Raw genomic sequence first — 72,089 nt, 5'->3', positions numbered from 1 at the left:
GAAAATCAAACATAAAACATTCCTAGGCAAGGTACCCCTAATAGCCAAAACTACCTCAAAGGTAACACATGCTACTCAAGAAGATAAAATAATCCAAAAGTAAGAACACTCACTCCAATATCGACACCACATAATCAAACATCATACATGAACCAAGTATAAACCAAATACCAAGGTCATAAGATAAAGTCAACAAAAGATAATCACCTCAAGTCAAAAGCCACACGTCAAAAGTACAACATAATGAAACACCAATCATCATCAATGAAAGTAAGTAACCACAATAAACACATCCAACAATAGATACACCACCAAAGGTGCACAAATTCTACAGAGGAGACTCAGGCTACATACTAGGGAGTGTCATCACATGGCTGCTTGAGTTACCCTAGACTGATCTCTTAATAGACCCCGGACCCTCAAGCGTTGAGTTACCCTGGACTGGTTACTCTGAACCCCGGACCCTCAACATCACACATATGGAAACTAGAAAGCCCTCTCAAGAAGACGAGGCACTCATCTCATTCCCATCCTTAGTCTATACAAGCACTCAAGGCATGGGTAGATCAAAAATCTCTAACTTATCTTTTTAGTGCGTTTCCCCCCATAAATTTTAATTACTAGATTATCACTTATTACATAACTTGCATTAGGTTACCCTGGTACTGACCACTTTGGGTCCTGGACCCCTATGCAAGCCACTCCCAAGTCATGTACCTAGACAACCTCTCCTAAGCACATAAAAAACACAGTTGTGTCCCATACCACAACACCCATAAAGATCAAACTCGGTTTCTTAACAGGCAACCTGATAATATGATGGTTCTCGCACCCAAGTACACATAAATGCTCCACAAGTAAATCTCACAAATACAATCTCAATTTGAATCACATAACACATCATGACATCTAGTCCCATAAATAGTATACAAGAAATCTCACAAAACCTCTAGTGTACATCCTAGACTGGTCAACACCTAATCAACACCAAAATCTCAACGCATAGACAGTATAAGCAAAACAGTATAGTTTCATAGTTTGCGTTTGATTTACAATAATACACAATAAGGTAAAGAGTAAAGTTTCAGTTTTGTGTTCAATGTATGTTTCAAGTGAATGAATTCTCAGTTTATTCCACAAGTCAACTCTATAAAACTACCCCTATTTATTTATTTGACTTAAATATGTAAAATTACCTTCATAATAATAGTCATTTTCCCAAAAGCATTATCTGAAGATAATCGATTATTTATTTAAGTTATAAAAATAACAATTGCTAAATTTAATAACATCATTAGAATCTTATTAAATTTACACATTTAATAAAATTATACATTGTTATATAATTTTTCGTATTAATCATTCCTAATTAAATCAAAATTTAATTAGCTTAATTAATACTCATTTACTATGTCTGACTCATTAATAATCCTTAATTAGATCCAATTTAATTAAGTCAATTATTAATTATTATTTTTTAAATATCTCTCAGTTATTAATAATTAATTTAGTTATTAATACAAATTAATGATAATATAATTTTAAAATTTAATAATTAAAGTTTTATATAATTAAAAATTTAATAACTTAAAAAAAATCTAACACAATTTAAATTTATTAAATTATAATTAAATTACAATTAAAAAAAAAAAGCATAAATTAAAAGAGACGTTTAAAGCCCGCCGACTTTTGGCCGCAGCCTTTGCTGGGCCGGCGGCAGCTCTGCCGTAGCAGGCTGCTGCCGCAGCAGTCCTTGTTGCGGCAGCAGTTATGCCGCCCAACAAAAAGGTAAGGGGGGGGGGGGGGGTAAGTTTGTAATATATATATATTTTTAATTTTTTAAATTTTTTTTTTATTTTTAATTAAAACATTAAACAATCCTCCCCCATAGTATGTAAAAAGATATATATACTATTTTATTATTTTAAATTTTATTTACTACAAAAACTTTTAAACAAATTCCCCTCTATTAAAAAAAAAGTGTGTTTTATTTTATTTTAAATTTCTATAATAATAATATTTTAAATAAATAAATAATTTTTCTTTACTTTATTTTATTACTTTTTAAAAAGAATATTAACAAATATAATTTGATAGAGAGAATACTATCAACCAATCAAATTTCACATTTTAGAATTTTCTTTTCTTTCGAAACGCTACCCAGATTAAATTTCTCAATTCCATTTTAATTCAAACCCATATCTTGATTTAATACTAATTTCTTTCAATTGTAGAACGAGGTTTTCTAAATAGTTTTTTTTAATGTAGATTCACAAATGAAATCGAATAGCAAAAGATTTAGAACGGAAGGTGGCAAAATTCATACAACGAAATTTGAGAAAACAATTTTCAACAAGCACGAAGAAAACAAAGATCCGAAAATATTTCTACAATGGTTCACAAACCCTACCTTGATTTGATGCTAACAACTTGTTGAAACCTTTGCTAATCCAAACCCTTCAAAGCTTTCAAAGATTTCTTTGTTCCCCTTCCAAAAGTGTGTTCCCTGAAACCTGTGTTTGAAAAACTTCCCCCAAATAATGACCCCAAAACCCTCTAATATAGAATCTAATTACCCTTTAGGGTTTCTATTTCCACAACTCTAAAATAATAATTACTTTATTTAATTAATTCATTCATGCACAATTAATTTTCTTTTAATTAAAATATTCTTTTATTATTCCTTCATGCACTTTAAATGAATTGTTAAATTACTTTATTTAACTTTCCACTTTACTTTGCTTTTAAAATTAATTTATTAACTTTTTAAATCTCATGCACACTTTAAAATATCCTTATTAAGTTCACATATTTATCTTTTAATTAATTTCTTAAATTTTAAACTCATTCATGCGAACTTAGATCTTTTTCATAATTTAATACCTTTTCACTTTTAATTTCATTTTTAGAAACTTAATTGATAAAATATTTATTAACTTAAATAACAATAATATTTAGCATTTATTTAAAAATGAACTCTAAATGTATTATTATTAAATTAAATAAATATTATCATGTTCTAAATTTATTCTTAAAACTTTTATCTTCAATTTAATTCTTTATATTTAATTAATTTCTCAATTAATTAAATATTCATAATATCATAATAATTTTCCATTAAATTAAATTATTAATTTAATCTATTAATTAGACTTAATTAATAGAAATTCATCAAAGACTCACAAAACAACATACGCACAAAATACTCATGGGTTTTAACAAGGGTAGACAGTTTGTTACGAGTCCTCCTTGCAGGACAAGTATTTTAGGCTTATGGCTAGGATTGGACCTGATCATTATCTTCCCATTCTCACCATTTGAGTATTTGTAATAGGGCACGCTCATCCTGGCAATTCAGGGAAGTCGATGCCCGGTACCTACATCTTGCATAAAAGATGAGCATGTACATGTATATAATATATCTAAACTAAATAGACAATGGCGGGGAGTGGTTCATCGTGTAGATCCTGACTAGCAGGTGACTACGACTCCCTCCCTTAACCACATCAAACACGTCAGACAGAAAGATAAAATAAACACGCACACCATACACATGCAAGTATGGGGTAAGTATTGTAAAAATCACAAGTCTAACATCAAATGCGTACATATAATAATGCATCTCTATCAATACAACATAATCATCATTAAAGACATCATGTTAACATTTTTATGAAAGAAACCACATTTACTAACTAGGAATCATCAAAATACCATTAACAACACATGAATGAAATCAACTAAGCAATAATAACCGATACATTTGTAATCAAAATCATGAAATAATATCATAATATTACAAATCTAGTATCTCTAAAACTAATCAATGCATAAAATCAACCTAAAAGAATTTGACAATGATAACAGAAATGCGAACTAGGGGCAGACACTACAAATACATTATAATATCAAATAACATGCCACAATCCAATAGTTTATCCTAATATTCAATCAACACGTTTCCTAACTGAATCATCTAAAAAATAAATTCCCTTTCATTGTCCAATAAGCATAATGACTTCAGAATCATCAATCCTCAAGAAAATATGCAAGTAGACATTAATTTGTCTTTATGAAGTATCTCGAATCATAGATTGAAATTTCGCTCCATTGAAACTCATCAAAGAATATACCAGACCATTGTCTGAAGTAGTTCTCAATAAATAGTGTTAGTAATCGGTATTCAGTAAATCTCTTGTAACTTCTCTAAATCAACTCATAAACACATGCGATGGAAATTGTAGCATGTAGACCCACCAAATATCACCCCATGATGGTCACTAGCTTAGTTTCAACCAATTGTGTCTTCATAAAATCTCATTTTGCACTCTTCATCAATAGGAACATTGTTTGATAGATATATATGTTGACATCAACGACAATATTAATGCCAAACATAAATAACAATAATTCCTAATAGGAGTCTTTAACAATCTCCCAACAATCTCCCCCAGTGGCATTGATGACAACATATGATGTAAAAGACCTTCAATGCACAAAGTAATACCTCTGTTATCTCTTTCATATTTCTTAGTTTTGTTCTCTTTGCATAATTCTCTCTCCCCATTTGAAATTAGTGGCAAAGGTCTATCTCTTCTATTTCTCAACTACTCAAATACTCATGTACTCTCGCTTAGGAGCATCTCTTAAAACATCATGTCTAGATGTAGGATAAGTTAATTAAGACTATTTGACTGGTGTCATCTTGCATCAATTAATTATGAAAAAGAGGGGCCATTACCCCAAGCATACCTTTGAGATATTCAAAGGCATCCTTCTATAAGGGCTTTGTAAATATGTCAACGATCTGATCCTTAGTAGCCATATACTCCAACTTCACTTCTTTGTCATTCACCTTCTCTCTCAAGAAATGTTACTTGATGAAAATATGTTTTGTACTTGAATGTAACATAGGGTTATTTGAATTTTTTTGTCATTTAAATTATCACAATGAAGTAACCAATTCATCTCAGATAACTTTGATATCCTTTAGCATTTGTTTCATCTAAATAACTTGTGTACAATTAATAGCGATAAACACATATTTAGCTTCACCACTAGATTGTGAAATACAATCCTTCTTGTTAGTTAACCAAGGAACTAGCCTTCATCATAAGAAGAATGCTCCTCCACTAGCATTCTTTCTGTTATCAATATTTTTTGCCCTATTAGTATATGCACAAAGTGTAAACTCGTTGTCTTTGTTATACCATAATCCATTGTTCATTTGAGGTATGTGAATATTTTTTTAATAGTAGCAACATGTGAAACCTTTGGTTCAACCTCAAATCTAGCAACACTTCCAACTTTATTAGATATGTCCATTCTTGTATGAGTTAGGTGTTGAATCTACTTCATAGATATGTATCTGATCTAATTACTACCATTAGATTCATCATCCTTTGTCAATTTACATCATGTAATCATCGATGTTCCAATTGGATTTGAATCTTCCATACCAAATTTCTTCAATATGTCTTTTACATGCTTGCTCTATGATATGAAAATCCCTATCTCAATTTTAGTTTTTTGCAAACCAGGAAAGAATTTCAACTCTCCTATCGTAGACATCTCAAAGTCCTTCTGCATTTCTTTAACAAAGTTTAAACTCATCTTATCACCACCACCACAAATGATATCATCCACAAAAACTTCAATAATCAAATTTCTTTCAAATTTAACTTCAAAGTACAAATTATTGTCGACAATACCTTTATTGAAACCATGTTTCACTAAATTTTTGTCTAATCTTGCATACCAGGTTCTATGAGCTTACTTTAATCCATACAAAACTTTCTTTAATAGGTAGATGACATTCCTATAATTATCCATAATAAATCCATCTAGTTGTTTAACACAAACTTCTTCCTCAAGACCCTCATTTAAAAGCATTGATTTAATATCCATATGTTATACCTTGAAATCATTGTAAGAAGCATAAGCAATAAACATTCTAATAACTTCAATTCTAGCAACAGCTGCAAATGTCTCATCAAAATGGATACTTTCCATCTATGAACATTCTTTGCAAACCAATGTAGCTTTGTTTCTAACAAAGTAACGAGAATAGAAATTGGCAAAACCAAAATGAATCACAAATCGGCCATGAATCAGAATCGAATCGACAAATTAAAAAAGACCTTGAAATTTAGAGATTTTAACAATTTAAAACTTATTTCATGCACCCTTTATTAAAAATAACTTAAACAGACTATAATATCATCAAATAGAAGCTAACATACATAAATAAGGAACATAAATGGTAAATCCATCACATACGTTACACGTAAAATGTAAATTCTAGCTGAAGTAAATAGAAATCATAGGATCACAATGAGTCAAATCATAGAATGTATGTAAGATGCAAATCCATGAAACATATGTTTATCAGTATCTGTAAATAAAATGAAAAAAACAAGGCTCTAGTTCAAGCCTCATCGTCATCCTCATGCTTGATCGCAACCTCAACCTCAGCCTTTGAGTATTCTGTCTGCCTTCTACAAAGGCATCTAAGGTAGGTCCCAAAGGACCGCTGAGCCATATCCCCCACATGTAAGATGGGCTCACAAACAACATCACTAGGGCCTGTGTCTGTGTGTGCACGTGTGCGTTTGCTAGTGCCTAAATGTTCTCTAGCCGCCTCCTCTACCATGGCCACAACCTCAACCTCTCTATCTATGTGGTCAACCCACTCATTATGCACCTCAGTGAAGACTGGATCCACAGCTTCAATGAGCCACACTGATTTTGGATCAAACTCCTATATAGAAAGACCCCCAATGTCCTAACGATCCAGGAGTCCATTAATGCATACACAGAGTGGAAGGCCTTACATGACATCTCCTCCAAGCAGTGCCAATCTGTGAACCCTGAACTACCTACTGCTACCTAATTCTTTTGTTTATTTTTATAAAAACAGATCTCTAGAACTTTGGGAATTTTTATCTTTAGTTAAATTTCAATATGAAACTTACTTAGACTCTGCTCCAAGGTTGGTTTAAAACCTCAACGGTCTTATGTTAATTATGGTTTAAGTAGTCCTATATGTACTAAATTATAAATATGTAAAAGGGTTCAAAATTTTAGGTTTGAAAAGATTTTCAATAGATAATGCAGTGAATGGGTGTTTAGAAGTAAAAACTTAGATAAAACTTGCGTTTGTGAATGGTAAGAATCTTGATCTATTAGATGAATTTAAATCCATGTTTGAATTTATGGAATGGCTATTTCTTTCTGAATGGTTGATTATGTCCCATAGATCCATTTAATTTCAAGTTTGTGTGGATAAATATACATTTTCACATTAAGTATTGGGAATCGGTGAATGTTATTGAATGTAGTGATTTACAAAAAACTATGATTTTCTAGATGTCATGGTACACGTATTTCAATTTCTTCTGTTCATTGCATGTTTTTGATAAGGTAAACAGGTTTTAAGGGGTCCTGAAACCCATAAGTTTAACAACAAGAAAGGCTGAAAATAAGCGAAAAAATGCCCAGCCAAAACATAAGCCTTACGGCTGAAAATAAGCCCAAAGGCCCAGCCCGAAACAACTGCCCACTAAAAAGGCCAGAGAACCAACCAGAAAAATAGAGACCAGACAAAAAGCCAAAGCCAGGAGAAACAAAAACCAAAGGACAGAGACCCAACCTAGCAGACTACTTCTCCATCTCGAGCATGGTCTGGGCAGCTTCGGCGCACTCTTGTTGCTCTTCTGCCTTATGATCCTGGGCGTTCATCAAATCCTGCTCCATAGTGCTGTCCTTGGCTTTATCCACATCCAGCCTATCTTTGTCTCTGTTCTGTTTATCATCTTCCTCCATCTGGGTCCTGTCTTTGAGATTTTCCAAGAGAGAGAGGATGTTGTCGTTGATCGAAGCGAGGAGGGAGATCATTTGACTTGCCAGGTTGTGATTGTAGTTCTCAATATTTTTTACTCTCCTCTCCATCAGAGTCTCCCAGCTATTCCGGTCGCCTTGGCTTTCTGCACCTGTCTTGCTCTTGATTTTTTCCATTTGGGAAACCCTATCTCTGACATCCTCAAGCTCATGGAAAAGCCATTTAATTGATCTGAAGTTGTCGATCATGCTATTGCGGGCATTGTTCAACAGATTCATGCCCGTTTCTCTTGCATTATTAGAAATAGCCACCATAGCCGGGTTAATTAGCTCATTGAGTCTAGGCTTCTCGAGGTCATCCACCAGGAGTTGGGGGTTCATCGCCTCTCTGTAGATTCCCATAGTGGCCGTTCTCACATTGAAGTTCTTCCAAGCCTTCCTTCTGTTATTAACTTGCACTTCCCCCTCAATCTGTCCAGAGTTGTCATTTTCCTCCAAAGGAGGCTGAGGATGTATAGGGGAGAGGGGAATGGGCAGAGCATCCTTTCCTTGACTGCTGGAGGTCTCCATGCTCTCTCCCTCCCTCTTCTGTCTTTTTCTCAGTTTCTCCTCATCCAGCTCCTCCTTCGGAACCTTGTCAGAATCATCAGTATCCATTTCCTCCTCCACCTCAGCAGAGCCAGTTTTAGCTGGGGTATGACCTCTAGGGCTCTTTCTGCTGGGTAATTTGATAGAGGGGTAATCCTTCTTATGGCTTTTAGTCTTCTTACCTGAATGCTCAAAAACCTCATCAGAGCTGATGCTCTCGACATCGTCGAAATCTGAGGAAAAACTGGAGCTGCTCTTGTGAACATCCGCCCCCTGGATAGGGTTTTTGCTAATGGTTTGAGCGTGGAAATGCTCATGAATCAGAAGCAGAAGACCCTCATGCAGGGCCGGGTTGACGGTAGCTTTCTTTTTAAAACTAGAAATGGCCTTGTTCATCGAGTTAAAAAGATAATACGGGAAGGAGATCTTACTACCATGGCGAAAATGATTCAGAATCACAAAATGGTGAGTCCTAACCCTATCAAACCTGGGGTCTAGGGTTATATATTCAATGACAGCGTAGAGAACATACCTCCAGAGCTTCTTTATAGTATCCGTTACAAAAAACATCTCTTTCTTGCCCAGCTTGTTCAACTCTTCAGTGTTTTTCACAAAATCCTTGATTGCATTAGAAGACATCTTCTTGTCTCTGAAGAATTTATGCCCCTCCATCGGAATCCCCATGACTTCAGCAACCACATCCTCAGTAATTTGAAAGTAGACCCCGTTCACCTTAACCTTACCATTATTCCACGAATTCACCATGCTGTTAGTGATCTCAGGATCTGAGCCATGAAGTTTCTCGAAGAAATTAGTAACCCCACCCTTTTCCAGCTCTCTCCAAACTTTGGCCTTGTTCTTCCACTTCTGAACTTCCCCCACCGGCTCCTTTCTGCTCCTCTCACCCGTCATGTTTACCTAATCAACTTCCACAATTCTCATGAACTCTGAACTGTGCAAGTTATTTGCATTCAAAAAAATGGTGATGTTTCTTTTATGATACCCGTGAATATACCCCTTTCTGAAAATAATGGTATCGTCCTTTCGAACGTGTCGAAATGTTAGAGGAAACCCCTTTTGCTGGTGAAAATCACGATGCCAATAATGGCACTTACCATTTATTAAGCAATCTTTATTATCCATAATTGCATTGGATTTGAGCCGTCCTTCCCAAGATTTTATCTTGGTTGATAAGCAACTTTGCCTCCACCGAAAAATCTTTTTCGGCATGCCAGTTCAGATTATTGGTGGCGTTAACCCCTTTATTAGCAAACCAATCAGCGACTGGGTTTGCCTCTCTGTAAACATGAGTGACGTGGACCTTATCGAACTTTGTGAGAGTGGCGCAAGTCTCAGCAATTATGTTCGCAATCGTCCACGAGGGAGGGGAAATACCATTAATGGTATTAATAATGTTTTTGGAGTCCCCCTCAAGCCAGAGTTTAGTAATCCCGGCTTCAAAATCCAACTTGACCACCTTACTCGCAGCTCTTGCTTCAGCCAGATGAATAGTCTGGATTCCCAGCGGGGAAGCAAAGGCAGCTATTCCCTCCCCATAGCTATTTCTTATGATTCCACCGCAACCTGAAGGGCCTGGGTTACCCTTAGAAGCCCCATCAAATTTGGCTTTTGACCAACCATCTGGGGGGAGAAGCCAGCTAGCATCCTGCCTTTTGAGGTTCCTGTCTTTTTCTTTAGCTATCTTTCTGTCCCCTTCTTCTTCTTCTTCAGCACATGGAGATTTTCCTTTATATTCTTTGAGACCTTCCTGCCAAGGATTATAGCCGGCTCCTCTCTGTCTCTAAATATTCTATTATTCCTTTCCTTCCAAATTCCCCAGCAAAAATGGGGTAAAATCCAGTCCGAGTGATCCTGCCGACCAGCAATCTTACAAAGACCTTTCCACTGATGGAAAAAATCCATGAGATTATTCAGTTTGCACCAGAGGGTTTCATTATCATGTGTGATGACATTCCACACCTCCCTGGCATAGTCACATAAGATGAAAATGTGATTTTCGGTCTCAGCCTGATTCTTACACAAGGGACATCTACTGGGCATAACATGTCCTCGCTTCATGAGATTGTCATGAGTAAGGATTTTGTTCTGAAGAGCCAACCAGTAAAAAATGTTGATCTTTGGAGTGAGACCCGGAATCCAAGCCTCCGCCAAAGGGGCCTTCTCTTTTAAGCTCCAAAGGGAATTATAGCCTGAGGCAACAGAGTATCTTCCATTGGGATTATCCCTCCAGACCAGCTCATCCCCCAAATTGATAGGAATCATGGAATTGAGCATAAGCATTATAGGAGTCAAGTCCTTAGAGATGAGGGATAGGTCACTCCATTCCTGGCCATTCCAATAATCACAAACTTTGGACCCAATTTGATCAGTACAAGCTTGCATCCATCTCTCAAAAACAAGGTTATTGATAAGTGGATCTTGGGAAAGCCATCTATCCGACCAAAACTGGATGTCCTTCCCATTTCCCAATTTCCATGATATCCTGGCCTTAGCCAGGTCCCTGGCTTTCATGATCCCATTCCAAATGTTCGATCCTTTTGGGATATCTTCATTAAAAAGGGTGAAAAGAAGAGAGGGTCTTCTAAGGTACTTGTTTACCAGGGTGTCCCTCCATTCACCGATGCTACTGAAGATCCGCCATATTTGTTTAGCTAGGAGAGCCTTATTGAGGTGGGTGATCTTTCTAATGCCCAGACCTCCGTACCTCTTAGGGAGGCAAACCTTCTCCCAAGCAACAAGAGGGTATCTTTTCTTCCCTTCATTACCATTCCAAAGGAAGTCTCTCTGGATTTTCTCCATTCTTTTAGCTATTTTCCCCGGAATTCCAAAGAGGCTCAGGGCGTAGATTGGCAGATTTTGAAGAGAAGATTTGACTAAGAGGCATTTCCCCGCTAGACTAAGAGAGACCCCTTTCCAACCAGCCATCTTCCTATTGAATCTGTCCAAAATACCATTCCAAAAAGACTCCGGGGGTGAGGATCCCAAAGGGAGACCAAGATAGGTAGAGGGGAAAGAGCCTACCCCACAACCCAGAATCCTGGCGATTTTTCTTTGTCTAACCTCAGAGGTGTTGATGAAAAAGAGCGAGCTTTTGTTCCAATTAATCAGCTGACCCGTCCCACTGGAGTAAGTATCAAGAATCTTCTTCAGGGCTCTGGCCTCTTTGACAGAAGCTTCCCCCCCCAAGATAGTATCGTCAACAAATTGCTGATGAGTGAAGGGAACGCAATTAGAGGAGGGAAGGATCCCTTTGATACAAGCCTCACGCTTTCTACAGTATATAATCCTTCCTAAGAATTCAGCTAAAATGATGAACAAAATGGGCGAAAGGGGGTCTCCTTGTCTGAGGCCTCTGGAAGGTTTGAAAAAATTAGAAGGGACTCCATTAACCAGAACAGCCAAGGAGGAGGTGGACACCAATTGAGAGATAATTTTGCAAACTTTACTGTCAAAGCCAAAAGTCGAGAGGACCTTCCCAAGGAGAGACCAGTCCACCCTGTCATAAGCTTTAGAAAGATCCAGTTTGAGAAACATACCTCCCCGTTTGGATGCCACAAGAGAGTGGATGACTTCGTGCACCATCTGGACAGAATCCAAAATTTGTCTCCCTGGAACAAAACCCGATTGATGCTGCAAGATTATCATGGGCAAGATCTTGAGCATTCTTAAAGTGAGAACTTTAGAGATGATCTTGTAGAGTGAGTTGCACAGACTAATAGGTCTAAAGTTGTCCAACGAGTCCGCCCCAGGGGATTTAGGAATGAGAACCACAAAAGTTGAGTTTAGCTCCTTGAGAATAGATTTGGCTCCAAAGAATTCCTGGACAGCCTGAACAACCTCTCCCATGATCACCGGCCAGAACCTTTGGAAGAAAAAAGTGGGAAAACCGTTCGGGCCTGGAGCCTTGTCAGCAGGCAGAGAAAAGAGAGCCTCTCTAACTTCCGAAGCATTAGGAATAGCACAGAGCTGTTTATTATGGATAGGTTGAATGAGCTGAGGGATACAGTGTAACAAATCCTCCTGGTCCAAATTGGAAAGCATTGGGTCCTCAGAGAGAAGGCTAGAGAAAAAGGAAACAACTTCTTCCGAGATGGCAGATTCTTCAGTTAACAGCTCCTGCCCCTTTCTGATACCAAAGATCCTGTTACTAGCACGGTGCTTGAGGGTGGTTAGGTGAAAAAACTTAGTGTTCCAATCTCCTTCCTTTAGCCAGGTGATCCTCGATCTTTGCCTCCAAAATTTTTCTTCCTTATTAATAATGTTATGAATTTCAGACAGGGTCTTGAGCTCTGAAACCCTGTTGGTCTCAGTGTAACCTTCCTTCTGAATGCGATCTTGGATAATAGTTAGATTATCAAATAACTCTTTCTTTTCATGGAAGATATGACCAAAATCAGACTTGTTCCAAATTTTAATCATCCTCTTCACATTGCTAAGTTTTCTGGTGACTCTGAACATGGCTGAGCCCTCCACCTCTATCCCCCACCATTTCTTGATATTATCCAGGAGGTCAGGGTGAGAGGTCCACATTTTCTCAAACCTGAAAGGATGGTATCTCCTGTGTACCAGAGGGGAAACTAAAAGAGAAATGGAAGAGTGGTCCGAATGAATTCTGGGAAGCAGAGATAGTCTGCAGCTGAAGGATTGAAGCCAGTCCGAAGATATAAGAGCTCTATCCAGCCTAACCTGAATGCAATCATGGCCTTTTCTCTTGTTTGACCAGGTAAAGGATCCGCCCTTAAGCTCTACGTCCATAAGGGTTCAGATTATTTATGAAGTTAGAAAGATCCTGTTTACTTTCCCAGTCCGGGGGCATACCTCCCTTTTTCTCTTTATCTTCTAGCAGTGTGTTAAAGTCTCCCATGATTATACCTTTCTTAATGTCACAATCTTGCACCATATTACCAACTTTGGTCCAAAAGTTTTTTCTATCTCTCTTATTATTGGGGGCATAAATATTCACTAAAAACCAGGAATCATTGGTGTGCAAATGTTGAACTCTGCAGAAAAGAATGTTATCTTCATCATACTCAGCTACTATATTGAAATACTTATCATTGAAAAGTAACAGCAGTCCTCCAGACGCTCCTTCAGAGTTAGAGGCTATGCCCTTCATGCTATTGTTGAACTTAATATTTTCCATCCTTTCCTTCTTCATTTTAGTTTCCTGGATTAGAAACACATCAGGCCTTTGGTCCCTTATCATATTTCTAATAACTTCTTGCTTGTGGATTCCATTGAGTCCACGAATATTCCAAGATAAGATCTTCATGATTTAACTACTGAACATGCTTCCTGGATGGTGCGCTGCGTACCATCCTTAATGTTTCTTCTGGCTTCCTCTTTCCTGATTTCATTCTTGTTTTTCCTTCCCACTAGGTTAGATTTGTGGCCGAGATCAGCCTTGGCCATGCTTCTAGTAGAAGGGGGAGATACCGGAGAAGGGTCCCTGCTATTCTTCTTCTTTCTACTCCTGACTTCTGTCCAGGGATTCTCTTCTCCCTCTAGTCCTTTGTCCAGCCAAGCATCAATTCTCGCCAAATCTTCCATTTTCGATGCAGACAGCCTCTATGATTCTGTTTACTGTTGAAGGGGGGGGACAACACACCGGGTTAGGGTCCTGGGACATGGGTTCCCCCTCCTTTAGTTCTTCCATGGAGTTCGGGACAAAGGATAGTTTCAAGTCACCCTCCTGAGAATCCAGAGGGGGAAGAGTCATATTTTCACCTGTCTCCTCAGGTTTCTTCTCAGATTCCTTCACATTGGGGAGAGGTGTTGAATCGTCTTTCACTCCTTTCTCTTCTCCCCCTCCTACGTTTCCAGTCGCCCGAGGAGGCCCTGATTCCTCTTGGGGCGCATTAGGAGCAGTATTTGTTTTTCCTTCTGCCTCTCCATTTGCCTTGACTTGCGATGCTTTTTTCCTCCATTCTTTTTTGGGATCTAGAGAATCTTTTATCCCCCCTTGTGGATGAGCCTTTCCCACCGTACTCTTCCCTTTGAAAAGTGGGCATGATCCAGCCTTGTGGCCAGCCTTCTTACAATGTAAACAAGCAAAAGGAACACTTTCATAGTCAATCTTTTGAGATCTGTTTCCCAGACGAGATTGTAGTTCTAAAACTTGAGGCATGTCCTGGCCTTCGATGACTCCTACACAGATTCTTGTGTAGTTCAATCTTTTCTTAGCTGCTGTGACAGGGTCAATGGAGAGGAGCTCTCCAAAGGTCCTGGCTATGCCATCAAAGACATCCTCATGCCAATATTCCAAAGGAAGTTCCGGAAGTCTTAACCAAACTGGAACCTGAGATTGGAAATCATTGTTCAAATCCAAGTTGGATGTCCATTTTTGCAATATTAGGTTGGATCTGCCCAAAGACCAGTTCCCAGCACATAGTATACGGGAAAAATCTTCCGAGCAAGAGAACTCGAAAGACATGAAGCCTTTGGCCATAGCAGTCACTTCTACATGCCCTTTAAGGTCCCATTTTCTCCTGGTAAATGTCCTCACTACATCAATATTAGGTCTTGGCCCTACAAATTTTCCTACTAGAGTGTTCGCCATGCTTAGGATATTGTGGTCAATAATTTTCCTAGGGATTTCCAGAGCAAAAATACCTTTCTCCTTATCAGATTTGTCAATGACTTTTGGGAAAGACGATTTACCTGATGGTTTTATCCCGAATAGATTCGACCAGCGTCCCCATGCCCCAGACGGCCCACTGCCCACATGGGGGGGAGGGGGAATCTTCTCACCTGGATGGGGCATCATAACCCGTGGGTCCCCATCCTTTGAGGCATCCTCATCTTTCCCCTCCGTTTCCTGCCCTGCGCTTGCTGCATGCCTTGCTGCATGCCCTCCTGCAGACGTGCTCTCCTGTCTCCCGCCTTTCTCCAGATTCGAAACAACGTGATTCGAATTGCAGTTCCCGCCCGCTCCATCCCTCTCTCTCACCGTGTCCATCCCTCCATAATATTCCTGTTCATTGCATGTTGATGAATGAAGGTATATTACCTTATTTTCTTTTAATGAAGGCATATTACCTTATTTTCTTTTGGGTTAAAAGAACGTATATTGTTAGTTTAGGGATAATTCATTGAATGTGTAACAAGGGAGATGCATCTTATTTAAAATTCAGAGGGAAACATAGCAACTATTTACCAAATTGTTGTCTAAAGATTTATTTCTTAATGAGGGTTGGAGTCACTAAGTGAATTTTAACAAGAGACAAATATGATAGCCAAGAACTACAAAACTACAAAGATGACAATAAGACGAAGAAAATATCCTAATAAATGCTTTTGTGTGATTGACAAAAATGGATTCCATGCTAGTTTTTAGAAGCTCAAAACTTGAACAAAATAGTTCCTTTCCAACAAAAACACAAGTTTACCTAATGATCCACTGCCCATCAAGAGCAGGAGACAAAGGGTCTAAGCTTGTAGATGGCAGGGGGGAGTCTTTGGGGTGGAGGGTGGGATTGTGGTGTTGTATATACTATACATTATACATATGGTACTTGAAATGCTAGTTCTTCAAAGATATAAGAAGAAAAAGAGAAAAAATGCAGATACTAAATATCTAAACATTGAAATATGAACATTGAATGCCAATAGAATTACAAACTACTATAAAAAGTTTTAAACATCAACTTGATTCAACACAATTTCTCCATCAATTTCTTCTTTAAAAGAAAAACTCTAAGGGTCTGGAGGTGGCAGACCCCAATGGGGTCAAGGGGAACACCTTGTGCAGGGCCGTAGGCAGTGTGACCACTGTGAAGCACATTTTCCCACTTGTGTGGCCTTTGATTCTCCATTTTCAAGTATTTTTCTTCCAAAATTGACAAGTTTGAACTTTATTGGAAATGCAATATTTTTAATGTTTTTGTGTGCCAACATGAGCTTGTCGACCTCTCCCGAAGGATGTTGTGTCGTCTGGCACCATCCCTGGATGGTGCAACGGTGGTGGGATGTGCATTCTCATGCCCACATCCCGGGGGCATCCCTGATCTTGAAACTCGAGGGTCTGGGGGCTGGAACACATCCTCATGTTTAAGTGAGTTTTCCGCAAACTTAATTTTTAAAGAACCAAATTGGCATCAAAGTCTTCGATGTCTATAAAAGATAACATTGATTAGTAGCAAACAATGTTGCATGAAAATCAAATTCAGCTCAAAATTCAGATAATGGCAGGTCCATTTTCATTTCAGAATTAAAAGAAACAAAAAACAAATGTGTCTACAAAAATTTCATTGTAACGAATTGCTCCCTCTCTCAACAACGACAATAACATGGTCAAGAATTAATGAGGGCACTTACTCATTTTTTGACTAGGAGGTGTGTTTAATAAACAATGTAGCTCACAGATAGAATAAGGATAATGGGATGTTGGCTATCAAACAAACCATAATGGACTGCACTAGACACGGTAAATTCTCCAATCTACTTTCAGAACAATTGAGCAAGGGATGCAAAGACAAAATAAAATCTACATTAATTGAATATGAGAAGTTAATATCAAAGTCCTAGAGCTACGTCTGATTCATTCTGTAGACCAAATAATAGGAAAACTACCCTGCATTAAATGAAGCCTTTTGAATTTTAGATAGGCATAGGCATAGGTGTTGTCCTCTCCCAAGGTCACAAAACTGCCCATTTTCCGTCGAAAACATCTTAGTTTGCACATTGCGGTAGCATATAGTTCTGTCCTTTGCACGCTACATCATAACTAGACAACAACAAATCATCATACTTCTCTTTTCTCTTGTCTCAGTTGCAATGGCTACAACTACTATTCCAGCTCTTGTCTACACTAGGTAGCTCATCGATGGTAATGAAGCAAAGATCATTCCTAAAATCTACAGATGCCTGCAATACTTGATTAAACACTTTGTTAAACAAAATCATTGTATCTAACGTGGAACTAAATATTGTTACAGCCTCAGTATTTTGAATCCTATAGAGTGCAGCTTGTACTTCTTTTACTCAATATGTACAAAACAACAATGCAAATTTTTTGAATTTCCTTATTTGTCTCGCAGGTTGTTCTTGTCCATAATGAGGGGTATATAGTCCAGATTCCAGAATATGTTTAGCAGGGCCAAGGCTTAAATTCCTTTAGGCTCCGTTTGGTTACGGGAATACCAGGGGCAGAATAGGGTTTTGACGGCGAAAACCTAGTTATGCAGTAAAATGTGGGCGTTTGGTTCACCAAACGCAAAATCTGATTATCAGTTTTTTCTTCCAAATTTGGAGCAAAAATTGAAGAAGTTTCTTCCAAGAAATAGGTGGAATTCGAAATGAAAATCTGATTATGGATTTTTATGAAGGCATTTTAATTAAACCGTCGGGTTCGCGAAATCCATATTAGGGTTTTGGAAGATGATAGAGGCATTTGGCAAGACAAACCCGTGAGCCATTTTTCCTCCTGCGACTTGGGTTTCTAGTGTTTTTGGGTGAGGTTGGGGTTTTTGTGGACGACGACAAGTTTGGAGTTTTGGGGGTTTCTGTATACACTAGGGACTTTGGAGATTTGGGGGTTTTTGTGGACGCTGGTGAGTTTGGAGTTTTTGGGCCATTGTTCTCCACTTTGGCTGATGGCTGTGGGGTTTTTTCACTTACAACGACAGTTGTGGGGTTTCTTCTCCCACCAATCTTTGTGTGCACGATTCTATTCTCCCACCCAACTTTGCATTTTGGGTTTTTTCTTTACATAGATATTTCATAGTTTTTTGTCAGTTTGCTTAGCAAAATAGTCAATATGTGCTCAGCAATGACTTTTAGTATGTGCTCATGTCATTACCTCTGATTATCTGATTTGGTTCTATTTCTATCTGCTATCTGCTTAGCAAAACAATCAATATATGTTGTAACAGTTTGTTTCAAATCTGTTTAGCAAAATAGACAATATGTGCTCACTAATGAGTTCCAGTATAGTGTTGTGAGAGATCAATGCAATACCATTAATCAAACTGAATCATGCCAATGAAATGAACAACTAAACTATGGTTATATCAAGTATGTATAGATCCATGCAAAACCATTCACATAGGAAATTCATAAACTGGAATTACTTCAGATGTCAATCACACCAATGCCAATGAAATGAACAATTAAACTATGTAACAATTTCTTGCTAGTAATAAGTTCCAGTATAGTGCTATGAGAGATCAATGCAATACCATCAAATAGAGCCAAGTTGTAAAATCTGTATGGATCAACTGTGTATAGATCAATGGCAATCAGGGCTTTTATCTATACATAGTTTATGAGGTCATAAACTATGTATAGATCAATGCCAATCTTGGCTCTGATCTATACATAGTTCATGCACACAGTTTATGAGGTCATAAACTATGTATAGATCATTGCAATTCCATTAAACACAGCCAAGTCATAAACTATGTATAGATCATTGCAATTCCATTAAACACAGTCAAGTCATAAACTATGTATAGATCATTACAATTTCATTAAACACAACCAAGTCATAAACTATGTATGGATGTACCTAACTAAAGCGTTTATGCCCATGACTCTATTCACATGTTTTAGTTTTGCATTGTTAAAGGGTGGATACTAAATTTGGCCTATATTTATGTAGTATACATGGCAGATCAATGAAAATCATAGCTTTTATGTATACATAGTTGACCTATACATAGTTTATAATGGTTCTATTTCTATCTACCATCTACTTAGCAAAACAATCAATATACATTGTAACGGTTTGTTTCAAATCTACTTAGGAAAACAATAAACATGTGCTTAGTAATAAGATCAATGCAATTATGCCAATGAAATGAGCAACTAAACTATGTATACATCAACTATACATAATTTATGAGGTCATAAATTATGTATAGATAAATGTAGAAAGAAACCTTATTCCCACATACCAACAATGCTCCTTTTCATCTTCTAAAAGATGAGCCTTAGTTTTGACAGACCCGATGGTTTGTTAAAACACATTCATAAAAATCCAAATTTAGGTTATAATTTTTACATGTGTATGTGTACATACATACATATGTGTTTGTACATTTATACATGTGTGTACATACGTACATACATACATACATACATGTGTGTGTACGTACATACATACATACATACATACTTGTGTGTGTGGGTGCGTACATACATGCATACATACATGTATGTGAACATACATGCATACATACATACATATATACACATACAGATGTATATACATATAGACAAATGGAATCAATATTATGCTTTCATTGGTACAGATAGATTACATGGAGTAGAATGACACATTATTGTAATTTGTTCATTATGGGCTTATGATCCTCAGTAGTTGGTACTCCTTGCTGTATTTGAATAAATAATTGACTTCTTAATGCAATGAGGCTAGCAAATAATTATGTTGTACCTTGATAGGTGATAGTTGATATCTCATAACTGATAGTGTTTAAATTGTCCATGTTTCAGGCCACTGATAGATCCTATGGACAATATAGAGGTTCAAGGATGCATAGTTAGGAAGACCACATACACCTGCATTCTCACAATTCTTTTTTCTTTTGTTGGCATAGCCAAAGTACTGGTAGCTTGAGAAGGCAGTCAAATGGGTAAACAAATAAGAAAAGAAAATTCTTTTTGTAGAGACATTATTTAGTTGAATGAGGTGGATTGTCGTGATCAGATTTGGATGTGTAGGGCAGCCTTCTTTTCTCTAGCTCATATTCTCAGGTTGAAAGGAAGCTTGAGAGATATGATCCACTTGAAGTTAGAGGAACAATTAGTGATGTTTCTTCACACCTTTGGGCACAATCTAAGGAACCACAAGATTGCCCATAACTTTGGGGACTCAGGAGAGACAGTTAGTGGGTACTTCCACAAGGTGTTGACAATTGTCTTAGCCCTTCATAGGGATTACTTCATACCACCTGGTCTAGGCACTCCTCCCGAAATTAGTGGGAAGGATCGTTTTGAACCATTCTTCAAGGTAAATCACACATTGTTACAAGTTTATTGTCTAGATTGTTGTCCTTATCTTGTTATTACTTGAGCACACATTTGATCAGTGTATCATATCCCATATGATTGCATTGGAGCTATTGACAGAACCCATATTCCAGTGCGAGTCGATGTTGACATACAGGGTAAATATCGTGATAGAAAAGGGAACTTGTCGCAAAATGTTATGGGTGTCTTCTCCTTTGATTGTAAGTTTCAGTACTACCGTGCTGGTTGGGAAGGCTTTGTTGCAGATAGTTGTGTTCTAACCTTGGCTCTGTCCAGATCAGATCCAGTTGTAGTTACCCCTAGTAATCCAAATCACATTTTAATATACTCAAGGGTATGCTAAATGTTTCAAGTATTGACAATATACTTTCTTTACGTAGGAAAATATTATCTAGTGGATGCTATAGATCCAAATGCACTTGGATTTCTTGCTCCTTATGGGTGTACATGCTCCCACTTGAAAGAGTGGTCAAGAGATAACCTACTAAAATCTGCACATGAGTTGTTCAACCATTGACACTCCTCTCTTAGAAATGTAGTAGAATGTGCATTTGGTATTTTGAAGCAACATTTTCCAATCTTAAGACATGCAACATCTTATGATATTATGACACAGTCCTATGTTGTTTTAGCATGTTGCATACTTCACAATTTCATTACGATAGAGGATGGCCTTCCATCAGAAGTAGCTATTGAAGAGGAAGATGATCGTGATGGGATAGAGGTACCATTGCTTGAGACATGTGGGTTGTCTCAAGAGGATAGAAATAAGTGGGCCCAATTTTGAGAAGATAAAACAAGTAGGATATGGGAAGATTATAGATTCCAAAAATAAATGATTTATTAGAAGGCAATGTGCTTTATATGATTAAATTGATGTATGCATATATAATGATGGTGTGTGATTTCATTATTCTGATATTAGTCCTTGCTACATTCCAATTAAATAAAAGAGCAGTAACTTTCAATTTGACACCTACTTCATGTACAAAAACTCTTGATCATATCTGTTATATGCAATCAAACTTGAAATGTAGATTACATTGTTTTAAATATAAGAAAGCACAATTATTATACATCTTTGCACTGAGAAAGTATAATAACATGCTTCATAATGGGGCTCATGACTATTTACCTGCCATTGATATCACCATTTTGTCTTGCTGGTAGTTTTGTTGATGCTGATGTGTTATCATCAATTATTGCAACTTGCACACCAAGCCTCTGTAAATGATATTTTGTGCACAAATCTTCCATCCACCACCACAGTTGATTTGGAAAAGTTTGAATTGACTGGTACAATAGGCTAATGATGTGTATCATCTAATAGGAGTAGCTTACATGTCCCCCAATTATTCCTCCTATCTGCTGCCTCAAAACCACTCAAACTATCACATGTTGTAGTTGAATAATGTTTATCATCTTCAGTTAAATGCTTTCAAGTTTATTAGATGTTAGCCTCATTACATTTGGATGTATTAAAAAATGATATTTAAAGTTTATCATCTTCAATTTTAAATGAAATACAACAAGAGTACCAAATGATGAAGATCATAAGCCCACTAGTAATAAGAGAATAACAGATTCCCTGAAAATCCTATTTTTCTGGTGTTACTCCTTGCTGCATTCCATTTAAATTTAAAGAGCAGTAACTTTCAATTTCAATCATATGATTACTTTAAATTGTAATACATTTACTTATTCAATATGTTAGCCTCATTCCATTACGATGTATTACAAATTGATATTTAAAGTTTATCACCTTCAAATTTAAATGAAATACAGGAAGGAGTACACAATGGCATATACTGAGCTCATGATGAGCATGGATGGATCTGATCATGTGAACTAGATGTGTCCTCCCATTACTTTGAGTGATATAGATGGATCCCTCACTGCGAGCAATGAATCTTCTTCTTCAAAGAAGAAAATGTGGACAAAACCGATGGAATGCAAGTTTCTAGAATTTCTCTTCAAACAAGTTCATCTCAAACGAAAAGGTGAAGGTGGTTTTAAAAAAGAAGCCTAGACTACGATAGAGAGGACATTCAACGTAGGGATGAACTTGAATCTATCACGAGATCATTTTAAGAATAAGTTGAAAACATGGAAAGAAGGATATAGAGTAATGAAATACTTGAAAAATGCAAGTGGGTTAGCTTGGAATGAAGAAACTCAAACTGTGGATGTTGAGAATTCTGTGTGGGATGAGCTTTTGAAGGTAGGATGATCTTTGTACTCTTTTCATTGAAGAAATTTTCCTTTCTTATTTTAGTAATGAAAAACTTACAACCTAATCCATCTATTAATGCTTACATGTAGAGGAGAGAATTAAAAAATGCAAAAATGTATAAGAGGTCACCTTCCCAATATTTCAATGATTTGGCTGTAATTTTTGGCAATGACATTGCTGAAGGGTTCGCAGCTACAATGCCCCTTGATGTTGAACAAGGGCACCCTCTGAATGATGCATTTCACATGCTTGATGAGGATGATACCAATTGTGGTACACCTCTTGACAGCCAACCAGATTTTGATAAAGAGTTATATCATTCCAATTAGTCGAGTGCAAGTGGTAGAGGGACTCCATCATCATCATCAAGGAGTGGAAAGAGGAAGAAGACATCTCTATCTACATCATTGGATGTGATATGTGAAACTATGAAGGAATTGAAAGATGGCCTTAGTAAACCTTAGATTGTAAAAGTGGATAAATTTGAAGAGGATAATGTCTTGAGTGCTGCATATACTGCTCTCAAAGTTGTCCCTGAACTAACTCAAGCAATTTTCGTGAAAGCACATGATACCTTTGTGCTTCAACATGAAAGAGCCAAAGGGTTCTTGATGATGGATGAGGTGGAGAGAGTGGACTAGATTGCAATGAAATTTGGTACAATTTAGCTATTTCAGCTACTAACTAGATTGTAATGACATGTTGCATGATTGCTCTGTTCAATGGTTTTGCATTGATCTCTAATAGTTTTAAACTGGAACTATATTGATCTCACAACACTATATTGGAACACATTACTGAGCACATTTTGACTATTTAATTGGCATTGGTATGATTGGCATCTGAAGTAATTCTCATTTATGAGTTGCCTTTGTTTAATTGTTTTGCATGGATCAATTTATAAGTTGCCTTTGTTTAATGTTTGGCATTGATCAATACATAGTTTAGTTGTTCATTTCATTGGCATGATTGGCATTGATCACTACGTAGTTTTGTTGTTAATTTCATTGGCATGATTGGCAATGATCAATACATAGTTTAGTTGTTCATTTTATTGCCACAGGATCTCTCATAGCACTATACTGGAACTCATTGCTGAGCACATTTTGATTGTTGTTCTAAGCAGACTGGAAAGAAACTGTTACATAGTTCAGTTGTTCATTTCATTGACATTGGTATGATTGACATCTGAAGTAATTCTAGTTCATGAGTTTCCTATGTTGAATAGTTTTGCATGGATCTATACATACTTGATATATTCATAGTTTAGTTTTTCAAACTATTACAACATATATTGACATTTTTGCTAAGCAGATAGCAAATAGAAATATAACCATGAAAAACTATGTATAGGTCAACTATGTATAGATAAAAGCCATGATTTCCATTGATCTATATATATTTGATCCATACATAGTTTACCACTTGACTTTATTTAATGGTATTCCATTGATCTCTCACACCACTAAAATGAAACTAATTATTGGCAAGAAACTGTTACATAGTTTAGTTGTTCATGGCATTGGCATTGGCATGATTGGCATGTGAAGTAATTCTAGTTAATGACTTTTCTATGTTTAATGGTTTTGCATGGATCTATACATACTTGATATATCCATAGTTTAGTTCATTTAATTGGCATGATTGGCATTGATCAATAAGTAGTTTAGTTGTTCATTTCATTGGCATGGCATGATTGGCATTGATGAATACATAGTTCATTTGTTCATTTCATTGGCATTGGTATGATTGGCATCTGAAGTAATTTCAGTTTATGAGTTTTCTATGTTGAATGGTTTTGCATGGATCTATGCATACTTGATATATCCATAGTTTAGATATTCATTTCATTGGCATGATTCACTTTGATTAATGGTATTGCATTGATCTCTCACAGCACTATACTGGAACTCATTAGTGAGCACATATTGACTATTTTGCTAAATAGATTCTAAACAAACTGTTACAACATATATTGGACTATTTTGCTAAATAGATTTGAAACAAATAATTACAACATATATTGACTATTTTGCTTAGCAGATAGCAGATAGAAATAGAACCATGATAAACTATGTATAGGTCAATTATGTATAGATAAAAGCCATGATTGCCATTGATCTTCCATGTATACTACATAAATATAGAACAAACATCCATACATAGTTTATGAGTTGGCTACATTTAATGGTATTGCATTGATCTCTACATAGTTTATGGCCACATAAGTATGTTGAATGGTTTTGAATGGATCTATGCATACTTGATATATCCATAGTTTAGTTGTTCATTTCATTGGCATGATTTGCTTTCATTAATGGTATTGCATTGATCTCTCACAACACTATACTGGAACTCATTAGCGAGCACATATTGATTATTTTGCTAAACATATTCTAAACAAATTGTTACAACATATATTGACTGTTTTGCTAAACATATTTGAAACAAATAGTTACATCATATATTGATTATTTTTCCAAGCAGATAGTAGAGTGAAATAGAACCATGATATGACTATTATGATTGGCACTATGATATATACAGGTAATCACATGAGCACATACTAGAATTCATTATTGAGCACATATTAGGCACATATTGATTATTTATAGATAAAAGCCATGATTTCCATTGATCTATACATAATTTATGACCTGGCTTTGTTTAATGGCATTGCATTGATCTTTCATAGCACTAAACTGGAACTGATTACTTGATCTATGCATAGTTTAGTTGTTCATTTCATTGGCAACATTGGCATTGGTCAATACATAGTTTAGTTTGTTCATTTTAGTGGCATTGGTGTGATTTTCATTTGAAGTAATTCCAATTTTTGACTTGGCTCTATTTAGTAGTATTGCATTGATGTATATATGTACACAGACATGTATGTATGTATGTGTGTATGTATGTATGTATGTATGTATACATACTTGATCTATGCATAGTTTGGTTGTCCATTTCATCGACATGATTAGCATTGGTCAATACGCAGTTTAGTTGTTCATTTCATTGGTATTCACACGATTGGCATGTGAAGTAATTCCAGATGGTTAGATGGCTTTGTTTAATGGTATTGCATTGATCTCTCACAACACTATACTAGAACTCATTATTGAGCACATTTTTACTATTTTGCTATGCATACTTGATGTATACATACCTGATCTATACTTAGTTTATGATCTCATAAATGTTTGGTATAGTTGTTCATTGCATTGTTAATTAGAGCTATAATTGAACCATACATACGTGGAATACACGAGGAGTGAAAAATGATGAATGCTCAATTGTAGAACTTGAGAGCATATGATGATAGAAATGTGATTTGGTAGATGATTGTACAATTCATGATTCTGTCCTATGTTATATCTATAGTCCTAATTTGCTTGCATATGTTTTTATTTCTTGTCTTTTTGTCCCTATTTGATTTCCTATGTATGTTCTCACTGACAAGATTATCAAAAGTATTGATGATTTCTGGTAGATGATTGTACAGTTCATGATTCTGTCCTATGTTATATGTATATTCCTAATTTGCTTGGATATTTTTTAAATTTCTTGTCTTTTTTTCGCAATTTGGTTTCCTATGTATGTGCTTCCTGACAAGATTGTCAACGATATTGACAAAGTGTCTTTCTTTTGTATTTTTTTTATTGCTCCTGATTTGCTAATATTGTGAGACCACACATGCTGATAAAAAATGAGCAATTTGATGATTGTTTACTATGCATGTTTGTAAACAGTCAATATTTTTGATGCTACTCCGTGGTGTATTTCATTAAAAAATAATCAAGTTTTAATTTTTCAAGCATGTTTAGTTCGTATATGCAAGATTGACCATCTAACAATACAGATAGTAATGGGAAGATTGAGTAGCATGAGAGGGTTGCTCGCCGAATGTGGGGCATAAGGGTATAGAGCGTGGATTTCCCAGTGTTTTCATATTTAACGATGTGTTTTCATGCCAACATTCAGATCATGGATATTGTTCTTTCTCATTAGTTCATGGGTATCATTTTTCTATCTTCTATCTTATGCTACATATGTAACATTCAATTATTGATCACATACCTAATTTAAACATATTTGGATCACATTCATAATTTGAACATATTTTGACGACATTGTTATTTGAATGTTGGTATCTCTTTGATCTATACATAGTTTATATATGCAGGATTGACCACCTAACAATACATATAGTAATGGGAAGAATGAGCAGCATGAGAGGGTTGTTTGCTGAATGTGGGGCATAATGGTATAGAGCGTGGATTTCCTAGTGTTCTCATATTTAACGGCTAAGTCACAAGGTTCGAGTTCGAGTTTTCAACAATTATGAAGTTCGGATGAATTCGATGATAAATTCAATTCGACGATAAATTTGTCTTATATAAATTTTCAAAAATATATAAATATATATGATTGCAATTCCCAACTATGAGACAATTTATAACTTTGTACAAATGATTACAAGTATGATCAATTTTTACTTTTCTTTGCTAATAAATAGAATTAAAATAAAAAATAATAATCATTTTATTTATTCTTTGCTAACAAAATAAAACTGTGAATATTCAAGAATTAAAAATAATAATAATGTAGTCTAATTATAAATAAATTAGTAATCATAAATAATAAATTAAATATTAATACTTTACTCATTATAATACTTGTGTTTCACTAATAAAACAAGATTAATTTTTTTTACTTCAAATTCCAATTCCAATTCAAAAATGAACAACCAAACGTAAGAAAAATATATTCCCAATCATATTTCATTCCAATTCCAATTTCTAAATTGGCAACCAAACGTAGAATATGGATTTGTATATTCATCTTCAATGTCAACCAAACGGTCCAACTATCTTCCTAAAACATATAACTGGGTTTTCAGAAACCTAGTTATGAGAGAAATTCATCTTCCCCAACCAAACGGGGCCTTATCATCTCACAGGTAGCCCTTATCTGTAATAATGGGTATATAGTCCAATGCGGGTTTCAACTATATCCTTGCAAAGTTAGTGGCAGAAGATTATAGTGTATTATTACTTTCATTGGTATTTAATGTTGTAATAGGTTCATAATTATAATATATATTGGTCTAGCATTTGATTCATATCTATGTTCTATAGAGTTTAGGGGATAAGAATGGTTTAGGGGATGGGGATATGTTTTTGGTTTAAGTACAGTTTAGGGCTAATTTTAGGGGATGGTAAAGGACAACTATTTAAAAAATAGGGGAATATCTATATATATGAATAAATTCCAAATATTTATATCATAGCATTGACAAAATATTAATCATGGATACATAGCATTAGAGTTGAGTTGAGATTTTACATGTGATTTGATAAGAAAATAACAAAAATTCAAATGCTTTCATTGTCAATATATGACAAACATTTAGTAAAAATGCCCAAAGGCTCCAAATTTCAACTATGAAACAACATAAAATACTAAAATGTAAATACTATAATGAAACTACTAATCAACAAATATAGAAGTTCGCAATAATATATAATTGCTCATGATAAATAGATGGTAGGTCTAAGAGTCTAAATCAAATAGATTTGATGCTGCAACCTCCCCTTTCAACTATTGTTCACTTTTTTCTTAGAGTAATAAGATATTACCTTATTAATTAAATCATTTTGATTTAATTATTAAGTCATTTATTATCTCTAGTTTACTTAAACTAAACTTTAGGCATATAATAATTAGTTATTTTATTAATTATTATCATGCAACCTAGGTTTTACTTGTTAGGGTTTTGATATCCTTTTATAAGGATTGATCTCTTTGTAATTTTATTCATTCATTTTTTTATAATAGCAATCTCTCTTTTTGCTCATCAAGAATGTCTCATCTGTAGATCTGAGAATACCAACCTCCATAGCTTTTGCTTCTCTTTCTGTGACAGGTGTTTGCATGTAGGTGATTCTTGGGAGCTGTGGGGTTGATCTTTCATCAACTTCAACATGGTATCAGAGCTCCAGATCTTCGTGCCCCTATTCTATTTATGAGAAGTTTAGCTTGACTTTCATATCTGTGTTTTTTTTTTTCAAAGTTTTTTGTATTGAATCTAGGGGGTCACCATTTTTCGGTGCACTTCAAGCCCAAACAAACATCACCATTGAGCTCAAAGCACCCAAAACCCTCTATTTTCATATAAAATTTGGCCAATTTGGACAGTTGGAATTTGAGGCTAAAAATATTACTTCCAGCTTGGGCACATTTCTCGAGACAACACTTTTGTATTTTTTTGCACGCAAAATGAGATTTTCCAATTCAAAAATTGATGTTTTTGGCATGTTTCCCGAGGTGATGAGTTTCTAATTTTTGGCACACAAATTGAGATTTCCTGTTTCAAAAATCAAGATTTTTGCACGTTTCCCTAGGCAACAATTTTCATAGTTTTGGAACATAAATCGAGATTTTTGGCACAAAAATAAATATTTTTTGGCACACAACTCAAATTTTTGGGCACACAAATTGAGATTTTTGTGCACAAATTGAGTTTTTTTACGAAAATCAAGATGTTGGCATGCAAATCAAGATTTATGGTGCACAAATCAAGATTTTTTGTGCAAAAATTTGAGTTTTGCACGCAAATCAAGGCAATTTTGTTCGACAATAAAAAAGTTTTACACGATTCTCAATATAATTTCTAGTATTGGTGGGCACGCTTCCTAGTGCATTCTAGTACAGATCCCGAGGCAGTGATTTTTTTGCTTTTCCAACACTTTTTTAACCTATCTATGGTTTTTTGGTCATAACTTGCTCATCCAGATTCCCTTTTTCACAAACAAGATATCTTCAGAAAGCTAGTTCTGAGCCTATCATGTTGGTACAATTTATTTGAACTTTTGATGTTGTTTGGTTGCCAATTTATGCATTCAAATTCATAAGTTCTATTTTGCACTTTGGGAAACATATCTTAAGACATTCTATTTTTCAGATTCTACTCCAGGAACATGCCATTCAATTTTTTACTTTTTTGCATTCTGATGGATATCTTCTTTATTTCATGTTTGGAGATCAATTTTGTTGTTTCAGATATTTTTTCATGGGTTGTACTATCTATTGTATCAACCTTATGTCTCTTTTGATCTTTGTTGACATCCTTTTGTAGTATTTTTGCAAATGCATTGAGATAAAGTGCCACTCTATTACATTTTGGGATCTTGCACATCTTTGTGTTTTTTGTACTCACAATATATTGGGTTAGTGGAAGAAGTTGGGTCTCACTTTTGGCCAAAAAATAGAATTGTTTTTCTTGTTTTTGAAATATATAGTCAATTGATGCCAAAATTTGAGGCATTTAGAGATTAAACATTTAAAAAACTTCATATTTAAGAATTGTAGTGCTTGGAATCTCTTTTTTTACTATGTAATTTAATTGTATACCCATATGGTAGATTTTTTTTGGTATGGATCTTTAAAAAACCACTTTTTCAAAATGTTTGTTTCAGGACCATACTACGCTCATGTACGGACACCATAATTTGACACAACTAAATGAATTTTTGTGAATTCTTTTAAACGAAGTTACCTTACACACCAAAGATTGATGAGAATAATTTTTTAATGAATAATTTTTTAATTAATGTTTAATTGACGATTAAGCTAATTTCTAAAACCTCTCATGTACGGATGCCATAATTTAATCAAAATTTATTTTTTTGAATTTTTTTTAAAACTTCAAAAGAATTGTGTGAAGATTGATGACATGTAAATTAATTTTAAAAATATGAATTTTTTTGAAAGTTATTAAAAATTTAGTGAATCTCACTATTTTATGTTTAAGAGATAGTTTTGATTAATAAATAATGAAAAAATAGTAAATGAACTCATAACACTATAAAATTTACATTTTTGAAATTAGAATAGTAAGACCTATAATGAGTTTTTGTTTTGTCAAAAAATTCAATAGGGACGACCGTATAAAAATTATGACAATCCCTGAAATTATCGATTAAATGCCTTAGTCAAAATTTGGTTCATAAAGGCATAGGCTTGGTCCCACCCAGCCTATGCCATGCCTTTCCCCAAGACAAAATCCGATGGGAATTCCCACCCATGGAAAATTCCTAACCATGGCACTAGAATCAGGTACCCAATTTGTAATTCAAAAATCGAGTGCTCGATTTGAATTTAAGTGTTCACAAAATTGGGTACCCAATTATGATGTATCCGTTGGGCCCCAAAAGATGCCCCACAAAGCATTTTTCAATGATTGCAATGATTGAATCACAGTTCAAACTACAACAACGAATTTCTATCATAATTATTTTTCTTTCTTGTCATCTTCTACAATTTGCAAGCTATTGATTCAGATTCAAAACTGGTGCAAATATGAGATCAAAAAAATGATGAAAGAAGAAAATAAAAGTTCTCAAAAATGAAGAGATTGAAAGAAACAAAGAGAATGAAGCACAACATCAATGAGAGAGAAGACAAAGAATTAAAGAGTTGAGCAATGTTTCAGAGGAGAAAGACATTGAGGATACCATGATGGATGAAGAGGCTGAAGAAGAGAACCCTATACAAGGAGATTTAGGTGCAAATTCTAATCAAACATTCAATACAGGTGTGTCTCCAAACCCTCGAGTTTTTTCTCATGATGAAATTGGTGATTTTTTAGAAGTAGGTTACGATTTAAACGATTTAGATTTTCTTCATGAGAATAGATTTCCAAATGATCATGCACAAAAAAATCCAATGGAAATGCATGCCCTGAAAGAAATACCAAGAAAAAATGAAAATGAGATTCAAATTCCAAATAACATTGAAAATGAAATGCCAATTGAAAATAACAATGGTATGAATGTACACATAGAAACACCAAGTATTGAACAAACATGCCTGAATGATACTAAAGTGTGTGAACATAATTTTTATTTTTCTAATGATGTGCTAGATAACCTTCACGGATTGGTTTTGTGGAGACAAATTAGGACACATGCTAATAGATTATATAGACATTTTTTTATAATAAGAAATTTTGGTTTCAATGTTAGTTGATGTTGCAACTAATTAAAATGTATAAAATGCGAAAAGTAATGAAATTGTTAGGAATGTATGCAAAATCCAAGAATAAAAATGAGTCTTTAAAACAAGTTGTATCCACTGTTGCTAGTGCCTTTGATGTTAGCAGAAAGAGAAGTTTCTCTAAAGATAAGAATGCAACACGACGAGCAATAACAATAGCTTTAGTTAACAAATCAGCTACTGACAAAAGATTGATTAGTAACATAAGTGGATATCTTAATGTGAATCCTAAGACTTTAGAAAGAGTTGTAAAGATAAGGGTTAACTTTGAATGTGATCGAACAAATAGTTTGTGGACTTCTAGTGGTAGACTCCTGAGATCTTATACAAAACTTACTAGTCAAGTCAAAATTTTGGTTGAAATATTTTGGCATGATAATACAAGAGTATCACCTAATTCAAGAGATGTTCTTAAATTGAGAGTTGGCTCAAAGATATGTGATCCACATCCTAAACACCTTTTGGACATGACTCAAACTGAATTGTTCAAAAACTTTGTAGATGGTAAGGTGTTAACTATTACCACTAGTCAAATATCTTTTGAAAAGTGTAAACCATGGTATGTAAGGATTAACAAGGAAAGAACCACATGTTGTAAAGATCATGTTCAATTTTGTTACCATTATGATGTATTTCAATCTATACGTGGTACCATGCATAGTAAAAAAATGTTGCAGGAATGTGGTATAAAAATATCACCTCAAACTATAAAGGATTTCACATCAGGTTTGTTTTGTAAGCCACCTAATGACCAATACTTTCTTTTTAATGCATGTCTTTATGGTACATGTGATATGTGTGACAATCTTTCTTTGTTAGATGAATGTTTGAATGAAAATGTTTTGACTACTTTTGAAAAACAATTAGTTGATGTAAAAAGATTCAAAACTATTGAATATCCATTGAAGGATGAGAATATTGTAAGAAGGTGTGATCTAGTTACAAATAAAGTTAGTTATTGTGTATTTATGGATGAGTTTAAGGGTGTGATCATACCAAAATATGTTAAACACTCTCAATATGCTAGATCACTTGATATACAATTTCAAATTTGTAAGAATACATTTCCAATTGGTATATACTTTCAATTGTTGACTTTGTAGAGAACTACACACTTGCATCGCAAGATGAAGTACAAACACAATATTACAATTTAGTGCAAGTAACAATTTATGTTCATATATTGTATAGGCATGCACCTGATAGTACAGAGAAGGATCAAAAAATATTTAGATAGTACAATTTCTATATGAGTGATAATAAACTTCATTCATCTGAGTTTGTCCAATATTGTTTCAAGGTCTTTTATGATAATTTAAAAGAGAGACAAATTCAAATGACACAACATTGGATATGGTTAGATAATTGTACAAGACAATTCAAGAATGCTAGAATGTTCTATTGGTCTAGTAGGACATATAGGAAAACTAGTATCCAACATGTGTGGAGTTTTCTTGAGGCTGGACATGGTAAAGGAGAACATGATGGTGCTGGTGCATGCGTGAAGAAAGCCCTTAGTAGAGAGCAATTAAAATTTGAGGAAATAGCCAAATTCAAAAATGCACATGAGATTATGGAATGGTGTAAGAAATATTTATACATAGGACCAAGTCAGAACTCTACAATCAAACGTTTCTTCTGCCTAGTTGAAGAGAAGAATATCCTTTCAAGATATGACTATGAAAGAATTAGTTGGTCAACTAAATGACATTCATTTAGGAGTTCATATTCTAACACTTGGACTATATGGATTAAGGAGCTTGTTTTTTTTTGTTAGTTTTGTCTTGCAAGTCAATGGGAAGAATGCAAGAATACAAAATGGGTTGAAGATTGGACACATAAATCATTAGCATCTACTGACATACATTTTCAAGATGATATAGTAAATGAAGGCTGGAATGTTACTTTTGCATTAGAAGACTATGGTCGTATTCTAGACCTCATAGAACCTTGTATGCATAATTAAATTAAATTTTTGTGTGATCATGCTTCAATTTATATTATTTATTAATGTACATGTCATTAATATATTATTTGTATATGTACACATGTGATTAAAGTATTTATGTACTTTATCTTATCTTGTAGGACATGTTTATGCTATTATTGCACCTAATGATAACGATGAACAGACTGAGTATTGACTAGCTAGATGTGTGGAACCTAAGAAAATATTGATATGTCATCAAGTAGATCATGATGGTTTTGAGTATCCAATTCAGTCTGTCGTTGTAGCTGGCACCTGGCTACGTGCATACCTAACAAGAAGAAATGGTTTATCAACATTTGAAGACTATCAATCTAAAAAGAAGATTTTACACTAATCTCATTTGGTGGTGGCAATGAATATCAAATTAGAAAGATAAAAAGTGAGACCTACCAATAAGGAATTATGGACAATTTCAATGGATGAGCATGAGACAATCATAGATGCATTGCAAAAGAGAGAGGATGTAGATGGTACAGTAGGATGACTATATTTAAATCAAACACATGTAAGTTTTTTCTTTATTGTGCTATTTTTATATATGTACTTATATAATTAAATTGAATGTATGTGTGCATTGTCAATACCAAATTAGAGAACTTATATATACCTCTTATTCAGGTTTCAATTACATTTTATGCAAATTTAAATATTTAAGGTGGATCAAACATCAACATCTTGTGCAATTACACATAGTGAGTGCATACATTACACATATTTGCATAATTCAGATAGCTCATATCAATTTATGCTTTTATTAACACATGTTTTTGTTTTACAATTTTATTTTGCAGGACCTCATTTGAAGAAATATGTTCACTTCTATTTATGTCATTCACATCATCTTACATATATTGTGAAACATGTTGTAAACATTTAAAAATAGGAGTTCACTTCTATTTGAAATTTAAAGGTGTGCACTTGATATTAAAAATTAATTGTCGATTCAAGTAATGACCTATTTTTTTCCATTACTTTTACATTCAAACATGTTTAAATTAATGTTTCTATATAAATTATTAAAATTATTTTTCATGTACCATTTAATTACAAAATATGTCACAACAAAGAAAATGGTTCATACTTACAACATGATAACATAATAATCTATATTGCATACACTAGCATGATAAAAAGTCGTAAAAATATAGTACATGGTCTAACATGTCATAACATCATCTATGAAGTCAAAAAATACATATAATACAGTTAATTGTCCTAATACAAAGTGTATCAAAATAAACAATAAGTGTCATAAAAACACAATCTAAAGGTGCCAAAATACCTAATCTATCTGATCTGTAGTCTTCTTAATTCCACACAAAGAGAACTCAGATGGATCATCTTGTGTAACATGAGGTGTCTCATCATGTGGGAAACCTTGTGGGGCATTGTCTGTCACATCCTGAGAAGACAATATGTATGTGCTTAATTGAAATGGGTTTCAAAATCTAGTTTGCAAATAAATTAAATATTTAGTGCATAATAAAAATAATATCACGTGAGATGGGTGTCCCTCTATAACAGGAGGAGGTGCACTATCAAAGCTACCAAATGCGGTAGTGATGAGGTCTTGAATTTACAATACATTAATTTTTTTATTTGATAAAGATCATAATGAACTATGTATGTACATAAATCACAATACTAACCTCAAAGGATGATGTTTGTACCTCCATCTGGCTTAGTCCCATAGTCTCAACAACACTCATGGTAACATAGTCCTAAAATTATGGATACATAAACCTTCAGTCAAAATTATATGTACATGAATTACAAATTACATAATTTACACTAATTTTTTTTGAAATAAAAAACATATATATCATACTTGAGTAGTAGCCAGTATCACAAATGTGTCTACAAATATGCTACCATGTCTCAAATGGTCAAAAGATGGAGTCAAAAATAAATTATACTAAGGCCTATATGGATAAGTACAATCCATCTCCTATTTGTAGAACCAAAATACATAAAATTATACATGAATCAAAGTTGAAGATAAGTTAATTACAAAAATGTATACATAAAAATAGTACAAATTATTTTTCTTCAAAAGTTCATACTGTAAGTATTTGAAGCTATGCCTCAGTGGTCGATGGCTCAGGACTTGTACAAACATCAAACTGTGTAACATACAACAATCCCTACAAAATAAAAGAAAATGAACATTTGAACACATATTATTAAATTCAAGTTTGAATGTTCATTATTTATAGTGTAATTCAAAGTTCATACCATATGAGGGATGCCAACGTTTGTAGATATCAAAAAAAGACTATACTACCTCCTAGGAGGAATAGTATCATCCATATTCTATTATTTGAAAATCAACATACATTATACTACTCTAGTGGCCTCTACATATACCTCCACAACTGGTACAAATGTGTCAAAGTGGAAAAATATTTGTTGCTTGCATCCATTGCTCTACTAAATTGCTCGAAAGGGCATGCAATGAAGTAAGAGCAAATGACATTGCTCGATGATGGTGAGGTGCTAGGATAATTGGTGCATGAAAAGGTACAAGAGACTGAAGATGTATGTGATTCCTCGTATTATTGTTCTGCTTTGCCCCAGGCCTATCCTAAGGCATCCCTCCACCAACCCCCTAAAATGATCTAATACCAAAATAATTGGGTTTCAAACCCAATTCAAAATCATCCCAAAGCTTATTAAGAAAGTAGTTGGGCACCTCATGATTTGCATGTGGTGGATGGTCAAATACCATCCACCATCACTCCCAAAAGTGTGCTGATATACACAGATGCATGCACCATCTAATAGAAATGTGAAGATTCTTATTGCTAATCTCAAGACCCATTTTAGGGTTTACAAAATATCTTTTAAAATATCCTTTATTTAATTTGAGCTAATGGACCTCTCTATAGGATAGGCCATTAGAATATAAGGCACACATGTTTTGCCTCCATAATCCAAAACTATCAATGTCACTATCCAAATGCTCGATAGAGTGTATAACACCTTGCATACTATTTGCAAGGCAAAGTAGTTTGGGGGGGGGGGGGGTGAGCCTTGCGCCTAATGACCTATGAATAACATGTATGAGGTTGTGAAGGTTGTTCCTCATGCTCTCCCTTAGATCCTTTTTGATAGGTGCTAGAGGAGGACTAGGTGGTCATTGAGGTGGGGGTAGAGATGGAGGTGGAGATGGAGGGGGTGGGGGCATGGGTGGGGGTGAGGGTGGGGGCGAGGGAGAGGGTGGGGGTGCGTCCATCAAATATAATATGCATTTATGTTTAAACAACATAAAAAATCACAAAGTTACTATTTAATAAAATAAATCTAAAATATGAATTATATAAACATGTACATCTTTAAAGTTAAGGCTAAGGCTAATTGAACATAAATAAGTAAACTTTAATGTTAAGACTAATTGAACATTATACCAAATTTAAGCCTAATCATAAAATAATACTCCAAAAAACTATTAATTAATCAACTAGGATTAGGATTTAACATAAATAATTATATAATGGTTTACATTTTAGGATCACATGTTAGGTTTAAGGATTATGATTTTTAATTATGGTTAAGTTTGGGATAATTAAGTTTATAGTAATTTAGATTTTATCATTTAGGGCAATTATTGAGAAATTAGGGTCTACCATTTATAATCATGGTTTCACATTTAAAATTAGGGCTAGGGTAAAGATTATGGTATGGGTTTACATCATTAAATTAGAAATATGATTAGGATTATGGTATGTATTTTCTATGAAATTTAATATGTGTGTTTAACATTTATATTTCAATGTTTAGGATTATGCTTTAAAGAATTTACAATTAAAGTTCAATATTAAAATAATTAGGATTTAACATAAATAAGATTGTGGTTTGGGTTAGGATTTAGGGTTATCCATTTAGAATTAGGGTAGAGTAATTAACATTATGATTGGGGCACAAAATATAAGATTTAGGATTATGGAGCCTATTATTTCAAGGCTTATCATTTCAGATTAGGCATTAGAATTTGGAATTATGGTTTAGGTTTAGATTTAGGATTGATGGATGATCTAATTTAGGATTATAGTTTAGCACTTTGAATTAGTGTCTAAAAATTAGGATTAGAATCAGGGTTTACATTTTAGGATCATGTGCTAGGTTTAAGGATTACAATTTTAATTATATGGTTAGGATTAAGATTACTTTCCATTATGGTTACTATTATGGTTACCTGGCTAGGGATCAAGTGTTAGGTTTAAGATGTGAAGTTACAATTAGAATTAGGGTTTAACATTTAGGATTAAGTTTATCATTTAAGAAATGGGTTGGGATACTTGTATTAGGGTTTCAAATTAATGAATAGGGTTAGGTTTCTTATTTTTAATTATATAATGGTTAAAACAAATTAATAAGTGTTAGGGTTAGGCTTAGAATTATGATGAGAGTGAAATTTTACATCAAGGTTAATACTATGTTTAGAGTTAGCGTGTAGTTGTATAAAAAAATATGGTCATTAAATTATTGAAAATGTTGTTGTAAAATTTATCTAACTAAAAAACGAAATGATAAATGTCCATATGATGATACATAATTTGGAGTATGAGATTTAAAATTACATTTCATTTGGAAGGGAAACATTACTTATTGAAAATCACAAATAGCCTTTGAGAGAGTCTACATTTATGTCATAATTAGGGCTAAGGTTGTGTTAAGGATTTGGTTACATGATTGTTTAGGATTAGAGTTTTAGTTAATGTTAGGATTAAAGAGTTGGGCTTACGATTAGAGTTACATGAATCTAGGATTTAGAGTTAAATTATGGTTTTAAGGTAAGGGAGTACATTAAATACTTAGTTTTATGTTTAAGATTTAGATTAAATTATTGTAAAGTTATGGTAAGGTTGAGGTTAGACTTAGGAATATAGTTAGTTTTACTTCTTTTTTTAATATGGTTTACAAACTAATTTACAATTAATTACTATTTAGTTGAAATAAATCTAAAACATCAATGTAATTACACATTTAAACAATCTAATTTACATCTATCTAATCATTCATCACTAAAACTTTTATTAAATACATTGAAACATCTAAAATAATAATTTTTAAATGAACATCTACTAAACAAAAATTAAAATGAACAGATACAATAATCTAAATAGAAAACTATTAACAATGGAAATTTACAATTTTACATATTAAAAACTATTAAACATGAAAAAAATGTAATAAATTGACAAAATTATAAAGTATAAAACTGAAACCAATGAAATAAAATACTAGAAAACAAAGTAAAATACTTGGTATACTGAAAAACAATAGCAGGGGGTCAATAGAAATCCAAAAATGAGCTCCTGTTTATAAGCTTAAATTGGGCTTCCATTTCTAATGGCAATGAAAATGAGTGAAAACCCCATAAAAAGTGGGTTTTATAATTTTTAGAAATCGAGTACCTCATTTTTAATGAGTGCCCAAGAATATGGATTGGGCATACGAACCATAACAAGTACCCAATTTGTTAAAATTGGGTACCCATTTTTGAAGAGGTCCATTCTGCAGAATTGACTTTCACGAAATTGTGACCCAACTTTGTGCATTCACCCCATTATAAAGCACCTTGGGGGCTTTCATGTTGGCCATATTCATTGTCTTCCTTTTTCAAGTGAGTGTTCCTTCCATTTCATTAGCCTCATGATATGTCGATGACATGTGCCATTATAGGTGTTTGAACTCCTTTTGCACTCTTGATGTTTCCGATTCTTCTTTCTGTAGGAGATATTACATTCAGTCTCAGTGTTCCCATCTTATCAATTAGCATTATAAGGGGGTTATGTTGGTTCTATTACTTTATTGGTTCGATGGAGTGAGCTATGTATTCAGTATTGGATCCTATGTACTAGGCGATTGTAATGGCTAGATACCTTTGCATTTTGGTGAGATGGATCACCATATAAACATTCTTTCATTCCTATTTTTGGAGGCCATGAATATACCTTTCATCTTCAATTGATCAGCTCTTTAGACTTAGTCTTCTCTACCTGGTCATATTCTATATAGTGGAGGTTCTTTAGATCAGCAGTTTAGCAGTGCTTGCAGCTTCATGCTTCAATGGTGTTCTTCATGATCATCCTTTTGTTCCTATCTTCTAGAAAATTTTATTTCCATCTCTTTTTGGATTAGGGTTTTTCCCATGTGATTTTCTCTATTTCTCCTCTTTACAGAGATTTGGTTGTGCTTGGGTGCCTCATCAAGCCTTGTTGCCAAGACCCAATTTTGCGTTCAGCCATAGTTTCTAGGTTTTTAGCTACTCCCTAAGTTTATCTTAAAGGGGGGTGTTAGGGTAATAGGATATTGTCATATTAATTAAATCATTTTGATTTAATTATTAAGTCATTTATTATCTCTAGTTTACTTAAGCTAAACTTTAAGCATATAATAATTAATTATTTTATTAATTATTAGTGTGCAACCTAGGTTTTACTTGTTAGGGTTTTGATATCCTTTTATAAGAATTGATCTCTTTGTAATTTTATTCAATCACTTTTTATAATAGAAATATCTCTTTTTTCTCATCAAGAATGTCTCATCTGTGGGTCTGGGAATACCATTCTCCATAGCTTTTGCTTCTCTCTTTCTGTGACAAGTGTTTGCATGTAGGTGATTCTTGGGAGCTGTGAGGTTGATCTTTAATCAACTTCAACATTTTTGACTAGTTTCTCTTCTCCTTTGCATAGGTGAAGATGAATTTCATTTCCTTCTTTTTGGTTATTTAATGCTTAGATTAGGTTTTGGTATTGTTGAATTTGGTTTGGGTCCATGTGGCTAGCCATCCTATTTTTAAAATAAAAATGTTCTTTTTTTATGATCACTAATTGTCCAAAAATGGTTTGGGTCTTAAGGGATGGACAAAAGTCCTTGTGATGGTTTGAGACTTCAGTGCCTTATCGTCCACCTTGCTGCTCTCAAAGTGGCATTTTGGAGATAATATTCAATTTTCCCATTTTGAAATGTCGTTGAGGATGGAAAAAATTATCCCCATAACATACTATGGATGGGAGTGGATCTAAAATTCTAGGGAACATGTTCTCATGAGGTAGTGGCTCCTTTGTTTTGCCGAAGTACTATTTACTATTTCACATGCCTTTTCCATATGGAAGGGATTGTAGCTACACTACAACCCTAGCTTTTATATTTTTTTAAGACAATGTTTGACTATATGGGTGTTGTTTGTACATTATTGGCTCTACTGCAACTTTGTCCTTAAGTGAGTAATGTGCAACCACTTATGTTTTAAAGACATAATTAAGCTCTATCTAATAATTTAATTATTATTTGTTATTATATTTGCATCATCTTTCCTTGCACAATAAGTTCTAACATTCTTGATTATTATAGGCCTTGGCATCTATTTTCTAACAAAAGTTTTTTATGCTAAATATTTTATTTAAATTTTGCATCCTCAAATCTTTTGACTAATTTTCAAATGCCTCATACTATACCAGAATGGAATCTAAACAAGTGATGGTGGAGGCTAGAGGCCAAATTGCTACAATTTCTTACCATTAATTAAAACAAACTATTACAAAGGTTATGTGAAAACTTACTTGCAAATATATCTTCTAGTAATAAAGATGGTAATAAGTGGATGAGTAGTGCATCCTCAAATATATGTGTACTCTTCTAGAATCTTAAAAACTAATGATTTAAGAGTTGGTGGGGCATATTATTGTTTTGATGATGTCATTTATAACAAAATTCTAAACCTTTGTAGTATACTAGTAAGAATCATGTTCATAATATCAAGAAAATTGATAAACATGGAGCTTTATCATGCCAATAAAGTGATCAACAATAACATTTATTGCACATTGATACTTTATGAGAGATGATGTGGTGTATCCATAAAAAATCCCACTTAATCTTGTGTCCTTTGGGTTCAAAGTCAATGTCACTATTGATGTCCTCTGAATTTAATTGTTTGATGTGGCATCAATATGGTTTTTTTTATGAAAATTACAATCTTGAAAGTTATTGCCATCTACTAGGTGGAGAGAATAATATGATTCCATTCACAACCTTTACTTAATGTTAACAATTTTAACTGTGTCTTAAGAAAGAGAAGTCAAGGTTGAGCTTCTTGGAAACAACATAGGTATATTTCCTTGGTTTTGATTTTGTTATCTGACATAGGGTGCTCCAGTAGGTACTGGATTGTTATTCACTCTTAGATATGGAGGCGTCAGTTGCAATGTGGGAGGAATCCCATCAGTCATGGGTTCCCTCTAGTTCCGCAAGTTGTAAGTATTTCAATTGTCATTCTAAAAAGTGAACATCACTTCTGGTTGAGGATCTGATTCTTCACCGAATGGAAAGATACATTCTTTGTTGACTTTTTCTTCCATTCCCAAATTCTATGGGGAATCATAAGATTTCAATAGAATATTACTGAACTACATAGGGGGCTCATTGTTATTTCCTTGTGAATACTTTCATTGTTCGAATGAGTGTCCCATTGTCAATTATGTCTTTGGAAACCGTTGTTGCAATCTAGAGGACTGAAATTGTTCCCTGCATTATTATTTCCATTGAAATTCATGTTGTAATTCTAACCATAGTTATTGTTGTTGTTGTAAGGGCTTGCATTCAATCTTTGAAAGTTGTTATTCTACCCTTGTGACAAACTCAAATGGTTTATCTCGTATGTAATCTAAGACATGGTCTTCTTCATTTGACCAATCTCAGTTGTAACATTATTTTCTACTTCAGCAGATGTTGTTTCCTTTTTCTCAAAGAAAGAAACTTTTGGAGGTTCATATCCTAGATAGGTTATGGCTAGAATGGACATGATTGGTGCCTATTGTAGTGGAACTAGAGTTAGTGGAATGAATTGACTAGTCATCACTTGTGTTTCAATAGGATAAGTTGGTACTATCATTCTAGCTTGAGTCAGAACCATCAATCCACCTCCATTATGATTCATGTGTTTAGTAAAGGTAATTATTTCTTCAAACACTTTGTCCAAGATATCAATGTTTGCAGGAGGAAGTCTCCTTAGGAAGATAGTAGTGAGGTGGTCCATAACATTAAGATAAATCTAGAATGCGACTTTAACTAGTATGGTGTAGGGTGTTTCCAACTTTTGGTATGCCGTGTGAAAGTGGTGATTGAAAGGTGAAATGGTCTCTGCTGGATCCCTCTTGATTTATATGAATTGATGATGTATCATAGTTGGGTTGATGAATCTTTTGAATTGATCAAGTAACAATTTTTCAAAGGTTGCCCATTTTTGGATACATCCTGGTGGAAAATTCATGTACTATTTGAAGGCAACTTCTCCCAATGTTTATGCTAATAAGTGGAGGACTACATTCTCTTGTTGAATCCATTTTCAATTGCATATTTCTTTGAAGACCTTGATATGATCCTCAGTTGTTTGTGTTTCTCCATAGATGAACCTTGGGAAAAATTTCTCAAGATTCTTGGGAAGGTCATTGAGTGCACCTTGCAAGTTGATTGGTGAATCTACTCTATTTGCAAAGAAGGCCATTAGTGGAGGATTAGGTGGGACAATAGGTGGAGGTAGGTTCAAAGGTGGAACTTAAGAAGATGATGAAATTTGGAATGGAAGTGGTAGAATTCTTGGTAGTCCCTTATTGCTATGAGGCTTGTGAAAATGAGTGAGTTCTTTGAAGTTATTGATTGAGGAATCAATCCTAACATCTCATTTTGAGCTATTAAATTTGAGGATTCATAATTATTAAGAATTTCAGTATAGTATTTAACATAAAATTTTGCTATCTGACAGGGGTTTACATTACCCTACCTACATGATCCTTGATTTTAACTATTCCATTTATATTCCTTCTATTGACAGTACTATTATGAATTGATTTTTGTATTCCTAACTCCTTCTAACAACTAGGTTTCCCTTGATTTTTGTTTCCAAAATATTTCTTCTTTTATTAGAATAATTTCTCGTTTAGCCAAAAGCTCTTTTTCTTTGGTAAATTTATCATTGTCTATTCCTCCCTTGATAAATTCTTCATTTAAATTTCTTAAATCCTCTTAATTCTCTAATTTATCTTTAAAAATGTTATTAAAGTGTTCTTTATTCCATTTAAAAAAATTTCCTTTTGAAGATTTTAGTTTTGATATAAAATAGAACATTTGTGATCCCTCAAAATCCTCTTCATTCCACCATTGCCTAATGTTATTAAAAAAATCTTTGTATAAAAATCACATTTTTTCACATTTAAAAATAATTCTTAATGGTTTATGTGGTTCACCTATTTCTAGCATAATCGGGTAAGGATCAGATCCCACAGTAGGAAGAATGATTGTACCAAAAGGGTGATTAAAAGAAATTAAGTTTCCTTTGAATTTAAATCTTGTGGGTCTTTCTAAGTTTTGTTGTCTATTAGTGTCAAAGACTTAGTCATATAAGCTAGAGTCATTCGGTCATCACTGTAATTGAGTAATGTAAAGACTTGTAAATAATCATGTGTATGCCAAGCTCTATACAAGCATGTTGAGATGTCATTTTGTACGATGTTGAACGATAGGGATCTTTTCAAATCCCTCTCTTGAAAAGTCAATCAAGGACCAACTCCAAGGTTTTGGGTGAGTTTTTCAACTGAATGGGTAACTCAATTGAAGATAAATGTGTATGTTCATGAGGAGGCCTTTGCTAGTTCTAACCAATCTACACATTCTATTGTTGTTTGAAATATAACCACAAAAGAGATATTTTTGTATTTTTATTTTTTATGATGAATGCAATTTATCGATGCAACTATTGAATTCCTATTTTAACCAAGCATTTGAAAATAAAATAAAAAAGATAGAGTAGCAAAAGATTAAAGAAAATTGCTAAAAGGGAAATTCCTAAAGAACATAAACTAAGGTAACAACATGTCTACGAATTAAATTATCAAAAGGATTTGGTAGGAAACTGCTGAAATCAAGAAAATTGCTTCCTCAACTCTATTGATGTGATCATCGATGGGAACTTCAATAATAATCAAAATATATTTAATGCTTCATCAAATTGCGAGGCCACGAAAAGTGTTCTCATGCAAGAAAAGACACTATGCAAGAACAAAGATGATCATTTCTCCAATTCGTCACAATAATGAAACTCATTAACACAAGGAAAACACCATAACTAAAAGATCAGACAATCATAACAACATAATAAAACCATTGGCTCCATTATTATTCATGAACATGCATTCACAAAAATAACACACTCTAACAAAAATAACTACACTCAGAACGAGAGCATCAATATCATATATTATTGCATCAAAATAATGGCCTAGAGTACAAATTACATCCATGTATTTATAAGAAATAATCTCCTCCCTTTGTGTTTGGAGTGAGAGCTCTTAAACTTATTCTAAAAACTAATAAAATGAATTTAATTATTTACAAACTGACTCTCTAAATGGTGCTAAGTAAGTATCCACCCTTGTTTATATCTATTAATGGGTGCATGAGTCTTTACATGACTTAAAATAATGAAAGAATAAGAATATAAGAAGAAGGAAGTTGTGAGATGATCTGGAAGTCTCTAGAAGCTCTAAAAATGGGATCTTATCCTTCTTAGGCATTTTTGGGAGTTGAACTACCGCAAAAATGTGTTTCTGGTGCATGAAATGCTCTAAATTAGAAACTAGTAGTTAACTGTCGGCGCACTATTTCTTCTTCAAAAATATCAACACACGTAATGAAGAAGTTACCAACGGAGGAATGGACAATGATAAATTTATCAAAGAAAAAGAGCTTTTGGCTAAACAAGAAATTATTCTAATAAAAGAAGAAATATTCTGGAAACAAAAATCAAAAGAAACTTGGTCGTTAGAAGGAGATAGAAATACAAAAATAAATTCATAATAGTACTATCAATAGAATGAATATAAATAGAATAGTAAAAATCAAGGATCATGTAGGCAGGGTAATGGAAACCCCTATCAGGTAGCAAAATTTTATGTTAAATATTATACTAAAATTCTTAATAATTATGAATCCTCAAATTTAATAGCTTAGAACAAGATGTTAGGATTGATTCTTAAATCAATAACTTCAAAAAAAAAAAAAACCTTAAATACAAAATTTATAATAGAAGAAATTAAAGAGACCCATTTTCAACTTAATCCGGATAAATCTCTGGGACCAGATGGATTTCATGCTTTTTCCTTTCAAAAGTGTTGGTACATCATAGGAGATGATCATTGGAAAGAAATTGAGACAACTAGGAATCTTGGATCTCTTTTGACATAAATTAAGAATACCTTCTGAGCTTTAATTCCAAAGAAGTTAGACTATGAGGATCCAGGAGATTTTAGGCACATAGCTTTATGTAATACAATTTATAAGATTATCTCAAAAGTGTTAGCCAATAGACTTTAAAAAGTCCCAAAATGCATTTCATAGGAACAAATAGGTTTTGTTCCCAATAAGTCAATCTTTGGTGGTATTGTCATTATTGAGGAATTAATTCACACTGTACAATCAAATAAGGAATAGTGTATGCTAATGAAATTAGATATTCAAAAGGCCTATGATAAAGTAGATTGGAGATTTCTCTATAAAACTCTTGAATCTTTTGGATTCTATTATCAATGGATCAACTTAATATACAATTATATTTTGACTTCAAAAATACCCCTTCTTATAAATGGAACACCTGAAGGATTTTTTAGTATTTCTAAAGGGATTGGACAAGGGGAACCTATTTCACCTTTCCTCTTTATAATTATGGCAAAAAAATTTTGCAGAGCAACAGTAAAGTCTTAAGCTAAAAGGAAGATAAGAGATATTACAATTACTGAAGAAGTTACAAAAATATCTCATCAACAATTTGTGGATGATACAATTTTACCAAGAGAAAGTACCAAGGAAGAAACTCAAAATTTTAAACAAATAATAAAAAGTTACATAAAAGCTTCAAGAAAAAAAGTAAATGACAAAAAGTTTAAAAAAAAATCTTCATTCATACAAAAGAGGAAGTGAAAGGAGACATCTATAGAATAATGGGATATAAAAAAGAAACCTTCCCTTGTAAATATCTTGGGATTCAACTTGAAAAGGGTATTAAAGAAGGTAAATCTTGGGACGTGATTATAGAAAAATTAGATTAAAAATGGGAAGTTGGAAAGGAAAATGGTTACTAAAGCTAGAAGAATGACTATGATCAAAATAGTTCTTTCAGCTATTCCTATATATCATGTCATGTCTACCACTACCCAAACATGTTAAAAGGAAATTAGACTCCAAACTTTAAAAAAAATCTTCAAGTAAGGAACTAAAGAAAAGATAAAATGATCTCTAATAAAATGTGATAAAATTTGTAGACCTAAAGAGTATGGAGGCTTAGGAATTAAAAACTTGAGTTAGAGAAATGAAGCGTTAGGGGCTAAATTATATGGAGAATGTTCAAACAACATAATAGTAAATGGGCCAAAATTTTGTATCATAAATATTTAAATAGAAGTAATCCTTTATCTTTGTTTAGAACAATAAATCTACCAAAAGGATCAAGAATTTGGAACTTTATGTTAAGTTATCATCCTTTAATAGCTAAAAACCTAACATGGGATATTGGTTTAGGATAGGAAGCTTTATTTTAGGAGGAATCTTGGGATGGGCTTCCTTATCTTGATAATGAAAATCTACCATTAAACATAAAACATATCCTAAAAAATCTATGGGGTAAGCATGTGAGAAATTGCATAATTAAAATAAGCAATAATCAATATGGAGAATGGAAATGGAAATCTTTATATGAAACCCCTCTATCAATTAAGGAGGAACACACATTTAACCAAATTTTAAATAAAATACAAATAAATCATAAAGAAAGGGAAGATAAACTAATTTGGGGAGTATCGAAAGATTGAAAGTATAAAGTTAAATTAGGGTATGAAAAGATAATAAATTCTAAACAATGGAATAAGATTGATATTCCTCTAAATTTATGTTGGGATGCGGTATGTCTTCCAAAGGAAGGCATCTTCCTTTGGAAATTTCTTCAAAGGAAAATTCTAACAGAAGATAGGTTTACTAAAATGAGTTTTGAAGGACCGTCAAGGTATCCTATTAGCGAAAAAAGAATCTGAAACTATTAAACATTGGTTATGTAAGAAATTAAACTAAAATTTTATATTTCCTAAAAATATCTTAAACTTTTTACGTTTTTGGCCAAAATGTGGTAGTTCTAATGTTTATAATAATCTGTGGGAAATATCCCCATCTATTCTTCTATTGGAAATATGCAAAGAAAGGAACAATTTTATTATTATTGTAATACAAAGATGGATCTAACATCCTTCTTTAATAAATTAGAGGTGTGCATAACTGAGGTAGCCAATAATAATCTCATAAATTTATATGAGGAAGGATCCTTTTTAAATTGAATGCATAAACATGGAAAATATGGTTTAATCTAATAATCCTCTAATGATTTATAGTAAAAAAAATAAAATTTATAGGAAAGAATGTAAATGGGAACCTCCTCCTATAGGATGGTCAAAGTTAAATTTTGATGGGGCTTCTAGAGGTAATCCAGGATCAACAAACCTAGGATGTAAAATTTATTCAAATAAGGGACTATGTCTAATTAAATATTCCAAACCCTTAGGATTAATGTCTAACAATCTAGCAAAATTAAAATCCCTGATAGAAGGCTTAAGACTTAGTCAAGATATCAAAATTAAGAAACTAATTATAGAGGGAGATTCAAAAATTATCTTAAATGTCTTAACAAAATGGAAACCTCTAATTGGATCCTAAATTCTAAACTTGAGTATGCCTTAAATATAGTCGATAATTTCAAAGAAACAATCATCAAACATATTTATAGAGAAGGTAATAAAGAAGCAGATAACCTTGCTAATAAAGGAGTGGATGGAGAAGAGATATCAATAATATAAAATTGATATGTTAACTATTAGATAGACAATTGTGCTTAGATAGTAATACTTGTAGAGGGAAAAATAATTATTTGGGATATAATCTGATAAAAATTATATATAGATGTTCTAAAATAATCAAAAGAAAAATAAAATAAAATATGTATAATCAAAATAATTTTCTAAAGCATATTTTGATTGTATAATAGATTAGAAAATGTTGACTTGTATTTGATAATGTATTAATCAAATTTCTAACAACTTTATCTTAGCTTATTTAATTTTGATAGGTACTTCAATTAGGATATCAAAAAAGTAGAAATACAAAAATGGAAGTTAAAAAGTTGACATTAAATGATTAAATTAGTTAAGCTTTAATCCAAGATAATTATCCATCTCTAATCTTAGATACCTTAGAAAACTAGATATCAAATTTATTTCTAACTTTGGGTCTAAAGGCCTTTTACCTATCAATGAAAATTTTTAAGTTACCAATTATATATATATATATATACAAAATTTCATATTTTTAATATTTAGTAAATAATCACATTTACTTAGTATCAAATATATCAAACAATAATAGTGAAACATTATTTATTATAATTAATATTAAATTAAATATTAGTATTTACTAAATATTAGAAAATATAACTAAGTATTATGAATATTAAAAAATTGCATTTAGTTTTTTAATAAAATAAGATGCACTCATGAGCCTTATTGAGTTCACTTGGACATGAGGAGGGGAATCTTTTGGGACTTTTGGTCCTATTTGTAGTCAAAAGAGGAAAAAATATTTTTCTCACATACACTCAAAGTTCATTTTTTACTAGTTAATATTCATTTTTTACTGGTTGGATGTTGACAAATTTAGACTGAAGTTTGTTTAAGATCATTTTCAGTTGATGGAGATTTTTTTTATTTTCTTCATCAAATATGGGCTACTTTAGTGTTATTCTTGGTAGTTCAAGAAGAAATTTAGGCTAGTTTCATCTTCTAAATCAGTTTGGAGGCCCTTTGGAGTAGTTAACTACATGTTACTATCAGTTAGACTATTGATTTTTTAGTTTTATTTATTCATTCATGTTCAGGATTTTGAGCCTTTTTCAATGCTTTTGGGGAAATTTGAGTGAGCTTTCAGTTGCACTCATTTGGCATATAATTTTGATGGAGTTGGTTTCTAGTTTGGTGAAGTTTTCTACTTTATTTTCATTCATTATTTCTTCTATCTGAGTTAGAATTTTTGGTCTATATATTGTATATTCACCTCATTATTAGGACTCTTCCTTTTGCCATATATTTCATACATTACAAACTTATGGCTAATTGTAGGAGTACCTTGTAGCAGATTTTTTTTTTGTCAGAATATTTTGAAAGATAGGATGTAGAGGTGGCGGGGGGGGTGCAATGAATCAATATCGTCTAAAAAATATTTAGCCTTAAACAAATTTGGTATATTCCCCTTTACTTATGTAACTTGGTAATCACATAACATTTACTACAATGTTTGTAAATGAAAGTAATGTAACATGCATCAACCATAATTTCATAAACATAAAATCATAAAACATAACACAATCATTTGCTCATGTAGAAACCCTTGGTTAGAGGGAAAATTGTATTGGAGATGATGTTAGAATATTTAGATAAACCAAGAGGGGGATGAATCATTTATCCAAGGTTCAGATGTACCAATTGAACAAATAATCACTTCAACAACTTTAGATCTTATCATTCTATAGCTCGGTCTCTACAATCAACTTTTAGTAACATCAACTAGTTGTCCACTATCCTAAATGTAAAAATTAATTAGTAGAACACCATAAATAACATCCACACAATTTTGACACTAGGGTTTAACATGCAAACCCAATTTGGGAAAACCCACCAGCAACATGTCATCAATTTTCACTCTTTTGAAGTGAGATGTACACTCAAAAGGTGTCACACTCTAAACCCTTCTATCCAAGTGATTCCATGAGTTTGGAATGCTTGGATGCTAGCTTAGAGCTCCCTATCCACAGAGTGCAAGAAAGCATGTTTCAAGCATATGAAGGCTCTTTGCTGAGCTTTAGAGATAGCTTTCTTGCTAGCAAACCATGCAATGAGAGGTTCTTTGAGACAAGAGCAAGAATGCAAGAGTCCATAATGAATTCCTCAAATATGCAATGCAAATATGGATTAAACTAGTATGAATATGCAAAATGCAACTATGTTGATAACAATAAAAGTGTTGCAAATCCAACTATGTTAAGTTGTGTGAACTAGATTATAGCAAAAGATAAACTAAGCTACATGCAAGTACACTAAAATGCTATAAAATTATAGAATGTAGACAAGAAATGGAAGTTCTCTAGAAAATCTCTCAAGAATTTCAATGGTAAACCTACAACATAACAAGTACAACTTTTAAAGTTGTACGGATGGTAGAGATCAAGATCAAGATGATGGAAGATCAAGGGTGGAGTTTGAAAATATGATTGATCCATGTGCACACACAAGTCAACCAATAAATAAAGAGTTGACTTTGCATGTGAGACAAAAAGAGTATGTTCCTTTAATTTACAAAATACAAATAATGTTTTATGTGTGCACATTGAGTGGGTTAGAAGAAAGGGGGCTTTTATTTAATTAAAAGGGGACACATTATTTTAATCAAATAATGAACTTAGGATAGTATAGTCAAAACTATAAGATATAATCAAATTAATTGATATTTAGCAATTTGGTCTAGGTAAATGATTAATTAATTTAGCCAAAATATTGAGAAGGGGGCTAATAGTCTAGATGACCATTTTTGGGTGATTACATTTTACCCTCTTTGACTAATGTGTGATTGGTCTTGGAACACATTACATCAAAGAAAATAGAAGCCAAGTAGGAAAAAATAGAGATTTCTAATTTCGAAGAATGAAATGCAAAAAGAGATGGAAAATCCTGAATGTGCAACCTGATAGCAATAGTACTGAACACTTAGGAAAGAGACAATGTCAGCACTAAAGAAGAATATTAACACCAAGCAAAGAAAATAGGTTGAGAGAAAATGAAAAAGATCAAGCACATGTTCCCAAGAAGTAGATAGTTGTAGCAAGCGATGATAGAGTATTTTTGCCTCTCCGGGATCGAAATTGAAATGAGGTAAGGGGAGTGCAGAAATGAGCTAGATATGAGAAAATTGAGATATAACAAAATCCCCGATGACAGATATATGATTATAACCAAAGAGTGACCATAAGGAAATGATAGAATGCCCCAGTTTGACCAGAGTTGACCACAAAGGATAAAGCATAAAAATTAGGTAAATTAAAGTAGATATGAAGTATAGAAATGATGAAGACATGAAGAAATGAAGATGCCCCAGCAAGATTTGAAGATTAGGCCTCAAGAGGTCAGTTAAGTGCATAGAAGAAGGTAGAATTTTAAAATACAATTTTGACTATCAAGATGAATTAAAACTTTGATTTCAATCCCAAAAATGGATCTAGGACATCAAAATTAGCCAAGGGTGCAATTTTTGTAGAATTTTGAGGAATTTGAAAAATGGGTCAAAATTAGGTCAGAAGGCTATATAAGGAGTCCAAGTGTCATTTTCAAATCATTTTGTCTTTTGTAAATTTAGAGAGCTTAGAGTGGTTTAGATAGAGAAACATGGTGTTGGAAAACATTTTGACCCATCGATATTGTTTTGAGTGCAACCAGTTGCATAATTGGCCTCTTGGCTATGAGGCGTTGATAAGTCATCAATTTTTTTTGCTTTTAATGCACTTATGAGCATTTTTCACATGTTTTAAGGTTTTTAATACATAATATCATGCAATATTTCAAAAGTATTGCATGAGTACTTTGAAAAATATTGTATGATATTTTGCATAAAAAATGTATCGCACCATTTGGAAAACTTTGTCATATCAACTATACCCAAATCTCACGCAAACTGTTGTGAAATATCGCCTGTGCAAAAAGTATCACCCAAGTATAGTAAAAAAGTGTTGTGTGATACTTTATCAGCAAAAAATATTGCCTACATATAACAAGAAGTATTGGACAACCTTTTTATTGAACATTTTGAATTAGATTTTGTATTTTTTTATTATTTCTTTGTGTTGTTGATACTTGCTTGACCTTGGTTTGCAGATGGTGTTTTTGACACTTCACATTAGGGCCCCCAAAATGGTGGGGTTGCATGTTTTAGATCAGCTGCCATAATGAGTATGGGGCTGAAGTAGGTTACACTAATGCCCCACATACGGGCAGACCTATTGGTCTTAGATTGGTTTTGACAATTGAGTTTTAATACACTTAACCAATTTTCATATAAAAGCTGAGTACACTATATATGCCAAGCCACAGTATGTGCCAAGCAAAAATTCCAATAGGTGTCGAGTGACTTTAGGTGCCAAGTGATCTACATGTGCCGAGCAAGCTAGAATGCTACATGTGTTGAGCAAGACAAAATGCTACATGTGTCAAGCAAGCTAGAATGCTACATGTGTCGAGAAAGCCAGCATGCTACATGTGCTAAGAAAGCTAGAATGCTACATGTGTCGAGCAAGCCAGAATCATACATGTGCCAAGCACCAGTAATCCAGTTTGTGTCAAGTAACACAGAATCAACACATGAGTTTGTGCCTTCACAAAAATAGATGCAAACCATTTTTGGATGAATATTGAAGGATTTTAGAGATAAGTTTGAATCTTTTCTTGTACCTATGCAATCAACATGTAGCCAATAAGAAAAGTGGAGATTGCATGCAACCAATAGGATAAATCCAAGGATTTGAGTAAGAAAAATTAGTTCGTGAATTCATTTCAAAACCTAAGTCTTTGAAGCTTTTATAAGAAGGCAAAGCCCCCTCGATTTGAAGTTGCTAAGAAGATGAATAATTGAGGTAAGTGAATTGCAGAATAGGGCAAGTAGCAGGGGTGTTAAAGACTTAGTGATTAGATCAGCATTGCATATTCAATTTATCAGAATAGAGAAAGGGCATTGAACATATATCAGATCTCAAATGATCAAGATTAGAGAGAGCAGATCAAGTGCCTGAATTCAGCAATCAAGGATTGTAAGCTATCAAGTTTATTAATCTAATACTCTCTAGCAATTGTATTAGAAAAAAAATCCTATGTTGATAGGTTAGCTTAATAGCTAGGTTGTAGAACCTTTGACAAGGTGATAATATCCTTTAATAGGGTGACACTTCATGTAAAGTGTTTGTAAATCCTTTAAATAGGTCACTATTGATATAGTGTAAAGCCTTCAACAGGGCAGGCCTTTAACAGGGTAGACCATCAGAAGTGGTCAAACATTATTACTGCAGTGATATTTTGTGGGTATCATCCCCACCCCAATTTTACCTTTTCATTTTGGAGGGCTTCTAGATTACCAAATTTGGTGTTATGTGTTTTGATGCATGTGTTTACTTTATGCTTAACTGATGTGTTTACATGCATGCAATTTATTTTTAGTTAAATTTTTTTAAGGTTAAAGTGTGATACTTCTAATTCACCCCCCTCTCAGAAGTATTCTCCCAATTTGATTATTCCAACAATTGGTATCAGAGCTGAGTTCTCACAAGAAGGAGTCTTACAGCTTGGAGAAAAGATTTAGAAATGGAAGTCTACAAACTTGGGAAGATCATAGAGAATTAGGCAATTGACATACAACTTGCTTTACATGCTTTGGAAGAAGCTAGAGGGGAACTAAGAAAATCCTTAAAGAGAAGAAAAGAGATTGCCATAGCTAAGAATGACACATAGTACAAGGAGATTAACACCTCAAATCTATTCTCAAATGGAGATTCTAAAGAGTTTGATGTAGCAATAGTAGATTTGATGGAGATGAATAGAGCTCAAGTAGAAGAAATCAAAATACTCAAGCTTGAACAAGAATCACAAGCCATGATGCTTTGTGAAGTACTTGAACAAAAGAAAAGAGCCATTGTAGACAAGGCTATGATAGAAGATGACAAAAGAAATCTTACCAATAGACTAGACAAAAAGATAATTGAGTTTGAAAGAATCTCTAACATGCAACTAGATACTTTAAGCCAACTGATGAATGCACATCATGAGCTGAATATGAAAGACATTGAGATCTCAACACTAAAGATGCAGAATGAGCAATTGCAAAATGACTTGAAAAGAGAAAAGGAAGTTGTAGAGAGCTTCAAAAAACCTAATGAGGCAATCAAGTACTTTAAGTAGCTACTGAAATCACCAAGGGCTAGTAGTGATACTTCAGGACTTGGTTACACCAGCACTGCACAAGGAGAATCATCCAAGACTGTAGAAGAAAGGAGTAACAAAGGTAAGAACACTAAACCTACTTGTAATTTCTATGGTAAAAAGGGACATACTTATTATGTATGTATGCGCAAGAATGCCCATCAACATGATAGGCCTAAGAATGCAAGTTATTGTCATAAGTAAAAAAAGCAAGGACATCAAGCACACAACTGCAAGACTAGGACTATCAGAACACCAAAATTTGAAGGTCACTGCTATAATTTCAAGAAGTATGGACATAGAGCATTTGAGTGTAGATCAAAGCCTATGTGGACATTAAATTAGGAAACAAGAGAAGGTAACCATGGTCATCACTACAATTGGGACTATAACACTAGGAATAGCTATCACTACAGTCAGGAATATGGACACATTCCTAAAAATTGCATAAGGACACATTTTAGAGGAAACTACAATAGATGGTTAAGCCAAACCACATGTTTTAGTTTCCTGAAGACTAGTCATATCAGCAAGAATTTCCCAACAAAATCAAAGGCACCCAAGTTAGAAGTCAACAAAGGAAAAGAAAAGGTAGATGTTGAACATATCAGAGGGAAAATGAACAAGACATGGAAGAAGAAAGATGAGGTTAGCACATCAAATGAAGGGATCATTTCACCTAATAGGTCAAGTGGTCACACTTCATCCAACTAAGCAAAAGAAGGCATAAGGGACTGATTTAAAAAGCTTTTTCATATATTAGTTCCTAAATAAGATAGCACTGAAAAGAAGAAAATAGCATTAGAAAAGATGCAAAGTTGAAATTCAAAGTTTTCACCAGTGTTGCCATGTTGTCCTTAGATATCGAGTAAATTTTTATATATGCTGAGCTAATAGTAGGAGTTGAGTGATTGGTCACAGTCGAGTTGGCAATAGGAGCCAACTAAAGAAGAAATCTAGTCAGAGCCAAGTGATGAAAAGCCAATGGAAGCCAAGTTATGTTGAAATCCTTAAGGAGCCGAGTGTACAACTGTATATGCACTAAGCATTTAATGATAGGTTCTGAAGGAGTATAAGGTCAAATTTTTTATCATTTCTTATCATTCAAATGCAGAGCAAGAATGAGAAGAGTTTATAAGGGATTAACAAATAACATTAAAGCTTTTGCATGGATTTCGACAAGATCAAGCACCCTTTTCGTCAATCTAAGGTATTCTTCAAGTGCCGAGTTGCGCAGTTATAAAGTTTTATATCTTTTAAAACCCTAGATTTACAAAATGGCATCCAATTCTAAAAACCCTAAGGAAAAGGAAGATTTTGAGGTTTAGTTAGTTAGTAATGAGGTTAAACAACCAGATTTTAGGCCAATTCCAGAGGTAGCATATAAGAATGACCCTATCGACGCACTCTCCATTATTCCACCCAAAGTCATGATGGTGCAGAATATGAAGAAGTATTACAATTGTAAGGTAGGAGTAATAGGAGACCTGGAGATTTTTCATGCATATGATAAACTGTGTGATAACAAAGTGTTGAAGGAAGAATTTCAAATAGTTGAGAAAAAGGGTTTAACCCATGCCCTAGTTTTCCCCATAGTTTTCAAAATAGAATAGATAAGAATTGTCCTAAGCAGAATACATAATGGTTTCTTATGGCTAGAAGGAGGACCCATCAAGATAATGAAGATAATCATGCATAGGGTTACATGTTTTCCAACCCTAGATTGGTACAAGACCTTATGAAGTGATTCCAAGGAAGCTATTGAAAAGAAAATTGGGGCTAAATGGAACAAAAGGGGCATGACTATTGATACTATCACAGATCCCCTTCTAGATTTTGCAGTGAGAGTGATATCTCACAAGTTCTATCAATCAAGCAAATTGAATATTTTTCCTTTCATTGTTGTGGATGTGGCTTACAAAATTGTCAAGAAAGATCATACATATGATCTAGCAGAATTGTTGTTACAGCAAATCATAGAGAATTTGGGAGCAATCAAAATATCAAAAGGTGCTCAGTGTAAGTTTGGATCAGCCCTAGCCTACATATTTTTCTATGTTTTGGAAGAATTTCCCTCTATTGGAAAATTTAATTGGAAATGAAACAATTTAGCTATTACTCAAATCAATGAGTACATTGAGCAAACAGGAGACAACTTTGAAGCTCAAATGGCAAGTTACTTTGAGGATTTCATGAAATCCATGAAGCAAAGACTAAGGATACCAATTTCCCTAGTGGAATAGTACATCAATGATATTTGTTTCTTAGTTGATATTGATTTTACTTATATCCAAGTAGAAGTTCTGAGGGTTAGATGGCTAGGCCCATTGGGATATGAGCTAGACATTGATGAAGCATTAGTAGCAATCATAGCATTGCTTGCAAAGGAAATTGATGAGACTGCCAAACCTTTTGGAACATATGATGTTGTGAAATCCAAGGTTGAAATGGAGTTGAATACAACCTCTGTGATAAAGAGGAAGGATAAACTAGTGAGGAAACTGAAGAGGAAATTTAAAGAAGGAATTGAAGGGGCTACTGAGGAAGAAGAAGAAGAAGAAGAGAGTGAAGAAGATGAATAGGGGCAAGGCCCACTGTAGATTACAAAAGGCTTAGGTGAGGATGAAGAAAACAAAGAAGGTGTCGAGGAAGAAGAAGTAGAGGAAGCGCCAGCTCAAGCCGAGCCCAAGAAGAGAAAGGTCAAAGCTTAGCCTAAAGCAAAGAAGGTTATAAAGACAATGCAAGCCAAGCCAACTATACCAGTAACAAGAGCCACCACAAGAGCCTCAACTCAAAAGGCCAAAGAATCTACATTGTTTTGTAATATTTCTACTTTACATGGATTTGCTCATCTTGCAGCAAAGACTGCCATCTAACATAAATCATTGGAAATTACTTTGGAGAATTGGGATGCAGCTCTCTAGATGATTATGGAGGTAAATAGTACATTTTTTGGAAAAATATGGTCTTAACCCTTAGTACCCTTTTACATCAATGTCAAAAAGAGGGAAATATAATAAAGGGGGAGAAAAAATAACAAGGGTAAAGACATAATGTGTAAATAGAAAGGGAGAGATATAATGCTTTGGGGGAGTTGTAAATAAGAATGGAAGGTAGTACAGAAAGTAGAAACAAGACAAAGGAAAAGAGTATCAGATACATCAGCATGAGACAAATTTAGCATAATAATTTTGGTTACAGGAATGGAAATGGCACATCAAGTCAGGGGGAGTTATAAGATTTTTGAGGTATATTGTTCTTTACAAAATTTTGAACAAGTTTTTGAAATTTTGTACATATGTCGAACAAGATTAAATGATGTAATCATAAGATCAAGTATAATTCTTAGTTAAGTGTTTTTGACACTCATGTCAAAGGGGGAGATTCTTGGTCTCAAATTGGTTTTGACAATTGAGTGTCAACACACTTAACCAATTTTCATATAAAACCCAAGTACACTATATATGCTAAGCCACAATATGTGCTAAGCCAAAATTCTAATAGGTGCCAAGTGACTTTAGGTGTTGAGTGATCTACATGTGCCAAGCAAGCCATAATGCTACATGTTCCTAGCAAGCTAGAATGCTACATGTGTTGAGCAAGCCAGAGTGCTACATGTGCCAAGCAAGCTAGAATGCCACATGTGTCGAGCAAGCCAAAATGCTACATGTGTTGAGAAAGCCAGAGTGCTACATTTGTCGAGCAAGCCAAAATGCTACATGTGTCGAGCAAGCTAGAATCATACATGTACCAAGCACCAATAGTCCAGTATGTGCCAAGTAACATAGAATCAACATATGAGTTTGTGCCTTCACAAAAATAGATGCAAACCATTTTTGGATGAATCTCGAAGGATTTTAGAGATAAGTTTGAATCTTTTCTTTTACCTATGCAATCAACATGCAACCAATAAGAAAAGTGGACTTTACATGCAACCAATATGATAAATCCAAGGATTCAAGCGAGAAAAATTAGTTCATGAATTCATTTTACACCCTACATCTTCGAAGCCTTTATAAGAAGGAAAAGACCCCTCAATTTGAAGTTGCTAAGTAGATGAATAATTGAGGTAAGTGAAATATAGAATAGGGCAAGCAACAGGGGTGTTAAAGACTTAGTGATTGGATCAACATTGTATATTCAGTTGATCAGAATAGAGCAAGGGCATTGAATAGATATCAGATCTCAAAGAATCAAGATCAAAGAGAGTAGATTAAGTGCCTAAATTCAGCAATCAAGGATTATAAGCTATCAAGTTTATTAATCTAATATTCTCTAGCAATTGTATTAGAAAGAAAATTCGATGTTGATAGGTTAGCTTAACAGCTAGGTTGTAGAACCTTTGACAAGGTGACAGTTCATGTAAAGTGTTTGTAAATCCTTTATAAAGGTCACTATTGATATAGTGTAAAGCCTTTAATGGGGTAGGCCTTTAACAGGACAGACCATCAGAAGTGGTCAAACATTATTGTTGCAGTGATATTTTGTGGGTATCATCCCCACCCCAGTTTTACCTTCTCATTTTGGAGGGCTTCTGGGTTATCAAATTTGGTGTTATGTGTTTTGATGCATGTGTTTACTTTATGCTTAACTGATATGTTTACATGCATGCAATTTATTTTTAGTTAAAATTTTTTAAGGTTAAAGTGTGATACTTCTAATTCACACCCCCCCCCCCCCACCCCCCCTCTTAGAAGTATTCTTCCCATTTGATTATTCCAACAAGACCATGGCTTGTTGACTGTGCTAGCTGATCAATGGCATTAGTGAGCACAACACCTTCCATCTAGAGGTGATGATCACTTTGGAGGATGTATATCACATCCTTTGAGTACCAAGTTATAGTGATTTGGCAAGTTCTATGTTTTATTTTTCTTTTGTGTTTTCAGGTTTTGATATCCATGTGAGGTATACTGATGTAAGATTTGTTATTTTTCATAGGGTTATTATGATTAGACCCCAATAGAGGGGTGAGCAACCATATAGGATATGTTTTATGATGTCACCATTTTAGACTGCCATTTGAGATGGGAGCGGCTTATAGATGAATATGGTGATGAGTACCCACTACAATGTCTACTGTGTTCATTGGTTTCCCAAGCTCTAGTTACTGATGGGATCTAAAAGGGCTTCCTATTGGGATGGGGTAGGTTGGTAGTAGATCTAATTGGGTGGCCCTGAAGGATAGCATGGGGACTAACAATCCTTGTAGATATGTATCATGAGCTACATGAGGTCATATATCATGAGGGACACTCTTGGGCATGTGGACTAGTGTTGGCTCAAATATGGACATGGGAGCACATTTTTTTCATCTAACCATGGGTGCAGCATAGAGAGAATAGCCAACCTTACATATTTAGATATAGAGGCTATGTACCATAGAAACATAGTGGAGCTCTGACATATCATCAGTGGGTTTTAGATGGCTCATATCCTTTGTATGGCAGCCATACCAATAGTGCCATAGATGGTTTGACTCTTGGGAACTAGAGTACTTGTGTTACAGTCAACCCCTAGTCGATAGACATGTAGATAGTGTTGAGCATTTTGTGATTAGCTAAGTATGGTGATAGTTTATGGAGTGGCAGGTGGTTTCAATGGAGACAAACACCTATGCATAGTACCATGGATAGGAGGCATAGGGTTGGCTTCCTATGCTAGATTATCACATAGCCCTCTAGGAGACAAAAACATTTGTGCAAGATCCTTGGGATTATAGGCCATAGGTAGTAGATGTAGGTGAAGATTCAACATATCTTTATGAGAGGTAGAAGCATTCATTGCCATGGTTTACTTAGTTGAATGCCCCACTCATAGAAACAAGGTAGGGGGAGATGGAGGAGATGGTGATAGAGGTAGAGGTAGAGGCAAACAAATGGAGGTCAGGGGTAGTTCCTGAGTTGGGAGGAGGTGGATGTAGGCCTAGTCCATGAGGGATGAGGAGGAAAAGAAAGAGAAACCACTAAGACAGTGGAGAGTGGAGCAAGTGGAGGTGTAGGTGGAGTAGCCAATTTGAGGTGATGATGAGCGAGATGTTGGGTTGTGGGCTATGGAGCCTAAGTTGTAGGTAGCACAGGTAGCTATTATAGTTCAAGACCAGAAACTCATAAATGAGTGAATGAGAGGGGATGAGCTCCATAGGGAGAGAGATGTTGCTAGGTGAGAGGTAGTGCAACATGGCGTACGAGTTGCATACTATTATGTTGCCTACAGAGGTGTGGTGTTGCCCAAGAAGGGACTTCCTGACTACTCAAAGTAGGCCAACAGATTGGAGGGTGCAGTACAATCATCAGATAGGAGAAAGACTCCTCCACTAGGGCCACCACCAATTACAAAGGGAGTGAGTTATTCTTAGGTCTAGGTTGATGCATCATGATAGTTTTTTATTGTACCCAATGTATTTTGAGATGGATATCCAAATTTTGGATCTCACATTGTATATGTATAGTGACACATTTTGATATATATGCGATATTGGATTTGATCGATAGCCTTGTGTACTTGTTTCCTTTTGATTGATGTTTCAACACTTTAAGTTTCCATGTGATATTTTAGTTTCTTGCTCATGTATGTGTTGTTTTATGCTTATGCTCATAGTTCTATCTCATGTATGAGGTTTTAGCTCTCATGTGTATGATTGTAGACTTATGTTTTTTAAAAATGTAACACTTGGATAAATTAGATGTGATGTTTAGATTAACCCCTTGTGATGACAGGATAGCAAAGAGGTGAAGTGAAAGATCGAAAACATGAAAAAAAATGATTAAGAAGAAAGCAAAGAAAGTATGGAAGTAGTTAGCTGACATGCCCAAAAAAGATGAAGAGAGAGCTCTCCCCATATGTAGAAATGCAAGACTAAGTTAGAAAATGAACTTACCAGAAAGAAACACATAACATTTAGACTTTAATTTCATCATTGAGCATTTTATTTAAGGGCATCATGAGATTTTATAACCATCACTAGTGTAACTACGAGGATATGAATATGATCAATATCAGATAGCAATGTGGAAATCCAATCTAAGCATCAAAGACACATAAGTCAAGAGGGCTACGTAGTTAGATTCCCTAAGTTTAATATAGAAATATTACACCTGTATCAAGGTATAAGTGCTAGGATAACCCCCGAGTGTGGTCTTGTAAAAACAATTGAGGATAATACATTGTGAGTCAAAGTGCCAAGTAGGGCAAGCATGAATTCTCTAAACACTATAGACTGACAAAGTAAACCCACAAGGAGAAAGCAAGTAAACATGCCCCATGCCCCCAGTCTTCTAGTCCATGACATCCTCAAAAGACTATTAGTGAGGGAACACATAGCAATTAAATCATCATAGACAACACATTAAGAATATAAAGTTCATCATAGCTCATCTGTTTAAATGTTTAAGTGTGTGTGTGTAAGTCACTTGTACATTTCTTTGACACTTGATTCTGATAGTGAGAAATATCGCAACATCCAAGACTATAGGTAAACTATCTAAAAAGTGTTTAAAAATACTTGATGTCAAAGGGGCTAGTGTTGAGAAATATTGTTTTGAGTTGCCAAAGAAACCCTAATGCACAAAGATACCTCAATAGGCTAAATAGCTATGCCCCTAAGACAAGGACAAGGAACAATTCCCAGCTGGGAAAATGTGTTGCAAAGTGAGTGATTGAGACTGATAGACATAGGTGCAAGGGTCTCAAGTAGCGCCAGTTTCCAAGTTTTCACCACTTGGTAGATTTTCAGAACTTTTTTCAATTTTTTTTTGTATTTTTTTATGCTTTTTGGTGATAAATCAAAGTTCCTATTGCTAGGTTTTCACTAAGATGATCACTTTTTTAGGACATTTCTAATTTTTAGGATTTTTTAGAATCAATAAATATGTACAAATAGTTGAGCAATGAGCCTTTAAGCATAGAAATTCTTCTAATGTAGGACATTGATAGGCTCTACCAATTATTCCCCTTCAGGAGTAGAAAGTTGATAAGCACTAGATCAAAAGGCTACTGTGATAATTTATGAGCCCAACCAATTAGGTTCAAACTTCCCTTTTTGCTCTTGATTCTATTGATTTTTAGGGTTTTCTCTAAGCACAAGTTCAACTACTTGAAACTCATAGGGATGAACTTTCTTGTTGTATTGAGTAGAAATGCACTTCTGATAAGCCCTTGTATGATCAAAAGTAACCTTGCAGTGTTCATCAAGAGTTTCTAGTTCCTATATTCACATAGCCCTGTGATCTTCATCATTTATCAACCCATGTAAGGAAACTTGTAGTGAGTGGATCTCAACATCTAAGGGAAGGACAACCTCAGAGCCATAGACTAAAGAAAAGGGCATGGCCCCTGTAGGAGTATGTATGGTAGTTCTATAGGCCCATAGTGTTAGATTGATCTGTATGTGTTGGTCCTTCACTGATTTGTGAATTGTTTGGTGCAAGATTTTTAGTAATGTTTTGTTGGAGGCCTCAGCTTGGTCATTCCCTTAAGGGTAGTAGATGGAGGATTAATGTTGTCTAATTCTAAATTTCTTGCACAACTATTTGAGGTCCTTGTTCTTGAATTTCCCTCCATTATTAGTAAAAATGGAGGAAGGAATGCCATAATGACAAATGATGTGGTTAAGTATAAATAGGCAAACATGTTTGCCTATAGCAATAGATAGTGACACAACTTCAACCCATTTGGTGAAATAATCAGTCATTGTGATGATGAACTTGTGGCCACTAGATGAACTTAGATGAATTTTACCTACCAAGCCAAAAGCCAATTGATGAAATGGCCAATATGTCACAAAGGGAATAATCTCACATCTAGGAGCATGAATTAAGTTTCCATGAAGTTGACATTTCTTACAAGATTTAGCATAATGAACAATGTTAGCTTGCATTGTTGGCCAGTAATAATCCACCCTAAGAAATTTCTAAGCAAGTGCAAGGCCATTGGAATGTTTTCCAAAAATGTCATCATGGACTTTGGCTAGTGCCTTTTTAGACATTTCTAGCTCTAAACACCTAAGAAATGATCCATCTAGACTCTTCCTACATAAGTCACCAAAAACCAAAGTGCAATGTGAAGCATTGCAAAGGAGTTGGCATTTTTGGTTACTATAGCTTTAGTGGATGTTGAGTTACTATAGCTCTAATGGATACTAAGTTGTTGTAGCAATATAGTGTTGACTAAGTGCTCCTTCATGTGCCAGGTGAAGCTGTTGGTGCTAAGTGTTACTATTGGTGTCGAGTGTTCTTGTTGGTGTTCAGTGCCAATATCAATCTTAGTCCTTTGATCGAGTTGTTTGTGTCAAGTTCTAGTTTGAGCCGACCTTGCACGTATTTAATTTTGATATTGGTAGTTAATATTTTATGTGAGTTGACTTGTGGCTATGCATGCATTTAATGTTAGGTTTAATTTTGTGATAGGTTGACCTATGGCTGCACAACTATTTAAGGAGGTCTAGGATTGAGTTTTAGGGGTAGAGAACTTAGAGGATGTGAATGTTGGAACCATATGTCTCTAGAAATCTGAATTTGAAACTAGATCATGGATTTGAATGTATTTTGTATCTAGTTGTAACCTAGAAGGACTTATAATTGGGTATGTATGTTGACTATTTGATGAATATATAAAAGTGTTTTCTCTTCTTTGGTTTTTGTTCTTTGTGTTGTGTTTCTGTTATGTTAACTCTTGCATGGTGGTTTGGATAGCTAGGTGTGCCTTTGGCCCTAGTTCTTCACCTCTCCCTACGTCAGGTGCTATCAGAGCTTGAGGTTTGTCCTTGTAGTGATTGAATTGTGTAGAACCCTAAGTGAATTGGGTTGTAGGGTTGCAAATCTATGGATTTGACCTATAACTTGTAGAGGGTTACGATCTTGCAAGAACCTAATTTTTAAAGATGGTTCAAGATAGAGGAAATGTTGATAATGTAATAATGGATACATTGAGACAATTTGTATCTAGATTAGATGTTGTGGAGACAGTCTAGAGGAGAGGAGCACATCTTGATGATGTAAGTGATGATAAAGCAATAGCACCAAACCCTAATCCAGAACTTGAAGAAGATCAAGATGAAGCAAGGTTGTTGAGAGTGTTGTCTTAGGAAAATTCAAAGCCTGTTGTAGAAGTTATTCCTTGTGATGGAAAATTAGACACCAATGCTATGTTGGATTGGATCTTTGATATGAAGAATATTTTTTAGTATGAAACACTGCTAATAATAGGATGGTGAAAATTGCAGTTAAAAGGTTGAAAGGTCATGCTTCATTGTGGTGGGAGCATTTGCAAACTAATAGACAATGGAGAGGAAAGGAAAAGATCAAGACATGGTAAACAAAGTGAAGAACAATTTTTTGGGATTAACCTCAAATAGAAATAATAGTTACATGCAAATATAACTAATATTAGAGCATAATAGATTGCATAGAAGAGAACACAAGATACCAAGATTTAACATGGTTCACCCAATCCCTAGGCTACGTCCACCAATAGCAAGTCCAATATTATTATTATCCAATGGTTACAATCCACAATCCCTTACATCTCAATACCATTGCAAGAAGCTACAATATCACCACTACATTATGAAATCCCTAACCCTAAGCCTTTTATACAATATTTTGCCACTTAAAAAATTAGGACTAGAATAAGTCATCCAATAGGAAAAATAGTAGCCAACACATTCTACAATATAAGGGAATTTTTTGCTTTGGAGGTGCTTCCCCCAAAAACCCTTGTAGGGGCATTGCCCCTTGACCTCACCTTGTACTACAATAGGGAATGCACCCAAGACCCCGTGGGGGTGCTGCCCCTTGACCCATCTTGGGGATGCTACCCCCAAACCCTCATATAAATAATATGGAGAGAAATTGTGCCAAATAAACCTTTGATTCTGATTAGACTCCACATCACAACAATTCCTTCCTCCTAATTACCAAGTTAGCTTATTGAGAAAGATGCAAAATTTGAGGCAAAGAGACATGAGTGTGAAGGAGTATATTGAGGAATTCAACTCAGATTTTGACATCTCAATGATTTAGGAGAATCATTTCATTCAACCCCAATTGTCTAATGCAAGAGCATCCTAGGTTACCTTTTTATCCTACTCATATTTTTTCATTCTGCATGTTGGAGCCAAGTGCTACTAGTTCCCAATATTCTGTTGTTGTTGTGATGTTCAGTGGATGCCAAGTTGTTGTAGCTATAATGGATGCCAAGTTACTGTAGCTCTAGTTGATGTCAAGTTACTATAGCTCTAGTGGATGTCAATTTAATGTAGCTCTAATGGATGATGAGTTATTGTAGCTCTAGTGGATGCCAAGTTACTATAGCTTTAGTGGATGTTGAGTTATTATAGCTCTAATGGATGCCAAGTTATTGTAGCAATCTAATATTGATTGAGTTTTCCTTCATGTGTCAAGTGAATCTATTTGTGTAGAGTGTTACTATTGATGCCAAGTATTTCTATTGGTGCTAAGTGCCAGTATCTCTCTTAGTCCTTCTTTGACCAAGTTGTCTATGTCTGGTTCCAATTTGGGCTGACCTTGCACATATTTAATTTTTATATTGGTAGTTAATATTTAATGTGAGTTGACTTGTGGTTGTGCATGCATTTAATGTAAGGTTTAATTTTATGATAGGTTGACCTGTGGTCATACAAGTATTTAAGGAGGTCTATAGAGGATGTGAATGTTGGAAGCATATGTGTCTGGAAATCCAAATTTGAAATTGGATCATGGATTTGAATGTATTTTGTATCTCGTCATAACCTAGAAGGCCTTATAGCTAGGCATGTATGTTGATTATTTAATGAATCAATAAAAGTGTTTACTCTTCTTCCTCCTTTGGTTATTATTCTTTGTGTTTTGTTTCCATTGTGTTAACTCTTGCATGGTGGTTTGGATAGCTGGGTGTGCCTTTGGCCCTAGTTCTTCACCCCTCCCTATGTCAAAGATAGTAGCATAATGGAAAGAATCATGACCTACAATGGTGTAGATTACATGGCTATCCAAAGAATCATAGGTAGGATGATGTAGTTCTTCCATCAAGAACTCAAATCATGATTCATGTTCTTGCAACTAGAGGATAGATGGTAGAGTAGCCATAGCATCAACGACCTTATGTTATGCTCTAAGAATTTGTTAGAATGTCACAAAAGTAAAATAGTTCCTTAGATCATCAATCAACTTCTTGTAAGGTATCAACTTGTCATCCTTTGTTTGATATCCATATTTAACTTGATTTATGACAAGTTGGGAATCTCCATAGATATGTTGTTCAGTGATTCTCCATTGAAGAGCCATTTTGATCCCATTTGTTAATGCCTCATATTCCACAATGTTGTTGGTGCAAGGAAAATGGAGTTTGTAGGATTTTGGGATTGTATAACCATGAGGTGAAATAAAGAAGACACTTGCTCTAGCCCCATTCTATGTATGAGAAACATCAAAGAACATTTTCCAAGTTCTCTTAATGATGTACATAATTGAGGCATCTGGAATCTCAATCCACATAGGCATTGTATCCTCTAGTGGAAAATCAGCCAATTGGTCAGCTATAGCCTGTCCCTCGATAACTTTTCATTCAACATACTAAATGTGAAATTATAAAAGAATCATCATCCATTTAGCTAGATGGCTGGTAAGCGCAACTTTACTTAACAAGTATTTTAAGGGATAAATTTAGCAATCAAGTGAACTGTATGTGCCAACATATAATTTCTAAGTTTTTGAGAAGCAATGACCACTGCAAGGAATGTCTTCTCAATGTTTCTATAGTTTATCTCATAAGCCACCAAAATGTGAATGATGTAGTATATTGCATATTTCTCCAGTCTCATCACTCTGTGCCAATAATGCTCCTAGAGAGGAAGTTGTAGCTAAGATGTACAAAATCAAAGGTTTTCTTGGTATGGGTAGCATTAATATGAGAGGTTTAGCCAAGTACCCTTTTGGTCTAGATTTTGTTGACAATCTTTGTTCCAGATATGAGTAGAGCCTTTATGCAAATTGTTATTAAAAGATTGAGCTTTATCAACCAACTAAGAAATGAATCTTCTAATGGATTGCAAACATCCTTGCAAACTTTTGAGTTGACTGATATTTCTTGGAGGAGGAATTTCCATGATTGCTTGCACCTATTCATGATCAACCTTAATGCATTTTGCCGATATAATGTAGCCTAGTAGTTTTCCAAATGTGACACCAAAGTCACACTTTTTTTGATTCAACCAAACTTGAAATTATTCCATATTATCCAATTTTAAACTAAGGTCATTAAGATGTGTATCTCATTTCTTAGATTTTGCTAGTGTGTCATCAACATAATCTTCCATATTTTTAAGCATCATATCATGGAAGATGGCAATAATTACATGTTGATAGGTAGCACCAGCATTTTTGAGCCCAAAGGGCATGACATTCTAGCAGAAGGTGCCCCAAGTACATGTAAAGGCTATTTTTTCTTGATTAGCTAAAGCAATCTTAATTTGGTTATACCCAAAAAAACCATCCATTAGGGAGTACATTTCATAACTCACTATCATATCCACTATCATGTCTCTGTTTGGTAGTGGAAAGTCATCCTTAGGTCATGCTTTATTTAGATCTCTAAAATTAGTATAGAAATGAATGGATTTGTCATGTTTAGACACAACTACATGTTGGAAATCCACTCTGCATAATCAATAGCTCTGATAAAGTTTGCACTTAGGATTTTTTCCAACTCTGCTTTGACCAAGAGAGTTACATGTGGATGCATCTTTCTCAATTTTTGTTTAACAAGTTTTACACCAGGAGAGATTGATAAATGATGCATAATTAGATCTATATCAAGTCCTAGCATATATGAGTATGTCCATGCAAAATTGATCTTCTTGTCTTGAAAGAACTTGGAAAATCTCTCCTTTTCTTCAACTGATAATGACTGAGCCACATGGATAATTTTAAGAGATTCCCCCATCCCCAATTTGATAGGCTATGTAGGTTCAATGAAAATAAAGATCTATTCTAAAAATATCTTGTTAGACTACCAATTACCTCATCCATAGGTGCCTCAAGGAGGTTTTCACCATTGCATATGTCTTTGTTTATACTTTTTTTAGGTTAGATACCACCACAAAGTGGTTTTTACCATCTGACTGCTTGATTTTTTTTATTTTGTATGATTGAGGTACTTGATATTTGATTCCCTTATGTTAACCATGGTTTCACTGGTGGAAGAATTTATGGGTTCAATGGCATTTAGGTAGCAAGTGATCTCATAGTCATTTTGAAAAGATAGTATTTTAGGGTTTTGATGTTGAACTGACCAATCTATGAGATCAAGGTGAAGCAAGGAGAGGGATGTGGAAGCTTCAAGGTTGTTGATATAAAAGGAGTCATCTCTAGTGACATGAAAATTTGAGTCTATAGTCAATGTTGCAAAGGAACCTAGATCAGGAATAGACCTAGAGGGACCAGTATGATCCACTAAAGCAGTTTGCAAGCCAAACTTTTTTGACCCTACACTAGACTCTTTGACTACATTCAGTTTGGTTACATAAGTGTAAATGACATCCACCCCTAATTCACAAGATGCATTTGATAGGCTTTCTCACTCATACGCGTGAGAGTTTGTACTCTGATCCCTAGCAATTAAGTGAACAATATTTTGTTTAATCTGTCCTTTGTTTAAGTCTTCATAGTCAGATTCATCTTGTTTTTATTGTAAAGAAGTAGAATCTTCAACATCATTATGGGTAGTTAGTGTTTCTTCTCTCCAAAGGAGAGAGGTGAGAGGCATGAAATCCTCCTCTTGCAAACTGGTAGCAACAAGGGGAGGATCATCATCTTCTAATTTTCTAGACATGGGAGCTCTTCTGTCAAATGTTGGTATTTCATCTTCTAGCCCAAAACCTAAGCCAGCAGTATCTCAAGTGTCACAACCCTTAGTATGACTTAAAGGTTCTACTAGAGCTTTTTTGTTACCAGTTAAGGACCCATGGCCCTGATAGCCCATGTTAGTGAGAATTTTATATCCTTTGTCATAGCATTTTGGAGAGATGGGAGTAGTCACTATGACTTCCTCCTCATCTTCCTCTTCCCCATAGATCCAATCTTTGATTGCTTATTCTTCTTTTTCCTCTTCTAGGAGAGCTAAAGATTGAGAAAACATACCAAAATGAGTCATTGCAAAATTTGAAGGCTTCATTTTGGTAGAAGGTTTCCCATAAGATCGAGGGGAAATGAGTAGAGTAGCAATAGAGTCTAGAGTGTATTTGCCCATGCCTAGGCTCATCATTTTTAGTTTTTATTCACACTCTGTGAAAGATGGTGTCAACTCATGAGAAAAGTGATTATGTGGAATGAATGTTTCTATAGAAAATAGTGTATTTATAGACATTGAGTTGTCTCTAGGGAAAACTATCTCGGTACCATTGAAGGGGAACTTGATACACTGATGTTACATGGAAGGTATTGCTTGCATGTCATAGATCCATGGTCATCCCAACAACAAATTGTATGCAAGTGGTATGTCTAGGACTTGGAAAATGACATCTTTCTCAACCAAACCAAATCTAATTGGAAGCACAATTAGACCTTTGGAAGGTCTTTTGACCTCATCATAGGCTTTGACAATGATCTTGCACCTAGGGTCAGTTTCAAATTTAAACATGCCTAACTATTGGATCACATTGAATGAGATGATGTTCAACCCTACACCATTGTCTATCAGGACTTGACAAATGCAAGTATGGAAAATTTGGACTTCAACATGGAGGGAAAGGTTGTGGGGATGATTGAGAGCTCTCTCATCTTATTGAAAAGAGGTGAGGTAGTGAGGTGAAGAGATATGGTTCACCATAGCTTGGAATCATTTTGTGTCAATACCCATGGAGATTTTGGCAGAATGTAAAACTTTTTCAACGAGTTCCTTATGCAAAGGGGATAATTCTAACAACTCAAAGAGGGAAATTTGAGGCAAGGTTGATTGCAATTTGATGACAAGGTCATAAATGGAGATTTCTCAAGTAGTTTCTTGTTTGGATTATGACACATTCTTAGGATCACTAGCAACTTTTAGAATGACTTTAGATTACCCCCCTAGTGACAACATTAAGTGGTTCACTTTGTGAAGAGGAAGATTGGGCCATTCAAAGTACCACCTTAGGTCTAGTGTCCTTATAGTGTTGGGGAGCATGTCGTGTTTTAAGGACCACCTTGGGTCTTTCATCCTTAGTGTTGGTGTTTGAAAATGTTATCGATTTTCAATTACCCTGATGAGAAAAAAACACATCTAGGGGTAGCTAACTCCCATTATCAACACATCCATTCAGACACTAGGCCAACTATAAGGCATGACCCTTCTTCTTCTTTAGGCTCTGCAAAACCTAGGTGGGTGGACCTATAGATTCTTAATATGGTACCAATCATCAAAGCATACACTGAATCTATTCAAAGTAGATAAAACCCTTATTTCTCCTAAGAACTCATGAAATAACACAGACCTACGATAGCTAGATGCAGATCTATGAACCTCATAAGCTGAGTGAGGGCATTCTATGATAGCTCTTCAACATGAAAGGGGAAAAGCGTTTGATTTTTTATGTTGATTTCAACAACCCTCAGATATGCAACAGTGAGAAAGTAATGACCCTGTAGCTGATCAGTGCCTAGTCCATTGGGAAAATTCATGGATCACAAACATACATATGAATATCTAAGACATGTGTGTATCTTCAGATATAGATCTATCTATTTAACTTGTAAATAGACATCTTTGTTTAGTTTAAAATCTCATTCTTACCTGATATCCTCCTCAATAAATCTGCAACCCTATTGATTTCTATGAAGCATTTACACAATTCCTTAAACTATCAACAACAACAAAACAACATACAGTCTTAGGGGACTACAACTACGACCTAAACTCTTTGTTTAGAAATCATAAAATATTTAAATTCAATGAGAATGGAGACAAGATTCAACTGAAACTTAATCATCTGCTGCTCTTTGCATTATTTCCTTGAAAATATACAATCATATGCATGAAATGAAAGACATGAAAACAACCTAACAGATATGAACTATCTGTATTTATCTTCCTACTGCTGTTCACATGAGAGAAATTGTTGAGGAATGGAGGTGGAATCACAGTTCTGGATCCAAAGGAATGGTCTCACAGAATGACTGCAAATTCTCTACCAACAGTGGTCTCACAATAACAAAAAATTGGAACCTCCATAATGGAAGAAAGAAAGAATAATATAGGATGAAGATGAATTCTCAGATTGAACCTACAATCA

This window comes from Cupressus sempervirens, chromosome 6 (genome assembly GCF_028749045.1).
Source record: "Cupressus sempervirens isolate cs-2001-9-10 chromosome 6, ASM2874904v1, whole genome shotgun sequence".
Classification (NCBI taxonomy): Eukaryota; Viridiplantae; Streptophyta; class Pinopsida; order Cupressales; family Cupressaceae; genus Cupressus; species Cupressus sempervirens.
This window is presented reverse-complemented; position numbering follows the sequence as displayed.